The 72,089-nt window shown below is 43.6% G+C and overlaps 1 protein-coding gene and 1 long non-coding RNA gene across 2 annotated transcripts in view; both read right to left on the bottom strand.

Moving 5' to 3' along the window:
• The window catches only part of LOC311239443 (tripartite motif-containing protein 16-like), a gene marked incomplete at both ends in the record, with an annotated part of 17,716 nt that extends 3,386 nt beyond the window's left edge, over positions 1 to 14,330 (bottom strand). The window contains 3 exons of the mRNA XM_084327752.1: positions 6,653 to 6,743; positions 9,230 to 9,604; positions 14,109 to 14,330. Coding sequence (XP_084183878.1) covers positions 6,653 to 6,743; positions 9,230 to 9,604; positions 14,109 to 14,330 — 688 coding nt within the window. The remainder of the gene's footprint in view (positions 1 to 6,652; positions 6,744 to 9,229; positions 9,605 to 14,108) is intronic.
• Positions 14,331 to 25,533: 11,203 nt separating this feature from the next.
• Positions 25,534 to 45,663, bottom strand: LOC311239017. The gene is made up of 4 exons (XR_014620409.1): positions 45,580 to 45,663; positions 29,468 to 29,683; positions 29,242 to 29,386; positions 25,534 to 27,098 (listed from the first exon to the last, which is right to left on the bottom strand). It is a non-coding gene; the product is annotated as an uncharacterized lncRNA (long non-coding RNA).
• Positions 45,664 to 72,089: the final 26,426 nt, after the last annotated feature.

Here is a 72,089-nt window from a genome sequence, read left to right as displayed (position 1 = left end):
AAGCAAGCCACAGCGCCGTTGTCCCAGCTGAAATGTATAAAAGGGAACCTGTGTTGAAAAACCATTGTGCCCCCCCGAGAACATTTTATACCCCCCCCACTAATTTGTTTCTGCAGCCTGGTCTGGGTGTTGGATAGAACACACTGCAGGCGTTGGATAGAACACTGCATGCGTTGGATAGAACACTGCATGCGTTGGATAGAACACTGCAGGCGTTGGATAGAACACTGCAGGCGTTGGATAGAACACTCTGCAGGCGTTGCATAGAACACTGCAGGCGTTGGATAGAACACTCTGCAGGCGTTGGATAGAACACGCATTTGAATTTAAGAATGAGTGGGATTGTTGGCGGCTGGGTGGCGTAGCGGAGATTGCGCTCGTCACCAATGCAAGAGACTCCGGTCTCGACTCCCGGTGTCAGCATTGCCTGCGGCTTGGGCCAGTCGGCATACTATCTCAATTGGTAGCGGGTGGAAAGTCGATGGGTGGGGATTGGACGTTGTGAACAGCGACTCCTACAGGTCGGTTGGGCGACGCCTGCACAGCAGAGACAGGAAATGGCAAGGGTAGCGTGAGCCTCCCACGTGTTACACCTCGCCACTGAGAGTCCGCGCTGTCAGGTGAAAAGATGCGACAGGCTGCCTCCTCATGTACCGGAGGGGACACGTGATGCAAGGCTTCTATCCTCACTACAGCCGACCAGTGGGAGGCATAGTCTAGCAACGTTCAAGACAGGGGAGGGGAGAATTGGCAATACGAAATTGGGATGGGAGAAAAATAGAAAATAAGGAGAAAAAGTGGATACAAAAAAAAAGAATGAGTGGGATTCAGCATGCAACAGACCCGGGTAAGAACAGATTTGGACGTTAAGAACAGCTTGATGAATGTGGCGGTGGCTTTTCTTATTGTTCTCTTAACACTTTCAGTGCCACGTCTCCGGTGCCCCGGAACCCCGTTGCGTGCCACCACCCACTTCAATGACAGAGCTCTCATATTTGCGAACGCATAAACTATATCTTCAATTATGGCTATGTGTCTAATATGGCCGTCGCTTATCAATGACTTGTTTGCAGTCAAAATCTTTTTTTTTTTTCGGTTCATTTCCGTTTGATACCATTTTGAAAAACGCTTGTTTTTTGAAAGTTCCAGAATTTTTTTTTGATTCTGTGATAAACGCCCTTTACTGGAATACATCATTTTTCGGCCTATTTATTAATCGTTTTCAAATAAACGCTAGATTATCGATAGTATATGTGTACTTATGCACGCTATAGAAGCGGGCTGAAAAATCGGTTATCTTATTTCCTGATCGCACACACACACACGGCACACTCTGATATATAGGTGAAAATAGCTCTGATTATCCCAAGACTGGTAAAATAGATTCCTTACCTCAGATCAGATGTTCTCCAAAAAGATTATTCCAATTCCTGATCGCCATTCCAAATATCGATCGCGTTTATTGATCCAACACTGGGTACTGGAAACACACATTCTCCGCTGTTCTGGTGGTGGGCGATTACTTGGATCGTCTCCGGTTACTTGTCTGACAAGTAAAATGTGGAAGCAGGACTTTTTTTTCTCCATGCGTTTCATTCAATCTAGGGGTGCACCGATATATCGGTCGGGTATCGGTATCGGCCGATAAGTGCCTTGTTGACTGCCATCGGCCTATAAGCTCAAATCTGCCGATGGCAGTAGCCGATAAATATCCATCAATTTGTGTCACGTCAATCTGGTCCACACGTTCAAACTTTGAAAAAAGTTTCAGTTAAGCGACCTGCACGATGCCGTTCAATAACATCAGCGTATTTACCCAAACATATAGCATTGTTGTTGGTCATTCATAGCTCAGTTCCTTCCTTTGCTCAGAGAGCCTGTACTGAATACCCATTCTGCAATCTGACAAATGTATAGAAAAGCTTTTATTATTCCATTCGTTGCAGTAAAATCATTATGCCTCGTTTGGTCATCCTGCGGAGCGCTGGTAGTCTACTCGGGGGCCGCAGGGAGCTAACGTTATTAGCGCCGGTAGGTTTGTTGTGGTTCAGATCAATGGCGGACTTCCCGGAAGTAAAATAAGAATAAACGATTGCCGATGTAAGAACAGCAGGAGGTGGGTGCTAGCGGTGTGACGTAATTGGCAGAATCGACTGTCAATCAAAATGGTTCTGTTGCAAACTCAGATTATGGAGATATTACTGGAGAACATAGAGCTTTGTTTGAGAGAGAGATACAGCGAGTGCTGTCTCTTAAACTCTTAAAACTCATACACTTTTTTGTCTTTTTAGTCAAGTTAGTCTGTTGAAGATGAAAGCCAGTGGGTATTGTATGACTCACACTTCAGCAATAATCATGAGCATTATAAAATATATAAAAATATGATGGAATACCATAAACATATTTCTTGATGTTTCCTTTTTTAAGTAAGTAAAGAAGCCTATGTTGATATCGGTGAGCACAATTTGTAACACAAAAAGAGAGACGTGTAGCCTATTTATTTATTTAATATTTTATTTATTCATTTTATTATTATTATTTTATTTGTTGCCATGCCTAAAATAATAGTCAAGCATAGGGCTAACACATTTTCATAAACAATATAATTTTTTGTTATATGGTTATAATAAAAGCTTTTCTATACATTTGTCTGATTGATTGAAAACTTTATTAACAGATTGCAGAATGGGTCTGCAATCTGCTCAATACAACAACAGTGCTAAGACTGGAGGATGAAGACCAGAAAAAGACTTTCGGCTTTTTTACATAAGGGTCCTCCATTTTCAATTCATCAAAACATTTAGAGACATACAAATATACAGTAGTTTCATAAAAATAAATAATAAACTTTAAAAAAAAATATGTGTCACAAATATCGGTATCGGCCGATTGTGTTAGTTGAACAATCGGTATCGGCCGCAAATTTTCATATCGGTGCATCCCTAATTCAATCCAATGGGGTGCAGTACCATCCGGAGAGACGATAGGGGGGCGGTATTTTCCCTGTTAAAGTTCAGACAGATCCCCACTGGTAACGTGAGGCTAGATACAACAATTAAAAACAAGATCTCTCGTTGGCTGGCACTCAACGGTTGGCATGAACGAACGAGGAATCTCGTCGCTGGCACTCAGTGTTAACAGACAGGTAAGCAAGAATATAAGAAAAATAATAAGAGAGTATTGTTGAATGAGGCCCAATGTGTCTTGCTCAAGGACACTTTGGCATGCTTCCAGGAAGAGCTGGGATCGAACCGGGACCCTTCAGATTACCAGATGACTGAATGCCAAAAAAATGCATGTGTGTCCTATGCGTCACCCATCTCGCATGCGTGTGTTCGCTGCATGACGATGTAGCAATGTGCAATTGCTTTATTTATCATTTGGTTCATTTATCACTAATTACAACACAATCATCTTTTATGTTACAACCCAAGTATGTTATGGTATATCGACTTAACAGACTGTTAGATCAACCCTGAAACTGAAAATATCTATTAATAGTTAATTCAAAATAATGCTTTAATAAGTGAACTGTAGCATTACATGGACTCTCAGAGTAATAAAACAAGGAAGATGCAAAGCGTCAGTATTGTGTGACATTCCTGAGGAGCCTTCAGGCAAAACCTCTCTCATGATAACATTGTTTACTCAGTTGTATTTAGTTTCAAGTTTCTTTAATAGTTGTCCAAAATGCTTCTTACTGTTACGGACGGCCATTTCAACCCCCACGAACAAGAAACACCTTCTAGGGTGTGCCGGTTGAAACACAGCACAAGAGGCTAAATGAAGCGGATATGCCTCTGTGGAACAAGACCAATGTGAAAGACTGGTTGAATCTATACAATAATAGATTAGAGACAAGACACACAGGTCAAATAATGCCTTAAGTCTGTAGGAAACTAAAACCATATCAAATTAGAAGGTAACTTACAAAGAAGATTTGAATACCATTTTAGGAATGTCAAAACTGGAAGTAATAAAGCTATTTCCTTTAAATCATAGAGTAATACAAAGTGTCAGTTTGGTAAATAGTAGGGATGCCCCGATCACGTTTTTTGCCACCGATACCGATCACCGATCGTCGTGAGCCATATCGGCCGATACCGATCCCGATCGTTTTTGATTAAAAAGAAATAAAAATTTTTTTTATATAAGTTTTTATTTTTTTTATAAAATATATATATTATATAATTAGACTTGTACTTGTATTATCTGCGAGACATCGCCACCACGCAACAAGTCAAAATGCTCGCTATCTGCAAACAGCTCCACTGTCTGTGTGTACTCTAGTAGCCCAGCTCCAAAAAGGATTCTCCGGCGCTGCAGCGGGACCCTATTGGTAACGTTATGCTTTGGTCATTTCACATTCAGCAAGCCCTCAGCTCGAATACGCATTAAATCAATGTTATAAGACATTGATATCAAGAGCTATCTGTAGCTACTGCTAGCCGGCTAGATGACGTTAAGACAGAACTTTAGTTCAATGGGACATTTCGTTTTGAACAGTAAACTAACGTCAGCTAACGTCAGCTAACGCAAGCTACCGGAGGTATGAACATGGACTACTAGATTTTCTGGATCATTTGTTGATATCAGGAGCTATCGGTAGCTAGCCGGCTAAATACCGTTAGACAATGCCTACTAAACGTGAATAGTTGACTGGGTAATTTTGTTTAAACAGTAACAATAGCTAGGTAGCTAACGTTAGCGCAGGTCGAATGCACTACAGACTCGAGCAGAGGAGCCGCACCTCTTTGTTTACAAACTCTACACGGGGGCGGGCGGGGCTAGGGAGGAGGAGCAGTTTGCAGGTCCTGTGCGTCTGAGACAAGCGAGTGAGATATCCACTTGATCAGTTTCCGCGATCGGCGAATATGACTCATTATCGGAATTCCCCGATCGCATATTTATACTGATTATCGGCCGATAACGATCGGTGGCCGATCGATCGGGGCATTCCTAGTAAATAGGGTTTGGTGCTGGCTCTTGTGGACTGATTGGTATTAACCTAGAAAGCAATGACTGTACTGGGTTGATGCTAAATAGGCCATAGATTCATTACACAAACCATATAAAGGGAATGTTAAAAGGTCTGATTCATCAGACCTCCTCGCTGTTGAAACTGGAAGAAGACACAGACGAGGAAATCAGGGGGGGGGGGGGGGGGGGGGGGGCGGACCGCCTCCCCCAGAAGGTCATCTGAGGAGAACTCCCATGTATGGAAGCAAGAAACCTAATTGGACCAACGTATTATTAGAATAGGCTACTATTGGGGGAAAGTATAAAGGAATGTATTGGTGAGAGAGAGGCCAGCCCAGACCCACCGTCCCCAGGGGGTCTGCTGCTGAGCCTCCATCGCCCACCGACTTTACTACTTTGCCGCTACGTGAGTAAACTGTATATGGAATGAGCACTGTTTGTGATAACTAGAGTAAGATGTCTATCTTAGACCAAGGTTTAATCATGTACTATAGTCTATTTCATTTGATAAACATGACTACTATTTATGTGCAAAACTGTCTTGATGTGAAGAAGATTATGTAAACCTCATCAACCCTTTTGTACAAATCATGGCTTATGATGAATAATTCCTGTATGTAACCGATTGCTTATCCACCGTTGGCCGCTCGGCAAATAAATGAGTTTGGACCATAAGTTCCTCTTTTGTCTGGCTATACAAGTTATTTCTCATCTGACTAAGTCAGATGAGGACCATGTTTCTATCACTCTGTCCTTCTTCCCTCTAGTTAGCAACCTGTATGCACTGCAAATTACCTTAGATATTGTATAGAATATACGACAATGTCTAGGGGAAGGGGTGAATAACAAAGGATGATTGTGTTGTAATTAGTGATAAATGAACCAAATGATAAATAAAGCAATGCCCACAAGTTTAGGTGATTGTGCCTTTTATATATACAAACAAAACAGACTAATAGACAATGACAATGGTGGATTTGATACACACAACTAAGGGGAAAAGGGGGGGGGGGGGGGGGGGGGAGAGCTTGAATGATGCCAAAGGAATAAACTAAGTAAAACAAAACACAACTAACTCAGTAAGGAATATCTTGTCTACCTATACACAAACACAAAGGTCAAATAAAACCTACTGCTCACTACCTACACTACCTAACCAAACATATGTCCAAAACATACAATGAGTGGCACCACTCCTTACCTAGTGTGTCTAGACAATACTATCACTACGTGTAGCACCAAATGTGTTGGGCCCCTTACCTGCTCCAATTCCCAACCCACACACACACATACCCTTGTACCAAGTTGGCTAAATATATCAGAGTCAAACATTTAACCAACAGCATAGAGACAAAAAGAAGGGAAAGGCAAGGCTGGTAACAGGAAGTGCCACATGGGTTTTAAAACAGGAGGGCTTCTGATTGGCCAACTGGTGATTTGCTTGATGGCTGGGATGACTGGCTGGTTTCCAATTAGTGTCCTGATGAAGGACAGGAACCTGGATCAGAGTATAGCAGGTGGAGGGAGTGGGAGAGAGAAGGAGAGAGAGAGAGAGAGAGAGAAAGGGGGGGGGGGGCACAAAAGTACAAACAACATACAACAGCCACATGCTGGAACGTAATGGCTACAAATAAAGACTTCTTCTTCAAAGTCCAGTTTCATATGACCTCACCTTCAGTGTATCCACAGCCAGTCTGAGTGCTTTCAGCTCCTTCTCTCTCCTGGACTCTCTCCTGGACTTTGAAAAGACTCCCCAGATGTTTCTGGAACAAATCAACATCGGAAGAAGAGTTTTAGTTAGGGACTTCATTTAAAGCTACACTAGAGACAGCTTTATCTATAGTGTAAGATTGGCACCCTGTGGCCATGAAAGGTAATTGCATCTTGTTTAAACATGGCAGATGACAAAACAGTAACAAACTAGAATGGGTGCTCGTTGGAGCACATTATGTCCGCGACATGCTATATAGTTGGGAATAAATATGTCCCCCCAATGAGTGAAGGAGGTATGGCATGTCTACATACATTTATATTGTCTCTTGTGGCCTATTCAGGAGGTGTGTGAGTCACAAGTGCTTTCTTGCAGTTTGTGGTTCATTGGGTTTGATGCGCCTTTAGCATACACAAGTTGCTTCCAATAGAAAACGCTAGTGTTTACTCTGACTGCCCAACCAGAAGTCTGCAAGTCATGATTTCTCAAAACACAACTGAGTAACACTAGCTGGTTACTGGAAAACAAGAGATGTGCTTCCAGCCTATCACAAAATGAACTCCTCACCAGTGGCGGCCCGTACTATCTACTGTTGGGTGGTCGCAGGGGGTTCACGTTAGGTCGAGTTGAAAATGTAACGTTAATAAATGCTCTGGAGCAATCTCTCTCTCTGTCTCTCGGATCAATCCAATAAAATAATTAACACATGTATATGTTGTCATTTTAAACAACTCACCATTCATTCATTCATACATTATGCATCAGCAGCAGCGAAATTAATGTTATAGTTCACAACACAGCAGCGCATTTTGAAGCGCTATTATCATCTCAGCAAGCCTTAGCACGTCAATACTTTCCGTAGCCGCATTTCTCGGAGACACAGGAACACAGCATCGCTGTGTTGAGAGAGCGAGAGAGAGAGAGCGAGAGAGAGAGACTCAATGTTTAGTTTAAACGTCCAGGGCAGGAGGGCTTGATAAAGTGTATAATCCACTGTCCCACAGTCCCAGACTGTTGATGTATATCCAGACCACTGTCCAGACTGCATCCGCCATATTATAGCTTCTTGTAAGCCAAGTGTTAGCACCACACAACACAAGTACTGTGATGATTTCTTTGCCCATTTCCGCGTCGAACAGACTGCAAACTACCTGGCGTTCTATCGCCATGCTCTAAGACAAACTCTAACCTTAACCAACTTTGAAAGAGTGCCTAAGCTTAACCGTCGAAAGAACTTGCCGTCATGCTCTAAGACAAATAGCTGCATCACAACAACACAAGTTACACAACAGCTACAACAGAAACTGGCGTCGGCCAATCAGAGAGCGTCTCCGCGAAATGCGGCTACGAAAAAAAAAACTGACGTCGGCCAATCAGAGAGCGTCTCCGCGAAATGCGGCTACGGAAATTATAGACGCTGCTATAGCTGGCTTAGACCGCTTCAAATCACACCCGGCTTCCATCATAAACATCATATTTCAACGCACAGCGCGTTACGCACTGATTGGCTACGACGGATACAGCGATGAAACAGTGCACGGCGTGCACGCGCACTCAGAGCGCTATTGCGTCTAGCCCGAGATGAGAGAAATAAGGCTAGGAGAAATGAGGCTACGGTAACGGAACGTGAGTCACTTCCTGTTCAGGAAAACGATTATTTATATTTGATATTAACATTATATTATGCATTGGAAACACAAACACTTAAAATGAGTAAATATTATTCATTTTAAACATGTTTATATTATTTATAGGGCTATAAAACAAAAAACAAAATGATTTCTTGTTCATCTCTCTTTTAACCAGGGGGGGGTCGGTGCCCGAGCGCCCCTAGTGGCGAGCCGCCACTGCTCCTCACTCCCAAAATGTCTTGCCCCAAGCTGTTGCCAAGTAAAACAATTGGGCTATTGAGATCGCACTGGGTGAGGCTTGGCCATTGCACATTGTTTGTGCTGACTCCTGTGAATGCCGAGCAAAAGGCGTTGTATCTCTGGTGGTAAAAAGGTGAACCATAAACTCTCCACAGAAGGACTAAATAAAAGTCAATGGAGAATGCTGGGAATTTATGTTGCCTGACGTGAAACATGTTCCCACACTCATCCCTGTGCCTCTGTAACGTTCTGCATCAAAGCACAGGTTGATCGGCCCTATAGTTTGTGAAATAATGTGCGGATTCTCACATACACACACGCACACACTCACAACACATGCACAGATGCTACCGATTCTAATTCTTTATTGCAACATATAATATAACTGATAGGCCATACAGACCCTCATCTGCACCTTTGATTACATTGTTTCATTGTTTACTTTCTCAAATTATTATACACGGTTTATTTTTATTATAATTCTATTGCCTATATTTATGTCTTTCTACTATTACCCTACCCTGTGCCAGGTTATGTTCTTAGTCTATTTTCCTCAGTAATCGTTTCACTTGTTTCGTGATGATCTAATTAACCACCTTTGTTCATTGTGGACCTTCCTCATTCTTTAAATGTGATCTTCGTCATGAAGTAGATTTTCTGGTCCTACCTGTTTCTCAGTCCTCTCTGCTGCAGCTGACACCGTGTCGTGGACTTTATGTTCATCCATGGTGCACAGATAACAGATACACTGCTGGTCCGTACGACAGTAGACCTCCAGCAGCTTGTTGTGACTAGAACACATCTTGTCCTGCAGTCGGGCCGTGGCTTTGACCAGCTTGTGCTTCTTCAACATGGGGATACTGTGGTGAGGTTGGAGGTGGGTCTCGCAGAAAGAAGCCAGACACACCAGGCAAGACATGAGGGCCTTGTGGAGTCTGGTTCCAGTGCAGAAATCACAGGCCACGTCTCCTGGTCCGGCGTAGGTCAGAGCAGCAGCGGCAGAAGCCTGCTGGCCCCCTGTCCTCTTCAGCTGCTCCACCACCTAGGAGGACAGAAGGAGGACGGCTCAGTCACTGATGACCACACAACAAGGAAAACAATACATCTGCAATGAGAAATTACATGTGTTTCTGTCTCTCTTCATGTACATGGGGGGGGGGGTCAGTGCCAATACGCAAAATGAATGGCCTACTGACAATCAGAGATATTTGTTGTTATTGAGTCTACTATTAGCATAAGTTACCACACTGACCAAAAACTTCAGATTCAATCAAAGAAATGTAGGCCAGGAAAAAAGTTCTGAAATGTGTAGGAACACTGTTTCAAGTTTCAAGTTTCTTTAATAGTTGTCATACAGAAGTACAGAATACTTTCATACAAAATGCTTCTTACTGTTACGCTCCAGAGACTGTGCTAGACAAGATAGTTTCAAATAACATAGTATAGCATGTAATTTAGAAGTAGAAAATGAGGTCACAGTGTTCAGTATAGACATATGTACAATGTTCGATGCAGAATAGACGTAACTGAGTTACCATATAATATACAATACTATGCAGTGTACTAATGTACAGTACTATATAGTGCAAAACAGAAATGGGATGAGGTACAATTTAGGTACAATTTACAGTAAGGTGTACGAGTTGTAGTGCAATCCTTCATCAATAAATATAAAGTGTGGGGAGTGGGTGCTACAGTGTGTTTGTTTAAAGTGAGTGTGTGCTATAAAGTGTGTGGAGTGGGTGCTACAGTGTGTTTGTTTAAAGTGAGTGTGTGCGTGTGGATGTGTGTGCTATGTGCGTTTGATGGTTGTTGTTGTGTAGTGTTCATTATTCGTTTAGCAGCCTGATGGCCTGGGGATAGAAGCTTCTTCTGAGTCTTTCTGTGCTCGCCTTGAGACTCCGGTATCGCTTGCCTGACCGCAGCAGTTCAAAGAGGCAGTTGTTCGGGTGACTGGAGTCTTTAATGATTCTCTTAGCCTTGCCCCTGCAACACTTGTTGTAAATGTTCTGGAGGGTGGGGAGCCCCCCTCCAATTGTGCGTTCGGCTGAACGTGTCACTCTTTGTAGTCTGCTTCGGTCTTGTGCGCAGTGCTATTCCCAAACCAGGAGGTGATGTTGCCAGTCAGGATGCTCTCTATTGTACATGAGTAGAAGTTCTTAAGGATCTTCTGACTGACTTGGAACTTCCTTAGGCGCCTGAGGAAGTAGAGGCGTTGTCGTGCCTTCTTCACAACACTGTCAATGTGTGTGGTCCATGTCAAGTCCTCGGATATGTAGGGTCCGAGGTACTTAAAGCTGTTGACTCTCTCAACCGGTGCCCCGTCGATGCTGAGGGGGCTGTAGTCCTTGACCCCCGACCTCCTGAAGTCCACAATCATCTCCTTTGTTTTGCTGACGTTCAGGGAGAGGCTGTTTTCCTGGCACCATCCCGCCAGGACCTTGACCTCTTCCAGGTAGGCCCTCTCGTCGTTGGCAGAGATCAGGCCCACCACCACTGTGTCGTCAGCAAATTTGATGATTGTATTGCTACTCCGCTGAGCCACACAGTCGTGTGTGTACAGGGAGTAGAGGAGGGGACTCAGAACACAGCCCTGGGGGGCCCCTATGTTGAGGGTGATGGATGAGGAGGTGCAGTTGCCTGCTCTCACCACCTGGGGTCTGCCCGTCAGGAAGTCCAAGACCCACTGGCAGAGGTCATAGTTCAAGCCCAGGTCCCTGAGCTTGGCTATGAGTATGGAGGGGACTATGGTATTGAATGCCGAGCTGTAGTCGATGAATAGCATTCTCACATAGTTCCCCTGCCTCTTGTCCAGGTGTGATGCTGCTGTGTGCAGCACATGGGCTATGGCGTCCTCCGTGGACCTGTTGGGGCGGTATGCAAATTGCAGGGGGTCCATGTTGATGGGGAGGGAGGAGCAGATGTAGCCCTTTACTAGCTTCTCAAAGCACTTCATGGCTATGGAGGTGAGAGCTACAGGGCGGTAGTCGTTGAGGCAAGCAGGCTTGGATTTTTTGGGTACAGGGATAATAGTGGACTTCTTCAGGCAGGTGGGGATGACAGCCTGTTCTAAGGACAGGTTAAATATGTCAGTGAATACCGGGGCCAGTTGGTCGGCACAGACTTTTAGGACGCGGCCGGGGATGCCGTCCGGACCTGCTGCCTTCCTGATATTCACTTTTTTAAAGGTCCGCCTCACCTCATGCTCTGTTACCCTGAACACTGAGTCTCCATCAGCAGCAGACCCCCCCCCCCCCCCATTGCCGTGGCTTATGGGCTGGTGTTGTTATTACCAGCATCAAACCTCGCATAGAAGATATTGAGGTCATTTGCTAAGGAGATGTCACTGTTCAGTTTGAGGGAGGCGCCTTTGTAGTCTGTCATCGTTTTGAGCCCCTGCCACATAGCTCTAGAGTCAGCCTGTTCAAACTGGAGTTAAATTTTATCCTTGTAGCGCCGTTTGGCCTCTGTCACTGTCCTCCTTACGTTGTATCGCGCCACCTTGTGGTCATTCATGTTGCCTGCCACTAGGCCGTCGTTGTATGCTTTGGTGCGCGCTCTCAGAGCTTCACAGACGGATTTGTCTACCCAGGGTTTTTGATTTGGGTAAACTCTCATTGTGGTAGTGGGGATTGTTTCTTCCACCAAAGTACGAACATAGTCCAGCACTGTCTCCGTGTAGACATGAATGTTATCTGTGTCGCGGAACACGCTCCAGTCTGTGCAGTCAAATGCAGCCTGGAGCGTCTCCTCTGACGTCAAATCCCATTTCTGCACCTCTCGCGAGACTACAGGAGTGCTTTTGATTCTCTGTTTGTACTTTGGTGAAAGAAAAATGGCCGCGTGATCTGACTTACCAAAGCCACTAGCAGAATGAGCCTTGTAGCCACCCTTGAATTGCGTGTAACAGTGATCTAGGATGTTACCGCCTCTGGTGTTACAAGTCACATGCTGATAGAAGTCAGGTAAGACCTTTCTCAGATTGGCGCTATTGAAATCACCCACCACTATAATGGCGGCGTTAACGTTCGCCGCTTGGATTCTATTTACCTCGTCGTGGAGTCTGGAGAGCGCGACATTATTGCTGGCTTGCGGTGGAATATACACTCCGACCAGGACGATCGCCGTTAACTCGACACTTGATGGTTATATATTCCAGGTCTGGGCAGCAGTGGTTCGATAATTCCTTCACGTTAGCTGGATCGCTCCAATTGTTGTTAAACATGAAGGCAATACCTCCTTCACGCTGTTTGCCGGACAATGCTGATCGGCCGGTTGTATGGCGTGGTCTGGGACGTCCGGTGTCAACCACGTCTCGGTGAAGCAGAGAACGTTACAGTCTCTAACGTCTCTTTGGTATTGAATCCTTGCTCGGATGTCGTCCAGTTTATTGTCAATTGATTGTACATTGGCTAGCAATATACTGGGTAGTGGCGTTCGGTGTCGTCTGGATCTCAGCCTGTTACGGATCCCAGCTATCTTCCCACGCCGTCTGGTGGTTCCTTTGTTCCTGGGGTCAGGATCTGGTCCCATTGTTCTGAGAATCTCCACAGGCCATTGCTGCGGTTCGGAAAGCTGATCCAGGGAGTAATCCAATCGGTAAGTTTCCCGTAATCCGATGTCTATAAGTGACTGACGGTCATACACATTAAATTCACCTACTGTTGGTACAGACAAAACTCTTAAAACTATAAATATTAACAAAAGTAAGCACAATCTCGACGGAGCGCACAGACAGGCGACCGGGCATAGCGGCGCCATCTGTATGATGATTAGTATGGTTAGCATTGGTATTATCGCACATAAAAAAATGCCCTTATGTTTAAAATGTCCATAGGACAAAAGGCTCAGGAAAAAAAAAAAAATTTGAACTTTTAAAACATTAAAAGAAATAACCTTTTAGTAAAGACACTGAGGGCCCTCCCCCAGTTTTGGGCCATACAGATGAAGCCCTTCAGATTCAGTTCCCTTCTGCCACTCCTCTGTCACTTTAGAACTAGCACTCAGGTGTTAATTTTCGGGGGCTGGTGGCTGGGTCTAAACGTAAACAAAGGTAGGGTACTTAACTTAAGTGCTTCCCCAGGGAGGGGGTCGGGGGCTACTGCCCTCAGACCACCAAGATAATTTCTATATGGGCAGTCTGACTTGGGGTACTGACCATATATTAGTGTTGTAATGCATGATAAATAAACAGTGAAAAAAGCTAAGAAATCGGATGGGGCTGGGACATTTGGGATGAATACAAATTTAAGATGAAAATCTCCCCAGCCTGTGGGAGGCAATGGAGGTGTGAAATCTGGCCCGGTCCAGAACAATAGGAGTCACAAAATCAGTTTGGAGTGGAGTGGTGGAGTAGTACAGTGATTTTTCAGGGCTGTATCTGTAGGTCATCTGTTCCCCTTTTAAACTGGTAAATGGTGCATTTATATAGTGCTTTTATCCAAAGCGCTTTACAATTTGTTCCTCACATTCTACCATTCACTCACACATTCACACACCGACGGCAGAGCCATGCAAGGTGCCAACCTGCTCATTGAGCCACCCACCTCTGCCAGCATGGTGTTTTTCTTCAGTGCAGGACTGGGATTGAAGCGTTGTCTGCACTGGGGACAGCTATATACTCCCTTCTTCTCATCCTGGTCTCCAATACAGCTGCTGCAGTAACTGTGTCCACAGGGGATCGTGACTGGTTCCGTCAGAAGGTGCAGACAGATAGAACAGCAGAACTGGTCCTTGTCCAACACAACCCCCTCCTGCTGTTCGGCCATTTTACCCACGTCGCTCTCTCTCAGACAAGAGACAAAACAACAGTTTCCTTTTCTCTGAAAAAGGCAGTGGGAGAGAAGGGGAGGGATTTGCTGGTTTCCTCCCAGGGGGCGGAATTTAAGGCCATGGTTACACTGGGGTTTTTGTTTTTGTTTTTGTTGCTGAATGATTACGTTTGCATGTCCACGTTAACACTATGGCAACCGGCGGGGCGCGGCGATTTAGGCCTCAGAGGACAGCGGATTGTAAACAAACCGATGTACTTTCTAAGAGCTTTATATATCATTTATAGTATTGCTATCTGTCCATTCTCATTGTCACTTGAGTGCATAAACCGTGCCTTCATAATGGCTTAAAGAAAATAAAAATCCATCGGTTGGTTGTCATTTTATAGCGTCGTGAATATAAGGTATATCGCGCTTTTAGTCTAGGCTTTTCTGCAGGAGGCTGCAAAATAGGCTAAACGTTGGCGCCGTTATATCAAACGCCATTTCTGCTGTATGTATACGAATGAAATAAAACAAACTGCGTAGAATCCGGACTATTACAGAGCATCTATGGATGAAATGGGGGTGGCGGGGAACACCGATTACTATTATTGATTAGCAATACAGTGTGCGTTCAATATAGCATTTTCATTGCTCGATCACGTTACGTTATAAAACAATGTCCAATCCAGCTGTAATTTGGGGTAATATTATCCTACCGTCAGGCCATGTGATCGCCGGCAGCATTTCCTCACCAGTCATCGGATTCTGGTAGATCGATATGCACATTGGCTAATCATAAATTCCATTATTCCATGCTGAAAGAAACGCTCGGCAAGCTGATCCAAGATGGAGGGTCTTCTTTTGGAATCAAGGAACTATGATCCGCCCACAGAACTGTACTTGCATTTTTTTTTAAATCCACATAATGATACTGCAGTGGAGCGATGGCGCCCCTAAGCGGGTCTGGCCGGTACTGCATGTTTCGAAAATCAAATATGTGAAAAGATCCTGCTAGTGGATCGGGTACCTAATAAGCGTTACAAATATGGAATAAAACAATAACAACTCGTCACGTATATACTCGTGGCTCTGGTCCACAATGCTCTTTTTCTAAACACGTATAAATACGTAGACGGACGCCATAGTGTTAAAAAGAAACGCCGTTTGAAAAGGTGTTTTCGTTTTGGAAACTTGCCGACAATGGTGCCATGTAATCTGCGCGAGCCGGATACGGAGCCGTTCTGCCCAATGCCCATGCGCAGTAGAGACCCGCACGGTTATTTCCAGTGTTTACAGCAGAGCTGTCCCAAGTAGCTGCGGCTACCATGTGTTGTCAAGTTATTGTTATAAGGAGCCCAGTCCAAGCTACAACAGTCTGCATTCCCTTAACAATTGTTTGTATTGAGCCGTATTGTATTGTACCCATTCTGCAATCTGTTATAATGGCATATCCAGGGGAGGAAACTAACTTTTTGGCTTACCAGCCAACTGGCGAGTATCTGATTTTTTTTACCAGCCAAACAGATTTTTTACCAGCCAAAAAAAATCGCTAATTGTGATAATTACGTCTTTGTTCAATCATAGTAATAATCACACCGTGTCTCTACTCTTTAAAATATTTATTAGCATAAAACATTAATAACAGTGTCTCTACTCTTCACAATATTAGCATAAAACATATTAACATGAAAGAGGGATCTATTCTGGACTGGGTTGGGCTGAACTGGGCAGTGAAAGATGCTGGGTTGGACTGGGTTGGGCAGTGAAAGAAAAAAACTGAAGTATGTTGTGAAGTGTATAGATAGATGTGAAATGTATAGATGTTGCTGTACTGTCTATCTGTATGTCGTGTATGTCATATGTTATGATGAATTGAAAATGGGGGACCCTGATGTAGGGATGGGAATTGATAGGATTTTATCGATACGATTCCATTATCGATTATGCTTATCGATTCAATTCTTTATCGATTCCCGTATCCAGTGTGCGATCCATAGCATGGTCTTTGGGTGAGCCAACCAAATAATCGCGCACCCCCCCCCCCCCCCCCCCCCCCCCCGGCGCGCCTCTCAGGGAGGAGTCAGACTGTTGGAGGATACTGTGATCGCGGACGTTAATGTAGCCTATGTATGTATGTGACAAATAAACCTCTTGAATCCTGTCACATATTCAATCAGTTTCAGTTCTACAGAACACATAATACTAGACAACTCACTTGTTGAGGTCCGGCCGTCTGGACGGTCTGGGCTTCCACAGCACATTCCATGATAAAAAAAAAAAGTATCCATTTAATTAGATGATAGATCATCATCCAACACTGTCTACAGTATCTAATCCTATCCTGTGTTCTGATACGAGTCCGACCGCAGCGCCGGCACGGTCACCGGGCGTTGTAATACTAATAATAGTCGCAGCAGGCTGCAGCGCCTCCGCGCTCCGAATGGTAATTGCAAGAATAGCATGCATGTTGCCATATTACGTGTGAATTAGTGCGCAAATCATTAATCATACATCCAAAATAGCATACGTTTATTATTATACACGATGATGATACAGAAAATTACAGAAAAATTAGAAATGCATGGCAAAAGTAGCATTTATTTTCAGTAATTTAGAGACCCCGAGGGGAGCTTTAGAGACCCCCAGGGGAGCTGATGTCTGATCTAGGGGAGCTATAGCTCACCGAGCTCCCCTCCTGGATCGCACCCTGCCCGTATCGCTTCCTGATCAATTTATAATTTAAATAAATAAATAGGAAATGCAACAGAACTAAGCTGGTTAGAATAACAACATGCAACTTGACATTTCTGATTGTAATTTATTGTTGAGCCCCCATGTCAGAAAAATACAAAAACTGTAAAAAATAAAACATTAACTATAGCCTACACTTAAAATAAAATAATGTATTTGAGATTCTCTTAAAAAAAAATTTTTACACACACACACACACCCTTCCTTCCTTCCTTCCTTCCTTCCTTCCTTCCTTCCTTCCTTCCTTCCTTCCTTCCTTCCTTCCTTCCTTCCTTCCTTCCTTCCTTCCTTCCTTCCTTCCTTCCTTCCTTCCTTCCTTCCTTCCTTCCTTCCTTCCTTCCTTCCTTCCTTCCTTCCTTCCTTCCTTCCTTCCTTCCTTCCTTCCTTCCTTCCTTCCTTCCTTCCTTCCTTCCTTCCTTCCTTCCTTCCTTCCTTCCTTCCTTCCTTCCTTCCTTCCTTCCCTCCCCGGGCCCCTGTCCTGTAAGGTATTGGCTTGTGTTGCTACATGGACACATTTGTATGTTGCACGGTACTGCCTGGCTTACCGACTAGTAAACAAACACTCTGTCTCTTATTATATGTGAACTAAAGAGTACAAGGTTTACAAAACAGCCCCCACCCGCTTTTTTATTGTATTTGTACCTGTACTATCCGCTGTCAGCTGTTTATCTCTCTCTGTGAGTTTGATTAACTAGCGTTAGCTCACGTTAGCTAGCGCTAGCTCCGCGGCTAATCTTAGGTTATCCTGAACTAAATCAATGACTAGGTTCTAAAGCATTAGAGTAGTTTTCACTGCACATAGAAGCAGCCAAACAGCGGGAGCATATGACCAAAACCCAGGCAATTTCGAGGCTTTAACACTTTCACTGCCCAAGCTTAATTCCTTATTAGTCCCTTGAATGCCCAGAACCACTTCAATGTTAGCGTTAATATCGCCTAATCTATGTTTTAAATTATGGCTATGTGTCTAATCTGCCCGTCGCTTATCAAAGACTCATTTTCCAGTCAACATTGTCGTAGCAGATTTTTTTTTTATCTGTTCATTTCCGTGTTCTACCATTCTGAAAAGCACTCTGTTTCACGGAAAAAAGAAGAGATTCCCTGATAATCGCCTTTTCCTGGAATATTCTAGAACGTTGTAATTTTTCGGCCTATTTATGAATCGTTTTCAAATAAATGCTAGATTATCGATAGTATATGTGTACGCATGCATGCTCGTGGCGCGCGCTGAAAATCGCTTCTCCTATTTCCTGACGGCGCGCTTAGTCAAACAGCCATATCACATAATCACATAAAAGCTTATATCCGTGAAAACGGGTCTGATTATCCTTAGACTGGTAACATAGATTCCTTACCTGAGATCAGATGGTATCCAAATGGATTATTCCAATTCCTGATCGGCATTCGAAAAAAATCGCTCCTTTTATTGATCGACCGTGTATACCATAGGTGTCAAACTCACGGCCCGCGGGCCAAATCCGGCCCGCCACGTCATTTGATGTGGCCCCCCAAGAGCTCAGATAAATTTTTTTTTTTTTTTTACATTAATATTGGGTTAAAAAATAGCAGTGTTAAAATAATTGTGGGTTAATGCGTTAATAAAGCTTTAACTTTGACAGCCTTAGTTATTACACATTCTTAAACATACATGTATGTTGAACATCTGAGGTAACAAAGGAAAAAAGCCAAAAGCACTTACTCCTCAGACATTCTTTGACAATTTTACAGCCCAAAATACAAAAAAGATCCAGGCGGAATAGGTAACAAAGGGTTGAAGAAATATTGTCTGAACTGTCAGATGCAAACTGGCTGTGTGACATAACCGAGCATCTCGCTCAATTGAATAACAAGCTGTAGGGACGCAAACAAGTCCCACCCAAAACTTGACCAATATAGTTGTGAACTGAGACAACCCTTATTTTGTTATTTTTTAGTACAGTTACAGTTGTGTGTTCATGCAGACACATAATAGCAATTTCATTACAAATTGAAAATGAGGGACCCTGATGTAAACAAGTCGAAAGTCTTTCTCTGGTCTGCATCCCCTTAACAATTGTGTGTATTGAGCTGTACTGTACTGTACCCATTCTGCAATCTGTTAATTAAAGTTAATTAAACTATCTTCCATTAGTTGGATGTATGGCCTTTGCAAGGTTGTGTGCAGCCATTTGTTTTTGTAACATCTGCTACATCTGTCCCACGTGTTCTTTGCAGCTCACAGTTGTTAGTTCTGCCCCTCTTGACTGTGACAAAAAGGTTTTGAACAAACTTAATGTCATAGCTTGTATTTGATGATATTCTTCTTTGTTATTTACTTGAATGGTTTGATCATTGATTGGTGGAGTAATATGGGGTTCTGATAAACTAAAATTATTTGTTAAAATAACATAAGCTAACATATATTTTTACATTTATGCAAATGAATATGCAATATGTATAACTTGAATAAGTAATAAATACAGAAACACCATGTTTAACAATATGTAAATGTGTAGCTACATTTATTTTACATTACATTAACATTTATACGGTCTTTGGCCCTTTGAGGGCAACCATAATGCTGATGTGGCCCTCTGTGAAAATGAGTTTGACACCCCTGGTGTATACTGTAAAACACATATTCCCCGCTGCTCTGAGCGTCCAGCATGAAGCTGGTAGACGCCGGCTGCGTGAGTGAGAAGTAAAATGTGGAGTGCAGGTTTTTTTTTCTCATTCATTTTCATTGAGTTCAATCCAAAATGGTGAATTACCACCTGGGAGACGATAGGGGGCGCTTTTTTCACATCTGAGCGCCTGAGGTGATTTCAGATAAAAAAAAAAAAAAAAAAAAAGAGAACAAACGAATATTCTCGTGAGTGGGCATTCAACCCGCGGGGGGTAAACACGAGAAAACTCGTGGATGGCATTCAAAGTGTTAAGGAATCAAATAGTCTGCCATGGCTACATGCGTGGCGCTAACGTTATGCACTTTCATTCAACATTATATATGTCCACGGGTTGGCCAGTACTGCGTGAACTTTTATTAAACATTATATATGTCCGCGGGTTGGCCAGTACTGCGGGAACTTTTATTAAACATTATATGTGCGCGGGTCTTGTGCAGTGCTCTCGTGGCACTGTCAACTAAAGCGAGCACTCAGAAGACGCGCACCGTTTGCCAGTGACTACTCGCCAGACTGGCGAGTGGTCTTCATGAATCACTCGCCAAACGTAAAAAATACTCGCATTTGGCAAGTAAAGTGGCCTAATTTCCTCCCCTGGGCATATCCCAATCACGTTAGCACGTAAGCTAACAAAATCTGCGATATTTTTGTGAGACTAAACTCCGCTCTTGGTGGTCAATTGTGTTGATGTTAGTTTTTTCATCAACAAATGAGGCATGTCCGTTTTTATTTATTGCACTTTATTTCTTGCTGAAAAATAAATGCTATGTGGCTAAATGGCTCATGCGAGGTATAAAGATGGTGGCTTTTGAGATTTTGAGCAGGATGTGGAGTGTCTCATTCAACCTTTCTGATTGGTTGAAAATGGCCTTCATGTATCAACTACATCGCCGCCCAATGCTTTGGCATTGTACTACATATAGTAGACGAGACAAAACTACGTCTAACTTAACTCTTACTTGCCTGCCAATAAGCAGCGTTCTGAAAAGCGAATGAAACTAAACGAAAATGGCCCTAGTGTAACCGCAGCCTAAGTCAGCATAGAACGTTAAGAATGTCTTTGGGGTGGTTTTAAATAATATAGGATGCAGACAGTAAAGACAAAACTTAATGTTTCCATTTATTTGGTTTCTTACACCTCCAAGCACCACATTTAATGTTATATACCGAGAACAGAAGTGATTGTTACATAATAGGCATAATGTGTATAGCCTGTGTTACAGGGACACCTAGGGGTGCTCTTAAGATGTTGCATGTAAGACGGATGGAACCTCAAGAAACAGACTAAGAAATGACATAAACACCATGATCAAAACCGCAAAAAGAAATTTCATCAACGACAAAACTGAGGAAAACAAAAACAAACCCTGCAAACTTTGGAAATTACTCAATAATCAACTAGGCTGCAGTAAAAAACTTAAAACCAGATTCTCAAACATAAACATAAAGACGGACAACACGCTCATCACAGACAAGCTGGATGTAGCCAATTACTTAAACATCTTCTTCACAAACATAGCCACAACACTGGTAAACAAACTACCCTCCCACTCAGGGCATTATGGGGTAGAACACATAGTAGCATACTACAAAAACCTAGGGGTCCACAAAGACAACTTCAAATGGTAACAACCGATGAGGTACTCAAAAAATTGAGCGCCCTCCAACCTAACAAGGCGACTGGCCATGACAACATCCCCTCCAAATTCCTCAGAGACTCAGCAGCCGCCATCACCCCAGTCATCACACATAATAAACCTCTCTATAAAACAGGGACACGTCCCCAAGGACTTCAAAATTGCGAGAATGACCCCTCTGCACAAAAAGGGCAGCAAATTAGACCCAGGCAACTACCGCCCTGTTTCTATTCTTACCTCCATCTCGAAAGTCATGGAGAAAATAGTCTACGAACAGGTCGAAAAGTACCTGGCGGAAAAAAATCGAATCTACGAATTCCAAACCCTCAGCTCGGAACTAGGCAAAATCTGCATATGGCTCGCTGATAACAAACTATCATTACACATGGGCAAAACAGAATCCATTCTCTTCGGTTCAAATAACAAACTCAGCAAGACCGACGGCTTCTCAGTTGCAGTGGGTGACAATATTGTCACAAGGAAAGACGAAATTACCTACCTGGGTTCCATCCTAGAGGCAAATCTTTCCTGTGACAAAATGGCATCCAATGTAATAAAAAAAGTCAACCAACGAACTAGATTCTTGTACCGGATCTCCTCTCTGGTAAACAAGAATACCCTGAAGACTCTGGCAGGAGCACTCATTCAAGGGTACTACGACTATGCGTGCACCTCATGGTACCAAAGCACCTCAAAGGTGCTTAAAACAAAATTACAAACATCACAAAACAAACTGGTCAGACTACTACTTGACCTTACCCCCAGAACCCACCTCACCCCTGCCCACTTTGACAACCTAGGATGGCTTAGAGTAGACGACAGATGAAAGTACAGCAACTTGCAATGGGCCTGGTCTACAAGATACACTATATGACTAAGGTACCCATGTACATGTCAAAATACTTCCCAAAGGTCAGTGAATACCACAACCACTACACCAGAGGAAGCTCAACAAATCATGTTAAACCCAGATTCGGCTCAAACAAGGGACTAAACACGTTTAGCAATTATGCCACATCAATGTGGAACGCCCTACCCAAAGCTGTAAAGGAATGTGAATCCCTACCCACATTCAAAACCGCTCTTAAAGAGCACCTACGGGAGGCTGCAATTAGAAACTGGCCACCGTAAATGCCCAAAACCCCCACCACCTCCTAATAGACAGTCTCCTCCCCACCGCATGTATATATTCCCTCCCCGCCGTATGTATATTTCTCTCCCACCCACCCACCCCCTCCTAATGTACAGTCCCCTCCCCATCATATGTATATACTCTGTCAGGATCTAGGGGTAACAGTACTGTATATTTGAATACCGTTTATGTCACAAATGTATCAGTACTAAATACCTATATGTCCCTCCCTATGCCATAAATGTCATGTATGTTGTGTATGTCATAAATGTCTATATGAATTGAAAATGGGGGACCCTGATGGAAACAAGACAAACGTCTTTCTCAGGTCTGCATCCCCTTAACAATGGTGTGTATTGAGCCGTACTGTATTGTACCCATTCTGCAATCTGTTAAATAAAGTTTTCATTCATTCATTCATTCATTCATTCACTCAGTTAAATAAAGCTATACTGAAACACGGTGTCAGTAGCAGTAGCTCCGAAATAAATAAAACCACGCCATGGGCAGTGGCAAATTCTCCTGGAAGCCAAGGGAAGCCTGGCTTCCCTAGAATAAAAAATAAAAAAATTATTAAAAATAATAATAATTATTTGTATTTATTTTTTATTTTATTTGTATAGTTTACAATAATAAAAAAATCATTATTTTTCATCTCTGTGTTATAATAATTTTCTCCCTCCTGGAGAAATTAACCAAACGAGCGAAACTGCGCCCACTCTCTCTAACACTTTGTCACTGACTGAGGCAGCCAGCCTGCCCTGGACGCGTGAATATTTTAGGCAACCAACTTGTGTAAAGCGTTTCTCTGATTGGCCAATACGCCCATGTGACCACGGCAGCGCGAGAGAGCGGCAGCGCGGAAATAGGCTGTCTATTGCCTCGCGCTGCAGCGCGGAAATAGGCTGTCTATTGCCATTCTCTAAGTCAAACTCTAACCTTAACCAGCTCCTTAACAGCGCCTAAACTTAACCCTTCTAACCTTAAGCAACTCCGAAACAATGCCTAACCTTAACCAACTCCGAAACAATGCCTAAACTTAACCGTCGAAATGAAACGGCGAAAGAATGCGAATGCACGTTAAAAAAAAATAAAAAATTGAAGGGAATCGAACTCGCCAGCAACGAGCCGTAGGATCCACAGCCATGCAGTCTTGCCAATTGAGCTATTTCTGGATACTGAATAAGGGGCGGTTACTGGCATATAATGAGCTCCGCTCTGCCGCTGCTGCCACGTCGCCGCGGGGGCGTGGCGAGACGCAAGTTGGGCGTGGTTAGACACAAGTTGGTTGCCTTTAATATTTAGGCGCCCTGGACGCTCACGAGATAAAGCTGTGAACGAGGTTAGGAGTAGGACGCCAGGCCATTATTTTTTTGGTTTATTCATCCTATTACCTCATTATTAGCCAATAAGATTCGAGCTGGGTTGGGCTTAGCTCCTTAACACGCCCCCAGCTTGGTTCTCTAGGTAGGGGCAGATTATTATTAATATATTTTTTTAACTTTTTTCTTTTCATGTCAACGTTAACACGCACAATTGACCTTTCGCAAAGCCACGCCCCTAAATGCCTGTTGTCCAATCATATTCGATCACGTGTGTGGCTCAATGTGGAGGTCCGACATCCGACAAGCTTTTCTTTGTGTTCATGCATGCAGCCCACTGCAGCGTTAACTTGGATTCCATTGCAAAAATGGTGAAGCGTTGTGCTTATGGTATTTGCAAATCCGACAGCAGATATCCCATAAGCTTAGAGGGGGGGGTGATATTTTACCCGTTTCCTAAACCGAAAACCCGAGAGGAGAGATGTCGACAGTGGATAAAGAAATGCGGCAGACCCCATGGCCAGCTGAATATGGCGAATATCAACAAACACAAATACGTTTGTTCCAAGGTAAATACGTGCTAACGTAGCTAGCTTACTATATATATACTATATACTACTAGTATCCACAATGAGGAGAGCTACTAAATGGTAAATAGTTAGGTAAGGTTGGCCTTGTGTTCACCTGGCTAACTTGGGTACTAACATTATCTAGGTAAGGTTGGCCTTGTGTTCACCTGGCTAACTTGGGTACTAACGTTATCTAGGTAAGGTTGGCCTTGTGTTCACCTGGCTAACTTGGGTACTAACGTTATCTAGGTAAGGTTGGCCTTGTGTTCACCTGGCTAACTTGGGTACTAACGTTATCTAGGTAAGGTTGGCCTTGTGTTCACCTGGCTAACTTGGGTACTAACGTTAGCTAAAATCACACGACTACAACTGTAAGCTAGGTCGTGTTGACCATGTATATCACTTGATGCATAATAATGTCTGAACAGCTGAGCCCCTGTATTAGTCTACCTGTGGTCAAAGTACAAACAAGAAAGCCAACAGATATTTTGCTGTTATCTTTGTAGCATTTTGTGCATGGAAAGCCTACTGCCGACTTCCCTAATCCTGTTGCACAAGTGGGCAACCCAACCCCCACAAAGGAACAACAAGGTGGATGCAGAAAGTCACCAAGGAAACGGTAGTTAACTTTAGACAAACTACAACATTTAATGCCTCTTGTGATTGTATTGTTTTATCCCAAAATAACACAAATTATGGTTGTACAGACTCATGAAAATGTTGCAAGAGGCATCGACCTCCAGGACCATTGAGGAAACCCCAGAAGAGACTCTGTGTGTGATTTTCAATGGTGAGTAATGATTTTCAAGTTTCAAGTTGTTGTATACATATATACAATACAGAGTGAATGAGAAGTGTGTGTGTTTTTCATGCCCTGTTTGCTTAAGCAGCAATTTAGCAAGTAATAAATGAAAGGTGTCATAAAGCTACGTGGGGAGAAAACAACTAAATTAACACAATGCCTGCATCGAGTGTGCAATAATTTTTCCCGATCCGATCTTTTGGCAATGCAGTAAGAAAAAAGAAAAGAAAAAAATTCAATGAAGTTGACCCTTAAGTTTTTTATTATTATTTAACAGTATCCAACAATCCATTATATCCAACATGGATATATAGCTTATTTTTTTCACTTATTGCAGCATTGGATAAAAATTCAAAACTAAATAAAAATAAAGCTTATCAGTGGTGCACCACAAAATAAATAAACTAAAACAAATGAGATGTGCAGAATAGTGCAATAACAAAGGTAGTGCGCTTCACAAGTACAGTTACATTCAGTCATAAATAATAAAATATCAAATTCGTTTAGTGCAGAATAATTCTAGACTATGAACTAGTCTAGTTTAAAAAAAAAAATCCAGAGGAACAGCCATTCTGATTAACAAAAACACACCATTTACTCCATCTGATGTGATCTCTGACCCTAATGGCAGATTCATTATAGTTTCAGGAACTCTCTATTCCACAAAGGTAGTCCTAGTCAACGTATATGCTCCCAATTTTGGTGACACGCATTTCATCAATGCCATGTCCATCATTTGGGAAGCTCTTAAAGCTTTTCTCCGTGGAGAAACTATTTCTAACTGTGCTTGACGTAATAAACTGCGCAACAGCAGACGCGCTGAACTTTCAGACCAAATTATTAAATTGGATTATTTATATTCAGTCTCTCCGACACCATCACTTTATAATGAAAGAGTGACTCTCCAGACGGAATTTAACCTCCTTTCCACCAGCTTCTACTCAAATCACGCCAGTCCTTTTTTGAATTTGGTGACAAACCTATAGTAAAGTGCTGGCACTACAGCAAAAACACTGCACCGCTCAGAACTTGATCACGCAAATTAACTCTGCCACTGGAGAGATCTATACGGACCCATTGGAAATAAATGGTCAATTCAAAACATTTTATTCTTCACTATATACCTCTGATTTTATGCTGGATTGTAAAAATCAAAGTAAAAAGCATCAAGCTTGCTCTTCATCTGCTCCCATTTAGCTACATTAAAGTGTATTCTTTGTAGGTAGTAGTCTGCTGCACAGTGCACATAGAAATCACACCATGACATACCAGTGAGCCCGAGCTGCCCTGTTATCTGATAGTGATAATCGTGACACTCTTTTAGCTGGTAGCTGCCATCTGCCTGCTTTAAGAGGTAAGCACACTCAGTGAAGCTTTCCTTGGATGGACACTTAATTTCTAAAAGCCCATAGCTTGGACTCTCTCCTATTTCTAAGACCTTACGGTCAGGTGATGTACCGAGGTGTGGTGCCTGCGGATTCACAACAAAACCACATGGATACACTTGGTTTCCTGTTAGCTTTGTGTATTGTGTTGCTGCTATGGGCTCTAGTGCTGTACCCCTTTTCATGGCCTTGGTTTGTAGTACTGATCTTTTGTACTTGAGGCTTACAGCAAGTGTTTCATGGTCTCCTGGAGCAGATTCTTTTAAAGGTGCTTGATGTTAACCGATCAGATCGTGCAGTAAACCACAGGTTGTTTGTGTTTTGTTCTCTGGTGTCACATTCTAGGGCTATAGATTCGGGTAGGGAAATGGCCACTCTGTTGTAACTACGCGTGCCATTTTCATCCAAGACTGTGCACAAAGTTGTCGGCTGGGATGGTAGAGGAAACCCAGGGAAGTCATCTGGTTGACTGACAGGCGGCGCTTCAGCAGAAGGGGCTCCCTTGTTTAATAGGGGAAGCTGTAAAAAAGAAAAGATGGGATCAAAATGCTATTAACATGTAAATGTGTCTTTTTCAGAGACGGTGGTGCCACCCCTCCTTTCTGAACAAGGTCAACTGGAAGGGGGACCAGAAGAACAGCAGTCCACAGACTCCACAGAAAGAGAGAAGAAATTAGAATTAGAAAATGGTAACCTGAAAGAGATGCTTGCTTTAAAGGAAACGGAGGTAGAAAGGCTGAAAGCAGACAATGGCACATTTAGAAAAGGAACTCTCACACCGGAACTTCTCCAAAACAGTGACATCCGCCAAATGTTAGCATACAGTACTGGGTTCACATATGAATGCTTCAACCACCTGTGCACAATATTTGGCATTCCAAGTGATCCATGTGCCACTCAAATAAATGTCCCCTTAAAATACCAGCGGAATGATTGGCAAGTTGTTGAAATGCCCCTGCGTAGCCAGCTGTTTTGTTTTAATGAAACTACGCAACAATGAAGACTTGAAAAACCTTGCCTTTAGATTCAACATAACCGTGCAAAGTGCAAGTAATCTTTTCAACTCCTGGATTCATTATATGTTCGACGTTTTGGGTGCAATACCAATTTGGCCTCACAGAGATGTCATTATGGCAAATATGCCAGACGCCTACAAAACGGATTATCCATCAACATTTGCAATATTTGATTGCACTGAACTAAAAATGGAACGGCCTACCTCACTGGTGTTGCAAAGTCAGAGCTATTCCAGTTACAAAAGCACAAACACTCTTAAATCGTTAGTTGCCTGTGACCCCCGTGGTGCTGTGATTTTCTCTTCTGCACTTTTCACAGGCTCTATGTCTGACAAGGAGATAGTCAGAGAGAGTGGTCTCATCCCACTACTGGAGAAACTGATAGAAATTGGCCATCTGCAAAGAGGTGATGGCCTAATGGCCGATAAGGGATTTTTGATAGACGACGATATCAAGTCTATCGGACTGCAGTTAAACCTGCCACCCTTTGCGAGGTCTAAGAGGCAAATGCCATCTGGAGATGTGCTCACAACTAAGCGCATCGCAAAGCACCGCGTTCATGTTGAAAGGGCCATCGCTAAGATAAAGAAATTCAAAATGGTGTCAGACCGAATTCCCAATACTAGGTTGGGGAATATAAGTCAGATCTGGTATGTGGTGAGCGTGCTCTCAAACTTCCAGCCACACATTCTCAAACAGTGAGGGCACCGGACTGTATAAATCCTTGTATAGCGCGTGGGCCCACCTCGGTTGGAGGTACCTCCTAGTCCTGTACAAAGAGTTGTGTTGAGCGCTGCCGCCCCAGCGTTATGGATGTTACATTCAGAGAGAAAATTGGAAAACTTAACATTGACATGATGGCATCGATTTGAATTGGAAGTATAATTTACACATTTTAGTTACACTTATTGAGATAAAGATGAGCCTGCAGTAAGAAATGTTTTCACCTTTTGAGATAGGTGACAAAATACACAGCGTTATGGAAATGGACAAAAATTGTATGAATTAGTAAATAACATAGTTAGTATGTTCTGATGAGTACATAGGGGTGGGATTAAATAAGTGTGCTTCTTCCCATTCCTTTTCAAATATGTAAATGACAAAAGAAAAAAGATTTTGTTTACCTTAGTTGGTTCTTTGTTATTTGAAATTTGTTATATACATTTATTATTAGAACGGCTTATACATTTATTATTAGAACGGCGTAAGGCTATATATGTACTTGATGTTTGTTAAGTTGCATATTTGAAATAAACTTCAATGAAATAAAATATATGTATGCATCAGAGACTGGCTTCTTGTGTTTAGCCAAGAATTTTTCTCGTTGTGACATAGATTTAACAATAATTCTGCTTGCACCTTGATATGATTTTCATTCCATTTATTTTTGTGGTTCTTAGCACTGCATTTTGAGGAAAAACTAACTTTTGTTTCATAGTGGCGTTTCAAATTGACACTATTCACAAGAGCTACCGTTTCTACATTGGTTTGGTGCTGGTTGGAGGGAGGATGAACGCATATTTTATATACAATGTACAGGTGGTTAAACTGGGTACAAAATATACAAATTAATATGTATGTGTACAGAGCTGTATTATATAGGGGGGGGGGTCTTATTTTATTCCATAATTATACACGTTTCTCACCTGGTGGCTTAGGCCACATCCCACAAGATATGTCCTGCCGCAGACTTCGACCTCAGGTGTGTGTTCTGCTGCAAGGTACTGTAGCTTATAGGCGCGTCTGTCATCTCTTCCATGAGGCTTATAGGTATTTGTACCTAGTGTTTGCCTAGACACAGAAATAGCATTATTAGCAAGAGCATGACTGGTAAGTATGGTAATATGCAGTACACAGAATGGAATAACTTACTTGTTGTGGGTATAGTTGGATGTTATAGGCTTCCGCTTACGGTTGACCTTGGCCTTGGCTACCACCACATTGAAAATAGCTTGTCCAGTTATTTTCTTCCCTCTGGCTTTGTGCCATTGTTGAGGTTGGCTTGTGGAGGAGATCTCTTCTCCTTTTGCACGCCAAATGTCCAGTGTGTGCATCAAGCCAACAGTGTGTGAACAGTACCCCGGCATACTGTAAAAAATTATTATTTTAAAAGATCAGCTTGGTGGCATGTTTATCCAAAGCAACTTACATGTTTTGTACAACAAGACAGCGTGTAGGCTCTTTTTTTATTTTTATTAAATCGTTTACCAGTCAACATCTAGTTATTCCTTTTTCATTTCAGATAATCATTGAAGAAGTGTGTCTACTCTTTAGTCGACACGTTAAGGACAGCATTAGCTGTTACAGGCTGGTCTACAGCTCCACCCTGTGGGCTTACTGAGCCTGTATAATAGCTTTTATATTAAAAGTATAATGTCGCACGTCATGGAAAAGGTGTGGTATGTTTACTTGTGTTCTGTAATGGCATTGAGACACAACCCGACTCATTTATTGTACAAACATTAGCTAGCTATCTCATTCATTCATTCAGCTTGATAGGATGATCATTCAACATCATCCAAGTTGTCCTTAACGTTAGCCATTTGTTGTCGTCGACTAACGACGCACTTCTTCAATCATTATCTGAAATGAAAAACAATAACTAGATGTACGATTTCAATAGCAATAACAACTCGATATTACAAAAAGCAGAACGTACCCAGCAGTACATGAACAAGCTTGGTCCACAATATTGTGCTCATCGAACTTAACATAGAGCTCGTGTGGTTTCTCACTCTTGCACTGTGATCTGTAAGCTAGTGCTTCTATCGTGGTTGTGCCTCCCTCTTTCTGCATCTTAATGCTGTGGATATATCCCTCCATGGCATATTGTAGACCCTTTTGTCGGGACCTGGAGGATATTGCGGCGTTATTGCTCCAAAATGAGTCTGTTAAGGCGACTGATATGTTACGGAGAACCTCCATGATGTCAACACCTGTTGAACATATCCGGTATTGTGCCGCATTCTGGCTCTTAGCTTGTCGGACGTAGCAACAGTAACCAAGGGGGGCGTGGCTTTGCGAAAGGTCAATTGAGCCAAAAGTCACTCAATTAATGACAGATTTCATTGATAAATTGAGGGAAAACTTTGCAAGTCGATTTGATGAATTTGACATGTCCAGAGAATTGATGCATTTTGTGAGCAACCCATTTGCCAATGTAGCTGCTATTTCCACAAAAGGACAAGAGTTCCTTGCATCACTTCACATTGATGAAGGTCTCCTGCAACTTGAAATAATTGACATGCAAGCATCATCTGCTCTGAAGCAGGCACTTGAGAATGAATCCACCACAACATTTTGGATAAAGTGTATTCATGTCAAGACATTCCCCAAAATAAAAACGCTGGCAATATCTGTGCTAACAATGTTTGGCTCAACATACACCTGTGAATCCAGTTTCTCTCACATGAATGCCATTAAAACAAGCAACTAGGGGTGGACGGTATAAACGGTATACGGTATAAACGGTATGAATTTGCTCTACGGTATGGATTTTGACTATACCGTGTAACCGGTAGCGCAGCTCTAAAATAGCAATGACGTCATGTAACCACAGCGCGACTATTTCACTTGCATTTGCCCCTAAAAATAGATAGAATTAGTCATAGATAATAGATGTGCGAACTGGAAAAAGTTATTTAGGAGGCTTCACGCAGTGGGCGTGCCAGCCCCTACCGCACGCATGTAAACACGGGTCTAGTAGTCTAGTGGGACGGGACATGGGAGGACGGCGGCGTCTCCCTGAGCTAACGTTAGCTTAGCTACCGTTACAAAATGACCCAGTCAACTATTCACTTTTAGTTTAATACATGATGAGGCATTGTCTAACCGAACGGTATCTAGTCGGCCAGCTACCGATAGCTCCTGACATCGACAAACGCTCCACAAAGTCTAGTAGAGATGTGTATGCTACCTGTTAGCTCACGTTAGCGCAAGTTAGTTCACCGTTCAAAATGAAATGTCCCATTGAACGAAATAATTCACTGAGGCGTTGTATTAACGTTATATATCCGGCTAGCAGTAGCTACAGATAGCTCCTGATATCAATGTCTTCTAACACTGATTCGATGCGTATTCGAGCTGAGGGCTTGCTGAGCACAGTTAAGTAACGTTATACAAATAGGGTCCAGGTGCAGCGCCGGTAAATCCTGGCCGTAGCTCTGCTCGAGGCTACTCGAGTATAGGTCCAGGTGCAGCTCCGGAGAATCCTGGCCGTAGCTGGAGGCTACTAGAGTACACACAGACAGTGGAGCTTGTTGCGTGGTGGCGATGTCTCGCAGATAATACAAGTACAAGTCTAATTATATAATATATATATTTTATAAAAAAAAAATTATATAAAATAAAAAATAAAAAATTATCAAAAACGATGATACCGTGATATATACCGTTACCGTCTATGCTTCAAATTATACCGTGATATAAATTTTAGACCATACCGTCCACCCCTACAAGCAACCGTGCCTCCTTGACAAATGAGCATTTGCATCACTGTTTGCGGGTAGCCCTCACTTCCTATGAAACCTCTTTCTCTGCCATTGCCCAGTCAAAGAAGTGCAATCGCTCTCATTAGATGTGTGTATGTAGGCTAGGCCTGTCTGCCCCCCACCCCCCTGATGTTTGAGAGTTAAGAGTGGACAATAAGTGCTAATAAGATGCTGTGATTTGCTGTTGTTGCAGACATGAAGCACTTTTTCATAAGCTCAGCTGCACTATAAATGTGTTTTTTGTTCAAGTGTTGATGTTAGAATGTTCAGATGCACATCATGCACTTGTTGGTTTTTTATTTTATTTTTATATTGAAATGTTGAAGAGGAGATGTTGCAGTTGTTGCACAGTCATAAATGAAGCACTTTTTGCAGGAGATGTTGCAGATGTGGCACATAAATGAAGCACTTTTTTTGAAAAGTAAACTACTTTTGCAATGTAGTTAAATAAAAGTTGTGAAAATGTGGTTGCGTGTTGTGTCAAGTGTACATAATTTATATTCATAGCACGGGGAGGCGCCGTGGCAGTCCGGCCCCTGGCCCCTTGGGTTTCTGACAATGTGGCCCCCTGAACAATTTAGTTGAATAGCCCTGTTGTAGACCCTTTCATGACTGCAATGCAAGCCAGGGGCTGGAATACGCAGTCACTTATTCCTCCGTAGTAGCCAGGTTAATGTGCACCATCAAGCACTGCTTAAAAGCTAGCGGTGGGTCCAAAATATATCAGATATAAATGTCAAAGGTACCCAGCGTTCCATTAGGGTTTCACACACATGCGGTGGGGTTTGAAAGCTCGGCGTTGCTAATAAACATTTTAAAATTTAAATCATTTTTATAAACGAGTAAAACTGAGAAAATGGCTGCTTCCGCATTTTACAGTAGGAGCGCTCTAATGGCTGGGCGCGCCGCGCATCAGACACGTGAATGAATGAATGAATGAATGAATGAATGAAAACGTTATTTAACAGATTGCAGAATGGGTACAATACAGTACGGCTCAATACACACAATTGTTAAGGGGATGCAGACCAGAGAAAGACGTTTGTCTTGTCTTGTTTGTCTAGACGTTTGTCTAATAGACAGTCTCCTCCCCACCGCATGTATATATTCTCTCCCGGCCGTATGTATATTTCTCTCCCACCCACCCACCCCCTCCTAATGTACAGTCCACTCCCCTCCCCATCATATGTACTCTGTCAGGATCTATGGGTAACAGTACTGTATATTTGAATATCGTATATGTCACAAATGTAACAGTACTAAATACCTGTATGTCATGTATGTCCCTATGCCATAAATGTCATGTATGTTGTGTATGTCCCTATGCCATAAATGTCATGATGTCTTGTATGTCATAAATGTCACTATGAATTGAAAATGGGGGACCCTGATGTAAACAAGACAAACGTCTTTCTCTGGTCTGCATCCCCTTATAAAAGTGTGTATTGAGCCGTACTGTATTGTACCCATTCTGCAATCTGTTAAATAAATAAAAATAAAGTTTGACTGGCCGCCGAGCCATACTGTACATGGTGACTGCTTGACTTAAATATTAAAAAATATATATAATAAAAACAATATTAATAAAAATACTAAATAAAAAAATAAAAATAAAAAATTGGCATCCCCTGTTATTTTACCCACGCGACGCGTGGCAGCAAGCAACAGCGTCCCAGCGCCCGAGGGCATGCGCATTGTCTGGTGATTTGTTGAAGAACTGGGCAGTTTTCCGTGCGGAGTTTGAGGATGTTTTGCTCTCTCTACCGGTCTGAGCGAAAAGCAGAAGCTATAGTATAGTCCAGGCAGCAGCAGCAGCCCCGCTGAGAGAGACGGCTGATGGGAAGTGAGTGCCGTCATGTTTCTACACACAGACAGACAGCCTCACGGTGACGGTGGAGTAACGGAAGGACCCAGCTGATATTTCGCGCGCGTTGGAGGATCAGAGGTGCAGTGCTCATGCCACGCCGTTCCACCACTTTTCTGAGCAGAAGCACGCGTGTGCACACAAAAATGCATTCACAACTTTCACTCGACTCGTCGTGCCAAGTACCGGTACTCACTACTCACATAGCTACTTGTCTTTGCATAACAATAGCATAACAAAGAATGAGAAGAGCGAAACCAAAATACAAGCCCTGTACCAATTGGTGGGGGTTTGCTTGAGCTGTGGAACCTCTCACTATGTGACAAATGGTCCCGACTGGAAGGATGAGACATTTCTTAAAGGGGAACTATTTTACTATTTCTTTCACTATTTGGGCACTTTTACACAATTCCTGTGAGTCTATGGAACACCTCTGTAATATATATTTTTTTTTTATTCATTGTTTTGTATTTCTAATCAAGTCCTCAAAAACAGCATTTTTCTACCTCAAGATTTCGAGCTGTTTTGAGCCTGGGCTGCAGGTGCCACCTAAACCACTGCGGAGCGTCGTCGTCTATCTCAATATTAACATGCAGCAGTGACTATATGACATCACATATAGGCACATTTTCAAACGACTCAGTTCAGTGAGGGTGAATATTGTGAGAGGAGAATTGGAAGAATGCGCCAATATGAGAATTTTGAGACATAGATCATATTAATATAAGTTCACATAGCTAGGAAACAATGCTAAACACTCAAAAAGGCCATTTATAAGATAGTTCCCCTTTAAGTTGTGCTTCAGAAGGAAACTGTCCTTCTGTAAACTGTAAATTACATTGTTAATTTACTTTTCTGGTTTAAGTTAATTCAATTAAAGAAATTGTAACTACAATGTATTTAATTACATTTAAAACATTGTTTGTTTTTCCACCATATCTGTTGACAATATAATTTCTTTGTATACAACGGCATGCAAATTTCTCGATTCTGATTGACTGAAACAGTCCATTTACACGTATGTATAGGGACCATTCTACGCTCCTGGTCCCAGGACCCGCCGACAACCGAATCACATCACTCCGCCAGGATCACTCCGTCGGCAAAAACAAGATGGCGGACAATAATCTTTAACAAATGGATATGTTGATAGCGTCATAACGACTAAATATAAAGCGATTCCGTCATGGCGAATGTCTTAGTCCTTTAAACAATGTTGGATGATGTAATTGATGGGTCATGAGTCATTTTAGAACAAAAGAAAAATCGTGGATTGATTGATTGATTATTTGCAATTTTATTTTAAATTTCTACTTCCTTCCCCCTGACTGCAGCGTTCACTCTCACACTGTCCGACGCTGGCGTACCCACCCACCCCCACACAAACACACACACACAGGGGAGGAAACTAACTTTTTGGCTTACCAGCCAACTGGCGAGTATCTGATTTTTTTTACCAGACAAACTGATTTTTTACCAGCCAAAAAAAATTGCTAATTGTGATAATTACTTCTTTGTATGTCTTTGTCTAAATTGATTTTCAATCACACCGTGTCTCTACTCTTTAAAATATTTATTAGCATAAAACATTAATAACAGTCTCTACTCTTCACAATATTAGCATACAACATGTATTAATCACACAGATGCTGGGCTGGACTGGACTAGGTTGGACTGGTCTAGGTTGGACTGAGTTGGGCAGTGAAAGAACCAAGCATTTCACTGTAATGTAATAGCTAAATAAAACAACTTGACTTGTTACATTTGCACTCTGGTTGTATGCCAAATGTATTCTGGTTGTACTGTACTTGTGCTGTAAGATGACAATACATTGGAACCGAATCGACAACGCTAGGGGTTCAGCAGGTGTATTCTGAATGCCAAGTATGACAACATCACCGTTGTGAAGGGCATATGGGCGAGTGGTGATATGGGGGGAACCCCGGTAATAATAAAATGTCACTCGGCTGCATTTAAGCAAAGCCGCTCAGTATAGTCCACTATGTTGAACGCGCGTTATGGTAGCTTGTTACATGCTAGGTAGCTAGCCGGCTAATGCTGGTTGACTTGTCATTCTCATCCGACTCGAAGGAGACGCGTCGCATGCTATTGTTCGCCCCCATGTCAGACCGCACTGATATCCGAAAGCGACGACTCTACATGCAATTATTTTCATCCACTGATGTGTTTTTGTCTAAGTTTGTCTACGTTGTCAAGCCGGTGGCAGGAGTCTGTAGGTCCGCGCGCAGTGATCTGTCCACTTCCCCTAGATGGGCGGCATCTTCTAGAAAATGAGTGTTCATTGGAGGAGCTTAGAGCGCATCTGTACAACGATGATGTTCATTGGTTATGGTTGGATTGAGGCGCAAATGGGAGGAATCAAGGGGGGAGTCAGAGTTCGGCTTGTGCCAGTGAGCGAATCAGCAGATTGCAGAATGATTTTTTTGTTTTGTTTTGTAATTACTAGTACTCGCCAGACTGGCGAGTGCTCTTCATGAATTACTCGCCAAACGTAAAAAATACTCGCATTTGGCGAGTAAAGTGGCCTAATTTCCTCCCCTGCACACACACACACACACACTCCTGTCTGCAACACGGGGGAGAGTCAGACTGTAGAAGCAACTGAGTGCTGCGCTGTTCTAAGTGAGCATGGCCTATTGAGTTGATTGATTGATTGATTGCTAATTTTATTACTGTACGCTTGGTTTCCAACTGGTTAAGTTTAGGCCCTCTACAGTAGGTTTAAAAAAATAAATAAAAAATAGGGCGAAGAAAATTTTTTTTCCTATAGGGCAAAGAAAACTTTTTAATTTGTTTTACCTACTTTCTATAGAAGCATCTAAGAATGAAGTTCTATAGAAAGTAGGTCTGCATCCCCTTAACAATTGTGTGTATTGAGCCGTACTGTATTGTACCCATTCTGCATCTGGTAATAAAATTTTCAATCAATCAATCAATCAATCAATAATTCCAATAACAACCACTAACTTCATAATTAAAAACTAAAGAAAAGTTGGATGTGTTAGTTGGTTGGATGTCTTAGTTGAAAGGCAGTTGGATGTGTTAGTTGGTTGGATGTCTTAGTTGAAAGGCAGTTGGATGTGTTAGTTGGTTGGATGCCTTAGTTGAAAGGCAGTTGGATGTGTTAGTTGGTTGGATGCCTTAGTTGAAAGACAGTTGGATGTGTTAGTTGGTTGGATGTCTTAGTTGAAAGACAGTTGGATGTGTTAGTTGGTTGGATGTTTTAGTTGAAAGGCAGTTGGATGTGTTAGTTGGTTGGATGCACTTCCGAGCTGCTTCCACATGGAGGCAATTTCTCTTTTATGTTGTTGTGGGAACTACTTTTTCTGGCGGATGGTTTTTTCAATAAATCTTCGATTAATGTGTGTTTATTGTATAGCAATATATGCAATATAGCAATATATTGGATGAATGTGGCAGTTGTATAAAAGCATTACACCACTTGCAGTCGTGATTTGTGAACAATAAGCCATGCCTAGGGGGGTCTAACGACCACCCCTAGGCATGGTTTATTGTTCACAAACCACTCCTGCGCGTGATGTAATGCTTAAATATATTGAATGCTACTACATCCTGCTACCTTTTTCAGCTTCTCTATTTCAAGGAAATATTTACAAAAACTAAACAAAAACGAGGAATTTCCTAGACAAACATGTTTCCTACTATTTATGCACAATAATCATTCTAATAATGCTGGTCGGAGCTGTTCTGTGCGCACGCGAGGGAACATTTATGCGCATGCTCGCGCATGCATGTGACGTCATTAAAACACCGTCCAACCACTTGTGAAATCACCACTGCATATTTCAATCCGGCGAATAATGTGATTTATGAGAGATACATGTTTGGATGTTGTTGCAAACAAGAGAATGATGAGCCAATAGTTTTCTGATGAGGCTAAAGGAGAGAGCGTCTGCATGTGAACACTGTGCACTGACGGACGAGCTGATCAGTCCTAATAAGGTGTGTGCATTGTGTACTCTTAATAATGTAATTCTGAGAGTGTACAAATAAGAGTACCATTCGTTTTCTATATGATTAGATATCTGTTATGTAGCCTATTTATTATGCTTTGTACTACAAAGTTTGTAGAGAAATAATTAGTTTGGATACAATTTGATTTGTCTACAGATCTGTCATCAGCAATTGGCCTATAATAATAATAATAATACCGTAATAATACGTCCTCAATGCTGAGGCACTTCAGAGCCAAGCATGAGAATGTAACTGCCCCCCGGCATGGTGTAGAAATAATGATTAGTATAATCATTATTATGATTAACTAAATATAAAAAAAAAATTGTTCGTACAGATGCTTTTTATTTAATTTTCTCTTTTCTTTGCATTTAGCATTGCAGCACTGTAGCACTTTAGTACGTTCAGTTAGGGCTGGACGATATGGCCAAAAATGATATCGCGATAACGATAACAATAAAAAAAATCGAATATATATATAAAAAACAATAATAATAATAATAATTTAAACAACAGATGTATGTTTATTTTGCAGCAATTCTTTGTTGTTGCCGCCATCTTTAGTGTTACATCCCCTCACACTCCAGTTATCAGGCTGCAGCTGGTTTGAAAGCGAAAGTAAACCGGCTTCTCTGCTGGCTGTGGCTCCAGGGGAGTTGAACAGTTCTGGCTCTGCTAGTTTCTTTTCTATCTTTTGGCGCTTTTTTGGTGGACAAACCACCGCACATGTGCACCGTGACTCATGACTGGAGACTAGCTCTGCTAGCACACATAGCCTACTGTGTACAGAATTAGAAAGCAAACAAAATAAGAGAAAAATAAATCTCAATTTGGTCAGTATTGTCATTTGGACAAGCAAAGCCATTACTTTAAGTTGCAGGCAAGAAAGACAAGTCTGTCCACTGTCTCTGGTTTTAAAACTGCCCTGTTTCGATATTTTTTCCCCCCGATATCGATTATTAAAATATATCGCGATAATTATCGTTATCGTTATATCGCCCAGCCCTACGTTCAGTAGTTCAGAACTCTGCAGAATCTGCACCTGGCTCACTGATAACAAACTATCATTATTTACACCTGGGTAAAACAGAGTCCATTCTCTTCGGATCAAATAACAAACTCAGCAAGACCGATGGCTTCTCAGTTACAGTGGGTGACAATATTGTCACAAGGAAAAGATGAAATTCCATACCTGGGTTCCATCCTAGAGGCAAATCTTTCCTGTGACAAAATGGCATCCAATGTAATCAAAAAGGTCCACCAACGAACTAGATTCTTGTACCGGATCTCCTCTCTGGTAAACAAGAATACCCTGAAGACTCTGGCAGGAGCACTCATTCAAGGGTACTACGACTATGCTTGCACCTCATGGTACCAAAGCACCTTAAAGGCACTAAAAACAAGATTACAAACATCACAAAACAAACTGGTCAGACTACTACTTGACCTTACTCCTAGAACCCACCTCACCCCTGCCCACTTTGACTACCTAGGATGGCTTAGAGTAGACGACAGAGTACAGCAACTTGCAATGGGCCTGGTCTACAAGATACACTACACGACTAAGGTACCCATGTACATGTCAAAATACTTCCCAAAGGTCAGTGAATACCACGACCACAACACCAGAGGGAGCTCCACAAATCATGTTAAACCCAGATTCGGCTCAAACAAGGGACTAAGTGTCATGGTCCCAGCCGGGGTTTCTTCCTGAACAATATGAACAGTGGTTTTCTGCCGCCCTCTGGTGGCCAAACGCAGCAGCTCCAGATATTGAACCTTCTCAGGCATTTAGCCCTAGGTTTGAATACTATTATTAATGCTATGCTGCCTCTGTTCATGTTGTGTTTCCCCGGTTTAGCTTGTGTTTAATAGGTTTCCATTAAGGGTTATCTCTGTACATATGTTTCCATTAAGGGTTTGCTCTTTCCATATGTTTCTGTTAAGGGTTAACCTCATTGCATAGGTTTCCATTAAGGGTTAATCCTTTTCATGTTTCCATTAAGGTTTATCCTTTACATATGTTTCCAGTAAGGCTTTTCTCTTTACTTATGCTTTCCATTAAGGGTTAATCATTTTCATATGTTTCCATTAAGGGTTATCCTTTACATATGTTTTCCAGTAAGATAATCCCTTTACACATGCTTTTATTTATAGTGTGAGATTTCTTTTTACTAATACTTTGTGTTCACCAGTCTTGGCCATGCCTGGCCTTAAACCAGCTGGCGCTCATTAGTAATCACGGGCAGTATTTATTCCTGCCCGTTTCTCACTTCCCTGTCGCGCCATTGCCATTGTTTTGTTGTTCTACACTTGTGTTCGGTCGTACTCTGTTCACCTTCACTCCTGTATTTCCCCGTGAGTCCGTTCCTTATTACTAGTCCACTTTTTCCCAGCACTGCTGAGTTTTATTTTCGGGTTTTGCAGTTCGCTTTTGTTTGTTACCGTTTTACCGTGTATCACTGTTTGTTTGCAACTGCTAAGTAAAAGCCTGTTCATTTTCATTCCGTCGTCTCTGCCTCTACTCTCTCTGATCGTGTTCTGCATTTGGGGTCTCCTCACCTACCCTCACACCGAACCCTTACACTAAGGGGGCTTTCTCATTAGGAATGGGTGCTCCGCTCCGTCCTCGTTCCGTCCTTGAGTGCGAACCCCCCCCCCCCCCTCTCTCCCTCTAGTTTGTGTACACACTGCAGTCTTGGTTCACTCTGGGTTTTGCTTTAGGTTTCCGTTTTGAGCGTGTAAACTGCCGTAGGCGATGATGTCACACTCAAACGTCAACACATGAACAGTTGAATACACGGTGATGTAAACTGGATGCCCGATATAAAGAAACGAATAACCAATAAATATGAAGTTATCTTTGAACTCTGTTGTCAAGCCATGTCAATATAACCCACCCCCTTTCATCACGAATGGAACTGGTGTCGTGGAGTCCGCTTTGAGCGTTTCCAGTGTTAGTTAGTTCCCTCCCTCAGATATCCACGTCTCTGAGCGGATCTCGGCCTGTCTGTCCGACATCTCCGCCTGGATGACGACCAACCACCTCAAACTGAACCTAAGCAAAACAGAATAGCTCCACCTGCCGGCCAAATCCTCCCCCCTGACCAACCTCTCCATCACAGTGCAGCTGTGACCGCGTCCCCGACTGCCAAGAACCTTGGTGTGCTGAAGGGTCTGCAATTAGGTAAAATTAGACCTAAAATAATCCCCCTTTAAGTTAATATGTGGGAGTTAAGTTATTATTTACCACATAATGTTACACTGTCTGCCTATTGATGGCATCTCAGGTTATATGACGGTGCTGCCATCTAGTGGGCCAGAGGTGGTAGTGTTCCCTCGTATCTGCGTCACTTCCTCTATGAGCTTGTTGACGTTGAACTTGACCGGACACGTTAGAGAGAAACGTACACCCAGCGTTGCTCTCGTTAACGTTATAGTTTGACGGTGACCAAGTATGTAAAGTGGCTTACCAAGCGGACATTATACCACCAAGAGAGAGTGAGTTTTAGTACCCAGCTAATTCGATGTTTAGTAAACGTCTGGGATTAGCACATTACAGCGGACTATAGTATTCCCCATCTATCATTACCAGTTAGCCGAAGCTAGCTAGCTCGGCGCTAATACCTAAAGTAGCTTCGGCTCATGCTTCGATAGCTGCTCTATACTGGACATATCAGTCGATATATAACACAGACCAGAGAACATTTAGATAGGGTCTGTGTCGCTGTAAAAGGACACAACTAGTCCTAAGTAGTAGCCATAGCAGTAGCCTGTGGTACAGAGGGGACCAGCGTGTCTGCAGCAGCTGTCGGCGTGCGCCGTGCAGCACCACGGAGCGGAGCGAGACACTCGGATCCACCACAGCGGAGCATCTGGTCTGCAGGAGCAGACTGGTGGCGCCTATTGGACCGGGCAGCGTCTTCCCGCCCTCATCACCACGCAGCGGTCTACCACTCCTCATCACAGAACTCATCCGGGTCCTTTTCTCACCCCCAGGATTATTAACTCTCTCCATCTCTCTCATCCTGCAGAGGGAATTGTTCCTCTGACAGTGGTAACCGCGGCAACGTTTGGCCAGAACACTTTAATAGAACTATTTGGGCGCCCATCTAAATTTAGTAATAGTATTTAATTAGGCATTGTGTAACGTGATAACAATATTTTGTATGTATCTTTTTTCCCCTTTTTTGCTTATATAAAAGCATTATGATTCAAACAGTTTCCTCGCTCTTTCTAGTTTAGGTGACTCCATTTTAAGTTATTCACTCAGTTGTGTATTTGGTACAATTAGTTTAAGAGTTAAGGCATCCTACCACACCCCCTAAGGTGAAAATTATATACAGTCCTCTAAGCTCCCGCACACTTGGTGTTGTCCTCGACGACCAGTTGAACTTCTCTGCTCACATCGCACCGACAACCAGAACCTGCAGATTCCTCCTGAGCAACGTCAGAAGGATCCGCCCCTTCCTGACAAAAGAAGCCACCCAACTCCTCGTCCAATCAACAGTCATCTCCCGCCTCGACTACTGCAACGCACTGCTAGCTGGCCTCCCGGCCACTGCCACCAAGCCTCTTCAACTCATTCAAAACGCAGCGGCCCGCCTGATCTCAAACCTACCAAAGTCGGCCCATGTCACCCCACTTCTTAGGGACCTGCACTGGCTCCCCATTGCTGCACGTATCCGCTTCAAGGCCCTCGACTAGGGAACCGCTCCCGCCTACCTCCGGTCAATGGTCTCTAACTACACACCCTCAAGACCCCTACGCTCTGCATCTTCTGGCCGCCTCAGACCTACTCCTATCCAAGCTCCGGGAGGGTCATCAAAGAGAAGCCGCCTATTCTCAGTCCTTGCCCCACAATGGTGGAATGAACTACCCACCCCAGTTAGGACAGCCGAATCCCGTCCAATCTTTCGCTGTCGACTAAAGACGCACTTCTTCGACCATTATCCGAAATAATTTTTTTTTTTTTAAATAAATTAAATCTAACCCTAACTAACCTTACTGTCATGCACATGTCCTAATAAACTAACCTACACTGTAACACGCAACACTTTGATGAACATTGTTACTCAGCTGATAGAGTTGTACCCTTCCTGATGACCTGTCGTACAGAACTTGTAAGTCGCTTTGGATAAAAGCGTCAGCTAAATGACTAAATGTAAATGTAGTGTCTAACGCTAGTTAGCCTAGTTATAGGATAACTTAGTTAGCAGCTAACGTTAGCCCATTGCTCGCGTCAATTATATTGCATGTCATTGAAGGTCCGCGCTGGTCTGTGTCTAATGAAATTACAATTGCATGTCATTGAAGGTCCGCGCTGGTCTGTGTCTATAATGAAATGAGAGGAAAGCTCTGCGCTAAAGCAAGCCTCATCTCAGCCACGGCGTGACAACTAGGGATGCCCCGATCGATCGGCCACCGATCGTTATCGGCCGATAATCAGTATAAATATGTGATCGGTGATCGGTGATAATGCTTTATTTTCGCCGATCGTCAAAACCGATCGATGACACGGAAAACATGATCCAATTCTCTGCGGAGTTCTCACTCGCTCACAGCCACACTCTGCTGCTGCGCGTCTTGCTCCTCCTCCTCCTTCTCCCCCTGCCAGACCCATCTCATGTCAACAAACAAACCCTTCGAGCACCGCAGAGCTCCTCTTTCAACATAACTGAAGCATTAAACAAAATGGCCCAGTCATCTATTCACTTTTGTTTAATACACGAGGCGTTGTCTAATGTTATCTAGCTACTGATGGCTCCTGCTATCAACGTGACAGTTTGACATTCGTTTTCGCAAGCGCTGGCTAGCGTTGGCTAACTAGCTATCGCCCGTGAGCTAACGTTAGCTACCGAGCTAGCGTTACTGTTTAAACAAAACTACACAGTCAACTATTCACTTTAGTTTAATACATGATGAGGCGTTGTCTAACTGGCTAGCTACTGATAGCTCCTGATATCAACAAATGCGCATTTCAGTTTAAGAATGATAGGGATGCACCAGCATGAAACCTCCGTTAGCTAGGTAGCTCACGTTAGTGAGCTAAATAGTTCACTTTATTTTAATACATGATGCATTGTCTAACGTCATCTAGCCAGCTAGCAGTAGCTACTAGGGGTGTAACGGTACGCGGATACGTACTGTACCGCCTCAATGTGGTCCTCCGGTACAGTACGCGCTGTGCACTGAGCGATTGCGACGGTATGGAACCTTTTTTTGCGGAACTTAAATCCCCCCAGCCCTAATATAACGTGCACAACTAACCGGATGTTGTTTGTTCATTCCACGCAGCGCGCAGCTACACTGAACGAGAGCTGTAATTCAGCATAGCATTATTAGCCTTAGTATGGCGAGTCAATACTAACTGACAAGCCAGAGCCATGTCATTGTTCAACTTTATTGCAAACTTTATCACGCATTTGAAATGGCATCACCCGAATGTGAATATCACTGGTACACGGAAGAAACAGATCCTAGTGCAATGCTGCTTGAATGCAACGGGGACAACGGAGTATGGTCGCAGATCTGCTGCTATAAAAACACCTATGGCGTTTGTTATTGCTTTGGCCCGGTCTGCATTAATAGCGAGATGCTGCTTGAATGCAACGTTGCGCTCTGATTCAACCCCGAATGGCTAGTGTGAAAGCCCCCTAAACACGTTTCGCAATTATGCCACATCAATGTGGAACGCCCTACCCAAAGCTGTAAAGGAATGTGAATTACTACCCACTTTCAAAACCACTCTCAAAGAGCACCTACGGGAGACTGCAATTCGAAACTGGCCCCTGTAAATGTACACTGAATGTCCTAACCCAATAATACACAAGACCCTCTTATTGGGACCAAGTAAGGTTGTCGATATTCCAATGTACAGTTTTGTTAGTACAGTTGTACAGCCCCCCCCCCCCCCCCCCCCAACCTCCTCCAATGTACAGTTTCTACATCAAAAGTATATACTCTCTTTTTTAGACTCTTTTTTGTATCACAAACAGTACTTTGTAAATCTGGTATGTCATAAATGTATAGATGTAGCAGTAGGCCTACTGTGTATCTGTATGTCGTGTATGTCATATTATGATGAATTGAAAATGGGGGACCCTGATGTAAACAAGACGAAAGTCTTTCTCTGGTCTGCAACCCCTTAACAATTGTGTGTATTGAGCTGTACTGTACTGTACCCATTCTGCAATATGTTAATAACGTTTTCAATCAATCAATCACGTCTTCGTTGCACCGTGAAAACTACAACAGTCAAAAAATAACCAATTAATTATACGGTTCACAGAACCACAACGAAGCTCACAACGCATTCAAAACAAATATTTTTAACATAAAGATAACAAGGGAGAACTCATATTCTGTAGTAAAAGGCATTTACGGAAATGAAATAACAAGTAACATTACGTTGGCAACCCGTGTCGCATTAGAACCAAATCAGACAGTGCATCGATTTACACCTCGACTACAACAGAACGAAATACATAAGGCATATCCAGTAATAATAATAATAATAATAATAATAATAATAATAATAATAATAATAATAATAATAATAATAATAATAATAATAATAATAATAATAATAATAATAATAATAATAATAATAATACATTCAGTGTTTAACGTACCTTATTCCGCTTTTACCAAGGGCAAGGGGTGTTAATTTCTTTAGTAGTGTGGACAGTATCGCTGTGTCGCTCCGTAGGTTGTTCTATACTTACTGCATTGGGGTCTCGTGAGAACAAACGGGATCTCGTGACGAGCCTTTATACCATACAAAAGACGAATTCCGCCCCCATGTGGACACTACCTGAAAGTGCATACGAGATTTTTAACGGTTTCCAAAATAGAACCTTGATGAATGAATGAATGAATGATGAATGAAAACTTTATTTAACAAATTGCAGAATGGGTACAATACAGTACAGCTCAATACATACAATTGTTAAGAGGATGCAGACCTGAGAAAGACTTTCGTCTTGTTTCCATCAGGGTCCCCCATTTTCAATTCATCATATGACACACATGACATACAGATAGACAGTACTGCTACATCTATACATTTATGACATACCAGATTTTCAAATACAGTACTGTTTGTGATACTAAAAAAATCCAGAAGAAGAGTATATACATTTGACATAGAAACTGTGCATTGGGGGAGGTTGGGTAGGTGGGGTGGGGCTGTACATTGGAGGTGGGGGGGGGGGGGGGGGGGGGGGTGGGTAGGGGGGGGACACACTGTACATTGGAATACTGACATACATTTGACATGGAAACTGTACATTGGAGGAGGTTGGGTAGGTGGGGTGGGGTTGGGTGGGGCTGTACATTGGAATAGCCATGCTTGGTCTTTATTGTACAACTGGGTTAGGACATTTGTAGGGGCCAGTTTTGAATTGCAGTCTCCCGTAGGTGTTCTTTGAGAGTGTTTTTGAAGGTGGGTAGTGATTTACATTCCTTTACAGCTTTGGGTAGGGCGTTCCACATTGTTGTGGCATAATTGCGAAACGTGTTTAGTCCCTTGTTTGAGCCGAATCTGGGTTTTACATGATTTGTGGAGCTCCCTCTGGTGTTGTGATCGTGGTATTCACTGACCTTTGGGAAGTATTTTGACATGTACATGGGTACCTTGGTCGTGTAGTGTATCTTGTAGACCAGGCCCATTGCAAGTTGCTGTACTCTGTCGTCTACTCTAAGCCATCCTAGGTTGGCAAAGTGTGCAGGGGTGAGGTGGGTTCTAGGAGTCAGGTCAAGCAGTAGTCTGACTAGTTTGTTTTGAGATGTTTGTAATTTGGTTTTTAGTGCCTTTGAGGTGCTTTGGTACCATGAGGTGCAAGCATAGTCGTAGTACCCTTGAATGAGTGCTCCTGCCAGAGTCTTCAGGGTATTCTTGTTTACCAGGGAGGAGATCCGGTACAAGAATCGAGTTCGTTGATTGACTTTTTTTATTACATTGGATGCCATTTTGTCACAGGAAAGATTAGCCTCTAGGATGGAACCCAGGTAGGTAATTTCATCTTTCCTTGTGACAATATTGTCACCCACTGCAACTGAGAAGCCGTCTGTTTTGCTGAGTTTGTTATTTGAACCGAAGAGAATGGACTCTGTTTTGCCCATGTGTAATGATAGTTTGTTGTCGGCGAGCCATATGCAGATTTTGCCTAGTTCCGAGCTGAGGGTTTTTTCAACCTGTAACTTGTTCTTGTCAGAGACCAGCAGGGCTGAGTCGTCCGCAAACAGGAACAAGTTGCAGTCACAAGCTGACGACATGTCATTTGCATAAATTAGGAACAGTAGTGGTCCTAGTATGCTTCCTTGTGGAACACCACAGTTCACTGTGAGGGGGGGGGATAGGGTACCGTTTACCTCCACCATCTGTTCTCTCCCCTCCAGGTAGGATTGTATCCAGCTCACTGATAAACTATCAAAACCAATTGCTTTTAGCTTGTCAATCAGAATGGTGTGATTGACAGTGTCGAAGGCCTTTTGTAGGTCTAGCATGACCATGCCGCAGTATTTGCCCGCGTCCACCTCTTGCTTGATGTGGTCGTTCAAATAGAGAAGGCATGTGTCAGTGGAGTGGGATGTTCTGAAGCCAGATTGGAATTCGTAGATTAGATTTTTATCCGTAAGGTACTTTTCGACCTGTTCGTATACTATTTTTTCCATGACTTTCGAGATGGATGTAAGGATAGAAACAGGGCGGTAGTTGCCTGGGTCTAATTTGCTGCCCTTTTTGTGCAGGGGTGTTACTCTCGCTATTTTGAAGTCCTTGGGGACGTGTCCCTGTTTTATGGAGAGGTTTATTATGTGTGTGATGACTGGGGTGATGGCGGCTGCTGAGTCTCTGAGGAATTTGGAGGGGATGTTGTCATGGCCAGTGGCCTTGTTCGGTGACATTTATGACATACACAACATACATGACATCATGACATTTATGGCATAGGGACATACATGACATACAGGTATATACAGTAGGCCTACTGTTACATTTGTGACATACGATATGCAAATAATATAGTTATGTTACCCATAGATCCTAACATAGAATATATACATATGATGGGGAGGAGACGGCACATTAGGAGTTAGGAGGGGGTGGGTCGGTGGGAGAAGATATGGTGGGGAGAGATTAGAATATACATAGGGTGGGGAGGAGGAGGGGGGGTGGACCTTTACTGTGGCCAGTTTCGAATTGCAGCCTGCCGTAGGCGTGTTGCTTAATGACAGCGGAAGAGTGCAAGGGCGCTTCCGCATTCTTCGCCGCGCATGCGCATGAGGTCCTCGCTTAGTTCAGACGCCCCATTCAACACGGTGAATCCCAAACTCCAAACTCTGTTAAGCTCCACCAGAGAGAGAGGCTGAAAAGTTACCAAAACGTCCGGAAAAACCTAACGGGAGCATTATAGACTGTCATACAAATGTACAAATGCTATAAGGTGGCAAGAAATGCACTATAAATAATACTTTGGGTCGGGAAAGATAGTTAGCTCAAAGCTAATCCGGAAGGGCAGCTAACAGTAGCTACTGTCTAACTGTGATGCATTCGACAGACAGACCGGCATTAGTTAGCCAACAACCAGCCAGGCAGCGCCGTTATCTCACGGGACGAGTAGCTACATTAGTTAGCCAACAACCAGCCAGGCAGCGCCGTTATCTCACAGGATGAGTAGCTACATTAGTTAGCCAACAACCAGCGCCGTTATCTCACGGGACGAGTAGCTACATTAGTTAGCCAACAACCAGCCAGGCAGCGCCGTTATCTCCCGGGACGAGTAGCTTCATTAGTTAGCCAGCAACCAGTCAAGCTAACGTTAGCTGGCTCCAGCAGCTTGTCGATCTGCTGGAGCCAGCTAACGTTAGGTTGCTGAGGCTATTAGCACATCGACAAGCTGCTGGATCTCCCGATGCTGGTTGAAGTGGAGCTAGGTAGCCAGCAGGCTAAATGCTCCCGACGACATCAACAAGCTGCTGGAGCCAGCTAACGTTAGCTTGACTGGTTGCTGGCTAACTAATGAGCTTGACTGGTTGCTGGCTAACTAATGAAGCTACTCGACGCAGCCTGCTGGCTACATAGCTCCACTTCAACCAGCATCGGGAGATCCAGCAGCTTGTCAATCGACAAGCTGCTGGAGCCAGCTAACGTTAGCTTGACTGGTTGCTGGCTAACTAATGAAGCTACTCGTCCCGGGAGATAACGGCGCTGCCTGGCTGGTTGTTGGCTAACTAATGTAGCTACTCGTCCCGTGAGATAACGGCGCTGGTTGTTGGCTAACTAATGTAGCTACTCATCCCGTGAGATAACGGCGCTGCCTGGCTGGTTGTTGGCTAACTAATGTAGCTACTCGTCCCGTGAGATAACGGCGCTGCCTGGCTGGTTGTTGGCTAACTAATGCCGGTCTGTCTGTCGAATGCATCACAGTTAGACAGTAGCTACTGTTAGCTGCCCTTCCGGATTAGCTTTGAGCTAACTATCTTTCCCGACCCAAAGTATTGTTTACAGTGCATTTCTTGCCACCTTATAGCATTTGTACATTTGTATGACAGTCTATAATGCTCCCGTTAGGTTTTTCCGGACGTTTTGGTAACTTTTCAGCCTCTCTCTCTGGTGGAGCTTAACGGAGTTTCGAGTTTGGGATTCACCGTGTTGAATGGGGCGTCTGAACTAAGCGAGGACCTCATGCGCATGCGCAGCGAAGAATGCGGAAGCGCCCTTGCACTCTTCCGCTGTCATTAAGCAACACGCCTCCCGTAGATGCTTTTAAGGCGGTTTTGAATGTGGGTAGAGATTCACATCTTTTTACGGCTGTGGGTAGGGCGTTCCACATTGTTGTGGCATAATTGCGTAGTTAACGTAATAAAACAGTAAAGAAAATGTTGATCGTCTTGACCAATGTGGTCATTTACATAGAACTAGCGGGACTTACATCAAGGTAGGTTGTATTTATTGTACAAACATTATTACACACTCATTATCATTCATTAAACGCACTATACAATAAATGCAATATGATATAATACTAGTATCGTTCATCACGCCTCATGAATGTGCAGCACTGATGAAGCACACAGACACATCAGCTCAACCACACAACACACTGCACCAAATGTAGAAAACCCATCCTCCACAGGTAATATTATAACTAGATTATTATTGATGTACTAATTTGTGTGTATTGAGCTGTACTGTACTGTACCCATTCAATCAATCAATCAGTGTGCGCGCGCGGGAGCCGAGGGGTAACTTTTTTATTTGGGGATTCTTGATTCCTTGCACCACACAAGATAACTGAGTGGTGTGTGTGCTCCTGTTGCCTTCTATTCATCTAGTGACGCAATAGCAACCAAGTCTCATTATGAACGAGACGTTTTACATTGTTGAGGACAGGTGTCGTGCGACTCGTGCCTAATTCGGACCCGCCGCCAAGTTATGACCTACCCCCCTCGGGTGAACGCGGGGGGTAGGTCATAACTTGGCGGCGGGTCCGAATTAGGCACGACAGCGGCACAGAGCTGCGCTTATCGCCTACCTTTGGAACGGAAACGCCCCCCGGAGGTGAAATGGGGAAGGCGCAGCAAACTCCAGACAAGACGGTGTCGTGTGTTTTGACTGTCACTGCAGACAGGAGACCGGAGCAGAGTACAGTAGTAGGAGGCAACTTCCTACAATCAACAGCTTGTGGCGCTTTGGGTTTCGGAAAGATAATTTTCAAACTGAGGTAAGACTGCTGACTCAGTGCAGTGCTGAGCCTAATTTCGTAGTCGTAGGTAGCCTACATTTGAATATTGAATCATGCAATTAGCTGCCTGCTGAACAGATTTGGCAGGTTAAAAGTCCTCCTTGTTCAGCCTGACAGTATATCATTTCATGCATGTTAATTAAATGGTACCCCGGACCCGTATACAGTTAGCCCCTTTCGTGACTGTGATGCACGCCAACAAGTGTGGCCATGTCACCCAAACCTTGTTGGCGTGCATCACAGTTACGAAAGTAGTCAGTAGGCTACTATTAGCCTAACGTGTTTGGTTATGTAACCCGGTGAAGTATTAGCCTAAGCAGCATGGAACAACTACTAGATTGATTGATTGAACATTTTATTAACAGATTGCAGAATGGGTACAATACACTGCTCAATACACACAATTGTTAAGGGGATGCAGACCAGAGAAAGACTTTCGTCTTGTTGACATCAGGGTCCCCCATTTTCAATTCATCATAAGTTATTCATAACATATTATGACATACATGACATACAGGTAGACTGTACTGTTGCATCTAGACATTTGACATACCAGATTCTACAAATATACAGTACTGTTTATGAGTACAATAAAGAGTCTAAAAAGAGAGTATACATTTGAGGGGGAAGAAACTGTACATTGGAGGTGGTTGGGGAGGGGTTGTACATTGGAGGGGGTTGGGTTTGGACATTTACAGGGGCCAGGACTTTGTCCGTTCTTTTCTTTGGTTTACCTCTGACTTAGTAGTTGACGTTAATTAAGTAGTTTGGTGTTAGCTAACTGTGACCCCATCCCCACATAATACCAATATTATTTCAGTAGTGATTGAAGTGATATAGATGTGTATAATGTAGTCACCCTCTCCCACCAATCAATTTTAATTGATTCAGACTGATAGGCTGGTATGGGTATACTGTAACCAATCTGTATGTGTAAACGGTAAGGACTGACTAGTGGCAATATACTCCTTAACCCTTTCACTGCCACACTACCAAACGGTTAACCCTGTCACTAGTCTGCGACAATACAGAAGGTTAACCCTTTCACTGCCACACGACAGCAGGTTAACCCTTTCACTATCACACTACATAAGGTTAACTCTTTAGGCCTAACAAAAATAATAGTTGGTTTCAGGTTGGTTGTCAGTTTGGCCATGGGTAGGTAGGGAATTTATTTTATTTTATTTTTTTATTTTATTCTTTCCCACGGCGACTATGGATAGGGAATTTCTTTATTTAATTAAAATGTTCACAACAACATGGATGCATGTACTCTGCCAGCATGTTTAATATCCATAATACTAAATGTTTGACTAAGATTTCTATGAAACTTAATTCTTAAAAAAAAAAAAAAAAAAAAAAAAAAAAAATCGGATTTTTTTTTTTTTTTTTTTTTTAATATATAATTTTTTTTTAAAACTCATAAAATATATTGGGTCGCACCTAAATCGGCAGGGTCGGTCGGCAACCTGAAACCAACCATTATTTTTGTTAGGCCTTACTATCACACTAACTTTACTATCACACTACAGACGGTTAACCGTCTGTAGTGTGATAGTAAAGGGTTAATCTTCTGTAGTGTGGTAGTGAAAGGGTTAAGCTTGAATATAATCTGTCACATCTTCAACTCAACTGTAACAGGCAAATTAATAATACAAATATATATTATGTCCATGTCTGAGGAAGGTTCAGTCAATATTTGTGAACATGAGCTATACTCTCTCCTAAATCCAGAAACCAGAGAATCAACATTACAATACTTGTAATGTCAAGTATTAAGTCTGGAGCTGCTCCATTGACGATGCATGGGAGACTGATTTTGTTATATTTATTCCATAGAATAAAGCGCATTTTGGTATAAAAACTCAAACCTTCGGTGGGTTCACAAAACCAGTTTCCGATTCATTGTTAATGGAGCAGCTCCAGACTTCTGAAATAGAAAATCTATATAAATCCGAACATCCCCCTGCTCTCAGTGTCTGCCTCGGCTTTGTCTGCACGCCAGTAACCATCAGGCTCCACAATGGTGGACATCGACTGCTGCCAATAGTTGGAGAACTAACTGCTGGAGAGTTTGAGAACTGTTAGGACTATATCTATCTAACTCTTAAGACTAAACACTGCACAGACGATGGCATTATGTGCTACTATGGATACCATGATGTATACTATTATTATTATTATTATTACTGATTTAATTCTGCCATTCCACACTTGTAACTGAGGGGTACAATTCCCTGACTGTATTGATAAGTATGGTATCATTAAACCACTACCACTTTATGTACTTTAATTACTGGCCATACAGTACACGATATCTAAGTATGATGAACACTTTCCCACATATGAAATCAGGTCCACACAAAGGTAATAGTCAAATATTTAATATATAGCAAAAGGTACATATAATAGTTACTTATTACATTTATGATTTGAATTGAATGCTCTTGTAAGGCAAATGAGTACTCGTATGCAAATCAACACTGAATGTCCAATCTCTGGTTACACAGGAAGCAAGTATACAACCTGGCTTTTAGGGGATTATAGCGATGGTCACTTAATGATTATAGCTGGATAATATACTGAAGGGGTCCCGCCGGTTGTAAGCCAGTAGGGGGGGTAGGAGAGCCGTCGGCTGTATTCCGTCTGGTCAACGATTTCTAGGGAGAGTCCAGGTACAGAACACAGTGCCCGTAGAACCTTGATCCGCAGATGAATACACCTGGGCTCTCTTGTAGACGATAGCTGTAGCTGTAGCTGTAGGTCCACAACGAAGAAGAAGCGAGGCGACCTCAGTCTGGTCTGAGCGCCGTCTCACCTTGGCTCCTCTCGGGGTAAATCCAACACTCACCGGTGTTGGCGATTATCCGCTCCACAAATCAAAGCACCAAAGCAAATAGATATTCCATGCCGTATAGGCTCAGCAGTCGTCGGGGTAGGTAATCCAATGTGCAGGTCCACTCGTCCTCGCCCAGAACTCCTCGGATGAAAGCACCACGCGTGGTCTGCCCAACCTGGTTAAGACTCTAGATAACGCGAGGAAACGATGGGGGTGCTGCTCACTTTAGAACTCTAACCGAACGATGCACCATACATAATAGATAGGGATGCCCCGATCGATCGGCCACCGATCGTTATCGGCCGATACTCAGTATAAATATGCAATCTGTGAATTCCGATAATTAGTCATATTCGCCGATAGCGGAAACCGATCAAGCGAAGCTCTCACTCGCTGTCTGTCTCAGACACACACGACCTGCAAACTGCCGCTGCTCCTCCTCCCTAGCCCCGCCCGCCCCCGTGTAGAGTTTGTAAACAAAGAGGTGCGGCTCCTCTGCTCGAGTCTGTAGTGCACTGCATTCGACCTGCGCTAACGTTAGCTACCTAGCTATCGTTACTGTTTAAACAAAATTACCCAGTCAACTATTCACGTTTAGTAGGCATTGTCTAACGGTATTTAGCCGGCTAGCTACCGATAGCTCCTGATATCAACAAATGATCCAGAAAGTCTAGTAGTTCATGTTCATACCTCAGTTAGCTTGCGTTAGCTGACGTTCGTTTACTGTTCAAAACGAAATGTCCCATTGAACTAAAGTTCTGTATTAACGTCATCTAGCCGGCTAGCAGTAGCTACAGATAGCTCTTGATATCAATGTCTTATAACATTGATTTAATGCGTATTCGAGCTGAGGGCTTGCTGAATGTGAAATGACCAAAGCACTTAACGTTACCAATGGGGTCCCGCTGCAGCGCCGGAGAATCCTTTTTGGAGCTGGGCTACTAGAGTACACACAGACAGTGGAGCTGTTTGCAGATAGTGAGCATTTTGACTTGTTGCGTGGTGGCGATGTCTCGCAGTCGCAGATAATACAAGTACAAGTCTAATTATATAATATATATATTTTATAAAAAAAAAAAAAAAAAAAAACTTTTTATATAAAATAATTTTTAATTTCTTTTTAATCAAAAACAATCGGTATCGGATCGGTATCGGCCGATATGGCTCACGACGATCGGTGATCGGTATCGGTGGCAAAAAACGTGATCGGGGCATCCCTAATAATAGACTATTATTACTTAATAGAAATACGGTGCCAAACTCTGGCAATTCAGCTATTAATTCGCACGAGGTCTCACTGCTATTCTAAGGCCAAACAGGCCGTACTACACTGCACGCGGTATCGTGGGGTGAGGCTTCACGTCTTGTTACTTAGTTGGGTAGAAGGGTAAAGGACTAAGAGGAATTCTACATTTCTTGCGCCATATTTATATGCACAGTGGACAAGTAGTGCCGCTCTGCTTTCGGTAGCCGTATTCCTGCGCGGAGCTGAGGCTAGTAAAGGCATGTCTCGTCGGTACCTTTGAACTTGAACGCCAGGGGCTTGTCCCTGGCGCCTGGTCCTTTTGTCCAATAAGAGAATGAACTATTATGGGCTGTAGTAGAATAAAGGGATATTCAGTGTATATGTACAAGGAATATACAAGGGATATCAAACGATATACAAATACTATTAAATATATATCCATAAATAAATATATATATTCGGTTTAATCTGATCCTTCACAACAACACTATTATTACAATGTTCTACTCTATTACTTACCATTACTATTTATATTATTATCTTTTGTGCCTGTACCTCTCCTCCCCCTCCCCAATGCTGCTATGACACCTGCATTTCCCCAATGGGATTAATAAAGGAACACTTGCCTTGATTATATCATCTCTCCCAATTCATATGGAGCAGCCCCAGAGTGTATGTATACCTGATGACATCACAAGTTTGTGTCTTGGCACTCTAGTTTTTAGATTTGGGAGAGAGTTGTTCATGTTCACTAATGTTTTGGACTGTCCATAGAAATAACATGTATGAATTGTGAGAATGGGCATAGTTCCCCTTTAAAGTCAGAGGACTCTCAACAACAAGGCTTACTATAGTTTGTTCTGACAGCGCCTTGACTGTTACGCTGATAAACTGGTTTGGTTGGTATTCCAGCACTTGCAAGGACTTGACAAGTATTTACAATTTTATTATTATTTTTTCTCCCCTCCTATTTGTTAGTCGTTATGCCAATTCCCAATCCCCTTCCTGGTCGTTGCGCACTCTACCCCCTACCGTCGGTGTGGGAGGGAGGGCGGAGACTATCACATGCTTCCTCCGACACATGTGTACCCAGCCCACCACTTCTTTTCAACTGGCAGCGCGGACTCTCACTGGGAGAGTGTAACGTGTGGAAGGTCACACTACCTCCCTCCAGATCCTTCCCTCGCTGTGCAGGCGCCCCGACCGAACTGTAGGAGTCGCTGTTTACAATGACCCGGACCCACCCACCGGCTTCCCTCCCGCTGACTCTGCCAATCGAGCCAGTATGACGGCCGGCCAAGCCGGAGGCAACGCTGACAGCCGGATTCGATACCAGTGTTTCTTGCGTTGGTGACGAGTAGGGCTGACCTTCGAAGCTTTTTTTGGCAATCGAAGCTTCGGGGCCGAGCTTCGATTTTAATTCGAAGCTTCGAGAAAAAAAAAAAAAAAAAAAAATTATCTTATGTTGTGGGACTTGTACAGCACTTTCGTAAACTTTGTTGTTTTTAAATGTGCTCTATAAATAAAGTGGGTTGGATTAATTAAGTAGCCCCTTTCGTGACTGTGACGCATCCAACAAGGTTTCACTCGGCTGTGTGATTTAATTCAAGGTGGATCGCTGTTGTCGTTTGAACAACTTCAGATTTCATGGGAACTACCAATCCCCCAAATCAAGAATGTTTAAGATGAATGAAGTAAGATTTTGATTATTTGAAATATGGCCTGTGTAGACTAAACTATGCACAGAATTATGTCAGTCTACAAGGTCCGGATTCTACATGGTCCGGCAATGTAGACCTTGTAGACTCCACTACAGACCAATTATCAGTGAATGTTCATGCATTTTTAAGAAGGGCAACTTCCACAAAAAAACAAAGAACTCACCAAAACATCTCAGTAGCACCTTATCTAAATGTTATATTTCATATATGGAGATTCATATTTATTTATGTATTGCATGCATTTCTACATTTTATTTCCTATTTTGTTTATTCATCCCAGTATCTTTCTTTCTTATGTGTGGAATTCTACAAGGTGCGCGCACACACACACACACACACCTACACACACACCTACACACACACACACACACTTACATTTAGTCATTCAGCTGACGCTTTTATCCAAAGCGACTTACAAGTTCTGTACGACAAGACAGCAAGAAGGGTACAACTCTATCAGCTGAGTAACAATGTTCATCAAAGTGTTGCGTGTTACAGTGTAGGTTAGTTTATTAGGACAAGTGCATGACAGTAAGGTTAGTCACGGTTAGATTTTTTTTTTTTTTTTTTTATCATTTCAGATAATGGTTGAAGAAGTGAGTCTTTAGTCGACGGCGAAAGATTGGACGGGATTCGGCTGTCCTAACTGGGATGCGTAGTACACACACACACACACACACACACACACACACACACACACACACACACACACACACAAATCGAAGTAAAAAAAAAAATTGAAAAAAAAAAGTTTGAATTTTTTATATATATATATATTTTTTTTTAAACTTCGATTTTTTTTTAATGTTCGAAGCTTCAAAGTATTTAAGACAGCCCTAGTGACGAGCGCTTAGTCCGCTGCGCCACCCAGCCGCTACAATTTTCTTTTTACATGGCGCGTTGCACACATGCCTGTGAAATTTAGCTTTAACTACTGGACTGTGGGTTCTGTAGCCACACACTCTAATCTCTTTAATTGCCAAAACCATAATTTGTCCTTGTGGGGGCGTTCTTCTCATTCCATCTACACTTGAGTTACAGTAATATTACAAGACTACTGTACATACACATCAATGTAGAGTGAAGAAATATCACAATGTGAGTTTTCACAATATTTGTCTTAGTTTTGATGGTATAATGGTATTTAGTTTCCAGTACAAATACTTTTAATGTCATTATGTTGTAAATTGAATACATTTGTCATGGTGCTGTTTCATTCAAAGTGCTCTATTTTCTTTAACCTTTTTGAATACTGCTGCTTAGGGCTGGGCGATATGGCCTAAATATGATATCACGATATTTTCTGACCTTTCGGCGATACACGATACACATCACAATGTTTTTCTTTTTTACCCCAAACAATTCATTATGAGGCTTACCAAGACAGTATTTGAGTTTGCAAGCTAACATTAAAGACAAAATAAAATACCCATGCATTTAGCATTTTTATATTAGATTTAGATTATTAGATTATATATTGCATATGAGATATTATATGATTTAGATATGAAATATGATGAATTGAAAATGGAGGACCCTTATGTAAAAAAGCCAAAAGTCTTTTTCTGGTCTTCATCCTCCTGTACTGTATTGTACCCATTCTGCAACCTTTTAATACAGTTTTCATTCATTCATTCTGACGGAAACATAATCATTTTGATTGACAGTCGAGTCTGCCAATGACGTCACACCGCTTGCACCCGCCCTGCTGTTCTTAGCACCAATCGGCAAGCGTTATTAGTTTTTGACTTCCTGAATGTCCTGTGTGCTGAACATCAACAAAGCTACTAACGTTAGCTCCCCGCGGCCGTCGAGTAGGAGACCAGTGCTTCACAGGATGACTAAATGAGGCATAATGATTTTACTACAACGAATGTTATAATAAAAGCCTTTCCATACATCTGTCTGATTGAAAACTTTATTAACAGACCGCGGAATGGGCATATCTCAGCACAGGCTGAGATATGAACGAGTAACGTGTGGACAGATTGACGCGACACAATCCTCTTGGGCAAAACATCACGATATCCACGATACGTTGAAAAAGTGTATCGTTAATGAACTGTACCCGATATTTATATAATATCGCCCAGCCCTACTGCTGCTGCTGCAAAACGATTTTATTAACTTAAAAATATACAGTAGTAAAAATACACACACACACACACACACACACACAGATGGTTGGAGGCATTTCCCTGGCATGGGTGCCCACTGTTCGGATACATTCTGGAATTGTACACACACACACACATGACAATGACAGCTGCTTTACATACTGCAGAAAACCAATGTGACCTACAACAGCAGCACCCAAAACACAGTAATGCAACAATACTACGTTATCACTCCTAGAACAATGCACTCAAGGACTGATAATGTGTTTCCCTTGGACCTAGAATGTTTGACATTATTTCCAATGTCAATGAATCTGGGTCTTGTCCAAAGCTCCTTCATTACAGTGCATTATTCAGATTCCAAGTCTGAAACACTGAGCTGTGAAATACACATCTAGAGGTCGAGAGGTCATTGTTGTAGCACCGCATACATGCCTGGATTAACGACCGGGTATACTGAGCAAATTCCCCGGGGCCCAGACCACCAAAGGAGCCCCAGGATTATTGTGTATATTAATTGCATCATCTCACTAATTTCAATTGGAATATGTGCCCACGCAAGCATGCTTTTAATTGAAAGGGGCCCCAGCATAGAACATGCAATCAATTTAGTCAGATATCCTTCATAAAAAGGTTCTAGATGTGAGTATTACAGAGCTGTTTTTTTTTTTAAAAGAAGTGTCTTCCTGGGTGAGCATGCTATCAGACCCCTCTAGTTCCGAGTTATGTCAAACAAAAGTGCACACACGCACACACACACACACACACTTGAATGTTTTTATTTATTTATTTGTACGTATGCCTTCTCAAAAACACTGCACAGGGACATAAACAACACATTCATATCCAAGACAGGCAGGAGGAAAGAAGGAAACACACACACACACACACACACACACACACACACACACACACACACACACACACACACACACACACACACACAGGGTCTGAAGGTCTATCGGTCATAATATACATTATAGTCCATGCAGGTTTTAGTGGTTAAGAGTCAGACACACTTAGTGGTTAAGGGTCAGACATTCCTAATAGTTCTCAAGTTCTGCCGCCGTTAGTTCTCCAGCTGCTGGCAGCAGTCTATGCCCCCGGTTGAAAATAACACAATAACAGACAGAATTCACTTCAAGTTAACGATGTGTATATTACCATCGCCCCTGTTCTTTTATTATCTGCATATATATCACATTACAGAGTGAATCTGATTCAGATGCATTTTTTTCCCCCTCTCTGTCTTCTGTCACTGTGTTGACAGTCCTGGAGAGAGCGTTGGAAACACACTCTGTCTGCACTGTTTACAGAGTGGAGGATAAACAGGATTTAGTTACGGTATTCTAGTGGGTTCCAAGTTTAAGGCTTTGTTCACATTTCAGGCCTTAAAGGAATACGCCAACATTTTGGGAAATTAGCTTATCGTCTTCTCCAGAGAGAGTCAAGAAGATAGATACCAGTTTCCTCTCTGTGTGTTCAGTAGAAAGCTATCTGGTTGCATGTTAGCCTAGCTTAGCACAATGAATGGAAGCGGACATGACCGGTTACGCATTGTCCAACTAACACCTCTCCCGAAGGCTAATCGGTGATGTTCGCTTCCATTCATTCCATTCCATTCAGTTGGTGTGTTCTTTTAAGTGTTCAATTCAGGGTTTTTTTGTTGCTCAGATCAGATTTCTTTGCTATTCACAATCATGTTTGTGTGTGTGACCCATATCTGACGTTAGTGTGATCTCTGCCTCCATGCTCACATTTACAACAAATTACGTAACGTGCCAACATGGTATCATCCCTAAAGCACCAACTTCAGTGCTGTCCTTCATTTAATTTAGGCGCCTGGTATGTAGAGCTTGAGAAAATGATGTCAGGTAAAGCCACAAAGTGACAAGAGGAGTTACAGGCGGATTTCTGGAATGAAACATGGCTTGGAATTCTTGTTATGTGAAAAGCTGCCACAGAAAATATCACAACCATCACAGGAGAGTCCTTTTGACTCTTCTTTTTCTCTATCCCTATCTCCGTTTTTGTACTTTTTGCTGTTTGGACAAGGGAGGTAGAACTGTCCCTGTAATAGAAAGTAAATAAAAAACAATGCGCATAGCCCCAGTCTTGAAAGCTTGCCTTAACACGGGTAAAGGAGCAATGTGGGCCCATTTAGCAACATTTTTGATCGGACGGAATGTGTAACTGAGGGGTACAATTCCCTGACTGTATGGTTAGATATGATACTTACTACCACTACCTCTTGTACTTTAGACTCTGGCCACCCAGTACTAGGTATGAATATGTTGAACACTCCCACCTGATAAACGGATCCAACACAAATGTACCAAATCGAAAGTTTGAGTTTTAATACATAGCAAAAGGTATGTACAACGATCACTTAATTACATTTATGATTTGAAATAGTATGCACTTTTATGGCAAATGAGTATTCGTAGGTAGATCAATATCGAATGTCCAATCTCTGATTGCGCAGGAAGCAAATATACAACCTGGAATATTTAGGGAACAATAGCGATGATACTTGAATGATTATATAGCTGGATACACTAGGGGAAGGTTCCGACTGCTTGTAGGACAGCTGGAGGGGGGGGGGGGGGGGGGGTTAGAGAGTCACTGGCTGGATCCCGTCTGGCCGAGGGTATCTTGGGAGAGTCCACAGTTGTGCGACACGGTGCCCAACGATCCTCGATCCACAGATGAATGCAGTTGGACCCTCTGTGGCCGGCGTCCTCCGGTCCACGACGGAGAGACGTGAGGCGACCTCACTGTGCAGAGCGCCGTCTCACCTGTCGTCCTCTCCGGGGGGGGTATTTCCAACACACCGCAGTGTTGGCCTTTATCCATAGAATAATCAAAGTACTCAAAGCATAATCCAAGCCGGGGAAGGCTAGCCGTCGTCGGTAGAATAATCCAATATACAGGTCCACTCGCTCTTTGGCCTGGAGCTCCTCGGGTGCAGCTTCACGTGGGGTCAACCACCCTGGATAAGCGTCCAGCTGATGCCCGAAACGATGGGGGTGCTGATTACTATAGAACTCTTACCGCACGAGGCACTATATATGAATAGACTATTATTAGCTTAATAGAATACGTCCAACTCGACGATATAGTGCCAAATATGACTATTCAAATATTAATATACACGATGTCTCAATGCCGATACTGGGCCGAATTGGCCTTACTGCCCACACGTGGTTCGCGGGGAGGCTTTTGCGTCTGTCACTCTGTTGGAGGGTAAGGAACTGGACTAAAAGAAAGTTCAACTTTAATAGCGCAGTATATATACGCACTATGAATAAATAGTACTATTAGTGGTGCGGTAGACATATTCCTACGCGGAACTAGGACTTGTCCATACATGTTGAGCGGTACGATTGAACTTGGTCTGAGGGGTATGGCGACCTGGCACCAAGGTCTCGTCCAATGGTAGAATGGAGACTATTATGGGATGTTCAGTAGACTAGAAGGGATATTCAATGCATATTGTACAAGGAATATACAGGGGATATCAGGGGATATACAAATACAATTAAATATATATATAAATAAATATATATATTCGGTTTAATCTGATCCTTCAGAACAGCCGCCCCCTAATTGGTCCCAACCTAATTAGTTAAGCAGAGACAGATTAACCGCACTGTCTACCACTCAAGGGTTCGCTGTAAGGGTCAGTCAACTCACAAAGTCATAGGGTCATGGTCATCATCGATTGTGTCTGGGAGTCGGGGCAGTTCTATGAGCCTCGCCACAGGACGGGTGTAAATGCGCCCTTGGACGAGTACTTCAGCTGCTCGGACCTTGCCATCGGCACCGGTGATCACTTTGCTTACGCGGCCAGCCGGCCACATAGCTCTGGGTAGTGACTGGTCAATAATCATGACGACTGTTCCTTCCGTCAAATTGTCTCTCTCTTTTACCCACTTCTGGCGGGTCTGTAGAGACGGTAGGTAGTGCAGTAGGAAACTGCTCCAAAACTTGTCGGCTAATACTTGGCTGTACCTCCACATTCGTCGGCCGTTCGCTTCTTCAGGCCGGTACATTGTCTGGGGTAACGCGGGATCTAGCCGCCCCATCAGGAGGGTGTTGGGGGTGACTGGGTCGACATCTGCTACATCACTGGAGACGTAACCGAGGGGCTTTGAGTTCAATACTCCCTCAATCTCCGTGAGGACTGTCATTAGGACTTCTTCCGCCACAGTCTGGGCCCCAAGTACTGCGTACAGGGCTGTCTTTATAGAACGTACTTCTCGTTCCCAAGTTCCACCGAAGTGGGGTGCGTTTGGGGGGTTGAATTGGAAGTCAATCTGGGCTGGAGCGAGGTGGGTCTTAAGTTCTGGGCCCATAGCTTGGAAGCTCTCCCTCAGCTCTCTTTCTCCGCCTTTGAAGTTTGTCCCATGATCGGACAATAATGTAGACGGTTTTCCTTTCCGTGATGTGAATCTTCGGAAGGCCATAAGGAATGAGTCTGTGCTCATGGTCGGAAGGAGCTCGATATGTATCGCTCTGGTGGTCATGCATTTGAATACAATACCCCACCGCTTCTCGGTGCCTCTTCCTTTCTTTATGTGCAGCGGGCCAAAACAGTCCATGCCTGTTGAGTGGAATGGCTTGTCGCCGAGTCGGAGGCGACATGGAGGTAGGTCAGCCATCCGTGGTATGCTGGGCTGCGCGCGCCACTTTCGGCAGTCTAGACAGGTTCGCTGGAAGCGTCGCACCGCCTCTCTTCCTTGAAGTATCCAGTAACGACGTCTGATCTCCGCGAAGACTCTCTCTGCTCCTGCGTGGTGTACATCCTCGTCGTATTTCTTTATAATCAGCTCTGTGACCTTGTGTCGGCTGTTCAATACGATCGGGTACTTAATGTCATCCGGTAAATTGGGGGCTCTCCGCAGGCGACCACCCACTCTGATGAGGGTATGTGTGTCACTCTCGGGGGCCAGATGAATCAATCTGCTGTCTGATGGGACGGGCTTTCCTCCCTGTAGACAGTCTAGTTCATCGGGGAACGAGTCTCTCTGGGCTCGTTGCAGTAGAAGCAGTTCTGCTTCCTCGTAGTCAGCTGCTGATATATCAGCGGGGGACTGAATCTCTGGGTGGTGCCGCAGGAATGTCCGTTGCTGCGCACTCTCTATGGTAATGCAATCGTCTATGTTGGGGTCTGCGGAGACAACAGTGCTCAATCCACAGAACATAGGTTTCTTATTCTCAGCCTCCTCGTCACTTGCTTCCCTCGGGGTGGGCGTGGGCCAATCTCCTTCCGGGAGCTTGAGGAATGCTGGTCCGTCACTGTAGATGTTACGACGGGTTAAGTCATCTAGGGACATTCCCCGGGTGATGACGTCAGCTGGGTTGTGTTTTGTATCAACATAGCGCCAGCTTGCTTCTCCGGTTAACTCTCCGGTTAACTCTTGAATCTCAGTGACTCTGACTCCCACGAAGACTTTGTATTTGCATGAATCCGATTTGATCCAGGCGAGTACTGTCGTGGAATCTGACCACAGGATTGTTCTATGCACCGGAATGGTGAGCTCACGTTGGATGAGCGTGGCTAGATGCGCTCCTGCGAGGGCTGCGCAGAGCTCTAGACGTGGGATAGACTGTTGCTTGCGTGGGGCTATTCTCGAGCGGGCGAGGATGAATGCTGTGTAGATCTCTCCCCCCTCTTCTTGGGCCCGCAAGTAGGCTACTGATCCGTAGGCGACCTCGGAGGCGTCACTGAAGACGTGTATATCCATTTTACATGTCTCTGGCCTCACCGTGGGTGGGAAGTAGCTTCAGCGTATATTAACGCCTGGGAGTGAGTGGAGTTCCATCTCCCACTCTCTCCAGGTGGATGCAAGGTGTGCGGGAATGGGGTCGTCCCAGCCCTGGTCCTTGTCCCACAATGCTCGTACAATCATCTTTGCCCTGGTGGTGTACGGTAGTATACATCCTAACGGGTCATATTGTCGGGCGAGTGTTCTGTACACACTCCGTCTGGTGGTCGGTATTGCCGTCGACCTTCCCTGCTCCGTGGTCAGGGGTTTGTGTCTATAGTGGAGCGAATCTGTTTTGAAGCGCCACACTAGTCCTAGTGTCATCTCTTGGGCTTCTCCTGGGATTGTGGCCATCCAGGTCTCGCTGCTCGCTGCCTTGTCCTCGGAGGAGAGGCTGCGCAGTACGTGCGGATCGCTGCTGGCCCACTGCCTGAGATCAAAGCCGCCTTTGATCAGAGAGGCGCGGAGTTTAAGTAGGAGAGCCTCGGCTTCTTCCTGGGTCGAAACGCTTTGTAGACAGTTATCTACGTAGAAGCTGTTCTTCACACTGTGTCGGACCTCTTCGTCCGCTGCTGGGTCCTCTGCGACATGTCTCTGTAGTGCAAATGTAGCACAGCATGGGCTGCATGTAGTTCCGAAAGGGAGGACTTCCCATTGGTAGATGGCTGGGTGCTCATCTCCTGGCCTCTCTCTCCATAGGAACCGCAACAGGGGCTTGTCCTCCTCTACTAATCTCACCTGCAGGAACATCCCTTTGATATCCCCGCTGATAGCCACCTTGTCCTGGCGGAAGCGGAGTAGTACGCCTAGTAGGGAGGGGCCGAGTGTAGGACCGGGCAATAGCTCTTTATTCAGATTTTGGGATCCGATCTGGTAGCTGCAGTTAAACACGATGCGGTCTTTGCCGTTGTGATGAACCTTGTGGTGGGGCACGTACCACGATTCAGTCGTCTGGTCGGCCTCTTTAATGTCAATCTTTGTGACGTGTCCCGCTGTGATGAGCTTCTCAATCTCAGCGCGGTATACACTTTCTTGGGCGGGGTCCTTGGCTAAGCGCCGCTCTGTGTTTAGTAGGTACCGCTCTGTGGCGTCTTTCTTTGCGTGCAAGGTAGGCATCCCTTCCCGCCGCAGGAGTGGCGTGGCGTATCTCAACACGCCGCTGACTGGGACTCTCTTTGTTCCCGTCTCGAGGAGGTTAATGGCGTAGATGTCGTCTTTAGAGCGAATGTCTTTCTTTTCGTTCTTAAAGGGCATTTGTTCTAAGGTCCATAGCCTCTCTACATGCTGCAGGAGTGCGGTGTCTCCCTCTGTGGCGAGTGGGCCTTGGAGAGTCCATCCTAGGCGGGTCTCGACTGCTGCAGGACAGCCTCTGGGTCCTGTATGAACCCGGTCTATCGGGACAATGAGGTCTGCATGGTCGGAGCCTATCAACAGTGTCGGGGTAGCACCGTCTATGAGTGGGATCGGTAGCTTGCGTAGATGTACATATTTCTCCATCAGCTTGGCTACGGGGTATGTGTACCGCGACAGTCCTATTTCTTGGCTGGTGAAAGCGTCTGTAATCCTGTACCGTCGCTCGGGCTGGCCGCTTGCTGCGATAGAGAATGAGACATTCTCGCCCTTTATCGTTTTCAAATCTCTTCTTATTGTCCGAATTGTCATTTGGTTTTCGCTCCCCCGCAGCCCTAGCTGGGCCGCAGCGGACGCGAGCAGAAGGGTCTTCTCTGACCCGTCATCAAGGACGGCGTAAGTGTCCATGACTTTATTCTGGTAGCTCAATGTCACACGGACTACCTTTAAGAGCACTCTGGCTCCGCTGCTGCTGGCGGGGTCGATGTACATGACGCTTGCTTTGCTGCTTGATGGTGCGGGTGGAGGTCGCCGTCTGTTACTGTCGTGGAGTATGTCCAGATGGGCTCCATCTCACCGACTGCACTTTTTCTTTAAGCGGCATTCGGCTGCCATGTGTGATCGTGCACAGCGAAAACAGCGTCTGTTGGACTTTATCCATTGACTCGCTTCCTCCGCATTCATCTTGGGGAATGAGTCACATTGTGACAGCCAGTGTTCTTTCTCACAGTAGGGGCACACTATCTTCCACTTCTCCTTTCTTGAGGGGGTACTGTGGCTCCTACTGCTTGGCACTGACTCCGATTGGTGCATGACAGTCACCGATCTTCTTCCATCATTTAGTCTCCTGGTTCCTTCTCTGGAGCCAGGGGTGCTCCGTCCGAATGTATCTAGCCGTAAGCTGCTGACTTCTCTCGCCAGGAAGTCGGCTAGATCGAGGAGGTTCGGTTCGGGGCCATTAGGGTCTCGGTGGTCTCTCTGCCGCCTAAAGCGCTCCTGTCGGGCGGGCGGTAGCTTCTCCAAGATCCTCTCTACATTTGAGTTGGCGTATAGTTCATGCCTACCCTTTTCCCTCTGCGCTCCCAGCATCCCTACCAGGGACTGCACTCTGATGGACAGGTCGTCCAGTGCTCGATTGTCTGTTGCTGGGGGTAGGCGGTCGATGTGCCTGATCTCCTGGATCACGTAATCCCATATACGTCCATATCTCTGGTCCAACGCTACCAGCGCTGCGGTGTATGGGGTCGTGGAAGTGGCGTAGGCGAGCGCTATGTTGTGCGCGCGGGGTACCTTTAAATGCTTCAGTAGTATCGCGTATTTATGGCGTTCATCAATGACATCCACCAACATTGTCTCCAGACACATGCGGAGCTCTGTATACTGGGCCCGGTTCTCCTGGGTGAAGTCTGGTACCATAGGTGTGCCAATGTATGACGCGGATTGTTGATACATCGGCGAGCGTTGGGGGAGAGGCCTCCTAGGCGAGTCTCCTCCTGCTCCTTGGCGTGGGCTGGTACCGGCTGTGTACCATGGCCCGCTGGTCCAGGTGCTGTTCCTCGGTGCGGGTCGTGCGTCGTGCTCACCCGTGAATAGCGTCGGGGGTCTGTAGCGCAGCTCCGCGGGGGTATAGCCTGGGCTGTACTGGACCTCCTGGTCCGGTAGAGTACTGTGCTGTCGTCGGGCGTGGTTCTCCTCCTCTTCCTCTTCGTCTTCCGTTAGGTCATCCAGGGCTTGTAGTCTCTGATTTAGCCTCTCCGCAGTGTATGCTGCTCCTTCCCGGTGGCTGGGTCTCGCTTGGACCGGTTGGGGAAGGGGGTCTGCGGGGGGTATAGACCTCGTCTGTTGGTCAAGTTCAGGGTCGCTTACTCGGCTAGGGGATGCCGCCCTGGAGTGATGTCTAGACGAGTTCCTGGAGCCTCTGGTGGAGGGAGGGGGTGTTGTCCTTCTGATCAGCTGTTCTATTAGTTGCGCTTGTGCTCTGTCGCGCTCGGCTTCGCGCTTGGTGAGATCCGATTCTCTCTGGGCACCGGTGGCGGCGCGCTGGGCGTCGGCCCGGTCTCTTGCCATATTCTCTTCCATCTGAATGCGTCTTATTTCCAGGCGTATGTGCTCTTCTTCGCTCCGTTGCTGTATCTGCAATCGATCGCGTTCACCCTGGAGTCTATCGCGTTCAGTAGAGGCTTTCAGGCTGACGAGGAATGCCTGCTGTAGTGTCCTCTCTGCCTCGCTGGGAGAAGACGGTTGTATAGGGGAGCCGTCCCTTGGGGTACTCCGTGCGGAGTCTTGGAGCTCTATCTCCACGGTGCTCTCCTCATCTTCTTCCGTGCCGAGTTCTCTCTCGGTAGTGTTGTCTTCCTCCCGGGACTCGTCGGGGACTACTTCTTCGGTATTGGCGGGGTGTAAAGTCATGTCTGGTTCCCCCTGGTCCCCACCGTGAGCTTGGTCAGTTACATTAGAACCCATAGGGGCCTCTATGGTCGGGGTAGCCTGGTCGTTAGGGTTAGACACAATTTTACTTTCTAGTTTTACCGCGTTTACTGTTGGTAGAAGACTAGGTTGTTGACTGACAGTGTAAGCCTCTAGGTACTGAGGGAGCTGTCGTTTGCGCCGCGGGCATTGTTGGTTAGGAGGATCGTTTCGTGGAGTGTTCATCATAGGCCATTTTAATATTAATAACACTATATTAATATTACACTGATTACCATCCGGCTCGAAGGACCAATTGTAACTGAGGGGTACAATTCCCTGACTGTATGGTTAGATATGATACTTACTACCACTACCTCTTGTACTTTAGACTCTGGCCACCCAGTACTAGGTATGAATATGTTGAACACTCCCACCTGATAAACGGATCCAACACAAAGGTCTCGTCCAATGGTAGAATGGAGACTATTATGGGATGTTCAGTAGACTAGAAGGGATATTCAATGCATATTGTACAAGGAATATACAGGGGATATCAGGGGATATACAAATACAATTAAATATATATATATAAATAAATATATATATTCGGTTTAATCTGATCCTTCAGAACAGAATGTATTGGCTGCTTGGGGCAAGAGACCCCCCGATTTCCCTTGGGATAATTAAAGTATTTCTATTCTCAATACACATTAACCCTCCAAACATGGCGACCACCGTCCGTAGCAATGGTAACCGTCTAACTCCCCACCCGATTTAAATTCAAACATTTTAAAAGATCATCAAGCCCATTTAATTGATAACGACTTGCATACATTTCAATGCAATACAGATTACATTTCAATTACAATCCATTAAAAAAATGAAGGACAAGGCTGTTATCGACATCAATACTGAAATGAAAAAAAGAAAAACCTTTGTACTATCTTTACCTTTGTACTATATACTATTATGCACTCAAATCTGTAGTGCTCAAGTTCGACACTGTTTGACAAACAATGTTTTACCTTAGTTGCCAGAGTTACACAGCCAGAGAGATACCGTGGACCATATTCCTCTGGCACTGGGGCAAGACCAGAGGAGATGGACAATAGATTCATCCTCGTTACAGGTTTCATCCTCGTTACAGGTTGGTCTGGGACGTCTGGCACTGTGAGTGCAGCGTCTCCTCTCGAGGAAGGCTCTTGTTGGCAAACACTGATTGGCGATCTACCAGGCCAGGTCTTTGTGAGTATTAGTCAAGATGTTGTTATTGATATTAGCCCATACTTACTTGTTTGCATTTCTCCTCTTATCTGTGTTGCCACAGGAGCCAGCCTTGAAAGTTGGAGGGACAAAGCTCTTTCAATAGTTTCTCTTGTTCTTTCTTTTGGTGGTATGTCAGTGAGACCTTGCTTTAAACTCCTAATTACGGTAGCTGGGTTACGCGGGGGGAGTATTGTACGCTTAATGGGGGTCTCTTGCCCCAAGCAGCCAAAACATTCCGTCCGATCAAAAATGTTGCTAAATGGGCCCACATTGCTCCTTTACCCGCGTTGAGGCAAGCTTTCAAGACTGGGGCTATGCGCATTATTCTATTACAGGGACAATTCTACCTCCCTTGTCCATAGAACTCTCTTTTAAGCTTCTCCCATGTTGGCCTCCCCAGATAAACTGAAAGATCACCTTCCTCAGTGTCGCCATGGTCTTATGGGGAACGACGAAAGTGGCTGCCAGGTGTTACAGAGGCAAGGATTTATGCCCACTCACTCTATAAGCTCTATAAGCCCCTCCTCCTCTTTATTACATTTTCTTTTATTTCCACCAAATTTTCAGAAAGAATATGTACAGTAGTCAACGACAGAAAATATTTTGATCCTGTTTGAATTGTGCCATGAATTACACATAATGATGTTTGTCAATAGATAAGCTAATTTAGCAAGGCAAGAAAGTTGATTGAAGTTAGCTAACATTATCGATAGCTTTTGATGCTATAAAATCATCATTCAATTGACAAACATCTATGTGTAATTCGTGGCACAATTCAAACTGGATCAAAACATGATTTGTATCTCACTGTTGACTCCCATACATACATACATATTCCTTTTTTAAATAAGGTCCCATGGTGGTCCAACGGAAGAGGAGGGACTTCACCTCTCTATGGACACAGTTCTTAGTTACTTGAATTCTACCACATATAACATGCCCTTACTGGTTGACGCATAGCTCCTTTTATTTTGACAATTAGGAATGTTCCTTCTCTCTTTTTCTCTCCCTCCCCCAATGGAGATAACATATACTATAGGTTGGCAGTGCACATAATAACAGCACGCTATTATAGAAGCAGGCTGAAAAATCGAGTATACATTTCCTGATCAGCACACACACACACACACACACGCACACACACACATAGGGCACACGTTGATATCTCTGTGAAAAAAGCTCTGATTATCCTAAGACTGGTAAAATAGATTCCTTACCTCAGATCAGATGTTCTCAAACGATTATTCCAATTCCTGATCGCCATTCCAAATATCGATCACGTTTATTGATCCAACGCTGGGTGGTCGAAACACCGATTCCACGCTGTTCTGATGGTGGGCGATGACTCCAGTAGGCTCGGATTACATGTCTGACAAGTAAAATGTGGAAGCAGGATTTCCCACCCCCCATGCGTTTCATTCAATCCATTCCAAAGGGGTGCAGTACCACAGGGAGAGACGATAGGGGGCGGTATTTTCCCAATGGAGCTCAGAGAGAGTTTGCAGTGGTAACGTGAGACTAGATTGATGAAATAAAAAAATAAACCAGATCTCTCGTTGTTGGCACTCAACGGTCGGCATGAACAAACGAGAAATCTCGTCGTTGGCACTCAAAGTGTTAATGTAGATATAGTATTAGGGGTCGATGGTTCTGTCTCTAAAAACCTGATGTATATAATACCCTGCGTTGTGATTTGTCCGTCTGTTAAACCCCTAATACTTATAAAGACCGACGCGGTCTTGTAGGAACGGCGGCAAGAGTGGAAGCACCCAATGAAGAGGAGAAGAATTGATCTAATGTAAAAATCCGCTTTTATTGGCAGAGTCAAGAAGTGAAATAACAAGGATTTTGTTCAATGGAAAAATGGATTGTGCAATGATTCAAATATGCTCGGTACTATGCCACCGCCTATTCGTTTCAGACTAATCAAATACAATTAAAAAATAATGGTCTTCTGGTTCTTCGATGGTGGTGGCTTCTTCCTGAGGAAACAAAGAGATTCTGTTCTCGTTTCTCAGCTCCCAACGGTCTGCTCTGGTTCCGCTGCTTGTGATGGGGTGGTTTCAAAAAGCGTCTATTCGAAAAGCGTGTGTGTAAAGCGTGTGTCCTCCTGCTGTCGTTGCAGGCTATTTTAACGCTTTGACTCCTCCCCCTAGAATACGCTAGAACTTACGTCAGAGGGGAGGAGTCTCTACTTCCTGATTGGCTAAGGCGCATAGCGGCCAGTTTGAGTGGTCACACCAGCACCAAATATGGAGTTGTATTTGAATTTAGAGGTAGGCCTGTATTTTTAAGCACAAACGTACTGTTCTGTTTTCACGTGTTTAAAGTATACAGTATTTCATTTTACTGACTAATAGTTTAAAGATTAATTATGACAAGACTTAAACAATGACTGTAAGTATTTTCCTGGTATCTTTAGGTGTTTAGAAACTGCATTTAGCCGTATTTGTTGTTTTTAACAAGAACAAAGGAATCTATCTTTCTATATTTCAAGTAAAAGGTTATTTTACTATTCTCCAAGTATTTTAAGTCTACTTGCCACGTTTTTCTTTAATCCAAACTAGGTTTTTGTTATCTAACTTATCCTTTAATAGGTCTAAAAACGGCCTATGTTGTCTTAAACTGATTGGAATTAAAAGGTCTCTATTTTACCGTTATTTTCCTGTATAGTTC

This window comes from Notolepis coatsorum (assembly GCF_963971535.1).
Source record: "Notolepis coatsorum genome assembly, chromosome: 13".
In the NCBI taxonomy this organism is placed as follows: Eukaryota; Metazoa; Chordata; class Actinopteri; order Aulopiformes; family Paralepididae; genus Notolepis; species Notolepis coatsorum.
This window is presented reverse-complemented; position numbering and strand designations above follow the sequence as displayed.